This window comes from Onychomys torridus, chromosome 2 (assembly GCF_903995425.1).
Source record: "Onychomys torridus chromosome 2, mOncTor1.1, whole genome shotgun sequence".
In the NCBI taxonomy this organism is placed as follows: Eukaryota; Metazoa; Chordata; class Mammalia; order Rodentia; family Cricetidae; genus Onychomys; species Onychomys torridus.
In genome coordinates, this window is record NC_050444.1 from 135,350,526 (window position 1) to 135,411,473 (window position 60,948).

Below are 60,948 nucleotides of genomic sequence, written 5' to 3' on the forward strand. Positions count from 1 at the left end.
GACTCCCAGCTTTCAGAACATGGGGAGATAAAGGTCTGCTGCCAGAGCTGCCAGATCTGTGGTATCTGGTATGTAGACTAATGCACCCCGGTGTCAGCCTTCACAGTCCTGTTGCCCACAAGAGGTGGGCGGCAAGGCAAGGTGTGCTCTCCAGCTTCTCAGGGGAGACAAAGATGCTATTTTAACACAGGGCCTGTCAAAAGAGCATGACGTCATCTAAGAAGAAATATGCAGTATGGCTCTCATCGCTCTGCAAGAGCATGAAAATTGCAACATTCTCAGAGGGCCATCCACATGAGCTGAGCTCTAACACGTCGCAACCCCAGGCTGCTTGGTACAACTGGAGAGGTGTCTGCTTTTGCGCTCTGGCCAGGAAACAAAACAAAACCCCATTCTAGCTTACAAGAGGATGAGAAGCTATGTGGGGCCAGATTAAACAATCCAACCTGTGGACCAACGAGGATACATGAAACTTGGGACATGTAAACCATCTTAGGTCATCATCTTGGCCCATTCTGTTGCTATAACAAAATACTGGGTGCTAGGTACCATATAAAGGAAGGGGGGCTTATATAAAAGAAGGAGCTCAGGGTTTTCGATACTCAAGAGCACAGTGTTGGCATCTACGCTGGCAAGGGCCTCACTGGGAATGACATCATGGTAGTGGGAATGCACATGAGCATGTTAGCTGCTTATGTGGGAGAAGGATTCGGGGGAGATGGCAGGCTCCCAGCTAACTCTAATTAGATCTGGAAGGAACTAATCCAATCCCAGAAAACTCTTCACTAATCCCTTCTGAGGGTAGTTCCCTAGAACCTAGTTACTTTCCACAAAGGCCCCACTTGCTAAAATGCTCTATACCACTTCTACACAGCCATGGAGTTGGAGGGGCTTCCAGTGTATGAACTGCTGGGGGACGGATTCAAACCACAGCAAGCAACCAGCCTCGGGCTAGATGCCAGATGATTACAAGAACATTAGTGATCCCAGTTGAGGCCAGCAAGACTGCTCAGCTGATTCCAAGACGGAACTGCTGAACCATGAAATCAAGAATAAATAAAGCAAAGTCGTTTTTAAGTCATTAGGAGTCACGGTACGTTGTTACACAGCAATAGATAAATGACACCCAGCTAAAAACCGTATCTGCTCTCAAGGTGATGGTAGTTCAGGGACTCCCAGGGCCACCTGCAAACTCTCCTTGCTGAGCCAGACAAACCTAGAGGAGAAACAGCAAACAGCGACCTGTGCTTTGACTAATGGAGCATCTGTCTCCCCCAGGGGCTGGATGACCCCGGGGCTGGAACTCATCCCCTGCGCCCATTCATCCTGCATATTGTGCTGAGCCAGGGTCTGGCATATAGCAGGTGCCCAACAGACATTTACTCAATTAGTGAACCAACCGCCTTGGGACTTGTTCAGGCTTCTAACATCCCAGCTAGGATGCCTGTAGCAGTCTCCTAGCTGCCACCTCCCACACCCAGCCTTGTTGCCGAAAACCCACCTGCCATCCTAGAGAGAAAACCTTTTAAAGTACAAATCTACCTCAGTGTGGCTCCTAATCAAAAACCTTCCTTCCTGCTTCCTTGGGGTGATTTATGAACTGAAAATCTGTGAATGTGATTGTGTGCCTGTGCCCAAGGCCTTGCACTAAGCAATGCTCTATGACCAAGCTACATACAGTCCCAGCCCTAGGGTTCTTGAGACAGGGCCTTGCTATGTAGCACAGGCTAGCCTCTAACTCCCACCTGCCTTTGCCTCCCCAGTGCTTGGATCACAAGTGTGCAGCAGGGTCATGTCAAACTCTCACAAGTTCTCGACCCCCAATTCTAACGTCCCATCCTGACCTCCCTCCCTGAGCAGCCCCCTCCCCTACTATCTGAGCCTTAACACGGGGTTCTCTTTATGTTTCTTCCATTGCCACGTTTTCTAGTGTGTTTGGGTTTTCCACATGCTATACCACATGCTAGAACAGTCCCCAGCAACCACCAACCTCATTCCCATGCTTGGCTAGATCCCATTCACCCTTCAGGGTTCTTGTTTGTCTGGCAATATTTTTGTTTGTTTTATGTTTGGAAGGGTGTGTGTGAACCTTGACACAGGTGTGGACATTTGAGGACAACGTGAGTTAGTTCTTTCCCTCTAATATGTGGGTTCTAGGATTGAACTAAGGTCATTAGACTTGGTGGCAAGTGCCTTTATCTGGTGAGCATTTTCTTCCTTCCTCCCTTCCTCCCTTCCTCCCTTCCTTCCTTCCTTCCTTCCTCCCTCCCTTCCTTCTTTCCTTCCTCCCTCCCTTCCTTCCTTCCTTCCTTCCTCCCTTCCTTCCTTCCTTCCTTTCTTTCTTCCTTCCTTCCTTTTTCTTTCTTTCCTTCTTTCTTTCTTTTTCCAAGATGGGGGTTCTAACTATGTATCCCAGGGTGGCCCAGAACTCACTCTGTAGACCAGGCTGGCCTTAAATTCATAGAGATACACTGGCTCTGTCTCCTGAATAATTGATGCCACCACATCTGGCCCTACTGAACCATCTTGCTGGTCCTGTTTTGTTTGTTTGTTTTTTGTTTGTTTTTGTTGTTGTTTTTTCTTGTTTGTTTGAAATTGGACCTCTTGTAGCCAAGACTGGCCTTGAAGTTACTCCATAGCTAAGGATAACTTTGAACTTCTGATCCTCCTGCCTCCACATCCCAAGTGCTGGGATTATGGGTTTGCCTTCTTTCTGCTTGGTCATCCATTTTGTCTGGATTGAGAGATGACAAGAAGTATGGGTGAACACTGATTTGTGGACAGTAGATATCAGTTAGATTGAATGGTCCAGGATTGGGGAAGCACAGATCTGAAGGACTGTCCATAAGGAAGACGGCAAGAGGGATTCAGATTGGCTTTCAGCCGTGGCGCAAAATTCAAAGATAATTGTGTTTCAAAGAAAATCTTACTGAAAAGGACTCACACCAGACGGGACTCTCAGTAGCCAGACAAGATGGCACATTCCATGGCTAACAGCCCACCTTTCTCCAGACTCTTCCTGTGCTGTCTCAGTATACCCATGTACAATTCAGACACGGTGGCCAGAATGCCGGCTGTGGATCCAACACATGGACTTACCTCACCAAGACTGATGAGCAAGCGTCAACACATCTCATCGGTTACCAGCATACACAAACATGAAAGCCCTAATATGCCCCCCCAGTGGGTCCCCAACACCTGGTATCATGTGGGTCCCACTGGACACTTCTCATCACGGAGGGGCACGGCTTATCCTCACCAACAAGCACAGGATGTAAGCTTCCAGGAAGTCGAGGAGGTCATGAGAATGGTCCTCTCACCAGGCCACAGTATTGATTCCTGTGGTTACTTCAATGAGACACTTTACACTTGGTGGCTTGAACATATCACCACAAATTCTCCCACAGTTCTCGGGGGCAGAAGTCCAAGGCCAGTTTCACTGAGTCTAGACCAAAGTGTGGGTACTCCCTCTAGAGCACTGGGGGACAATCCATTCCTTGACTTCCAGCTGGAGGCTGCCAGCGTTCCTTTGCTATGGTGGAGGCGTCATTCTGCCTCTGTGTTTATCTTCAAGTCACCTGCTCTTCTGTGCGCACAGTCTCCTTCTACCTCTCTCTTAAAGAGACACTCATGGGACTGGAGGTCTGGCTTAGCGGTTGAGTGCTTGCCTGGCATGTGAGAGGCCCTGGATTTGGTCCTCATCAGCACCACTACCGCCACCACCACCCCCCACCACCCCCCACCCCCGCTTCTCTCTCTCTCTCTCACACACACACACACATTATTTAATTACATTCAAGGTCTGTCTTTAACAGAGGACAATTTCCTCCTGTCAGGCTCCTTAATTTCAGGCTGCAATCCCAGCACCAGGAAGGCTAAGGCAAGAAAATCAAGAGTTTGAGGCTTTAGGTCAGAGAGATAGCTCAGTGGGTAAAGGTGCTTGCCACCAAGCCTGATGATGAGAGTTCAATCCCCATGGTGGACGGAGAGAAGTGACCACAGTAATTTATCCTCTGACTGTCACATGCATGCTGTGGATGGGGTGTGTGCATTCCTGCACACACACACACACACACACACACACACACACACACACACACGTCAATAAATGTTTTATTTTCTAAAAGCCTTAAAGAGTTCTGAGACCACCCTGGGCTATATAGTGAGACTGATGGGGGTGGGTACTGAACACACAAAAAAACTTCATTTAGCATGAACTGGCTTTTTGGAGCCCATTCCCTGTGGTGGGATACCTTGCTCAGCCTTGATGCAATGGGGAGGGGCTAGGCTCTCCTTCAACTTGGTATGCCAGACTTTGTTGACTGCCATGGGAGGCCTTACCCACTCTGAGGAGTGGATGGGGGCAGAGTGGGAGGGAGAAAGGGAGGAAGGGGGAACTGGTGCTGTGGATATGGCTCTGTGTAAATAAAGTTCTGATTGGCCAGTGGCCAGGCAGGAAGTATAGGCGGGACAAGAGAGAAGAGAATTCTGGGAAGTAGAAGGCTGGAGAGACACCGCCAGCCGCCGCCATGAGAAGCAACATGTAAAGACACTGGTAAGCCACAAGCCATGTGGCAAAGTATAGATAAGCAGAAATGGGTTAATTTAAGATAGAAAAAGTAGATAACAAGAAGCCTGCCACAGCCATACAGTTTGTAAACAATATAAGTTTCTGTGTACTTTCTTGGTTGGGTCTGAGCGACTGTGGGACTGGCGGGTAAGAGAGATTTGTCCTGACTGTGGGACTGGCAGGAAAACTCTAACCACAAACTGGAGTTGGTATGTAAAATGGAAAATAAATAAATAAATATATTTTAAGAACTTTATTTAATACCCCCTCCCACCCTTTTCCTTATTCGGTGAAAGTCTACACAGATTAGAAGTTCTACTCTACCTATTTACCAAGCTTCTCCATTTGGCTCCTGTAACATTGGCCCCCGCTACACGGGAAGTTTTTATCTTCAAGGGAAAGGATGAGTTTTCATGTCATTTGACTTCCGCGTGCCACATAACCAGCAATCAAAGGAAGAGTTAATGTCCTGGCTGCATGGCCTGCTCCCCACAAGGGGAAGCTGAAGGGCTACACATCAGGGCAAGGCAGGCTACGTCTGGAATCCAGGGGGTGCACTAAGGCCCCTCTGACAGTCAGCACTCTGTCCTCTGCATCGGTAATTCCAACCAACTGTGGGGACAGATGACAAGTACATAGATAGGTGGGTGGATAGATGATAAACAGATGACTGATTGATAAACAGATGACTGATTGATAAACAGATGACTGATTGATAAACAGATGACTGATTGATAAACAGATGACTGATTGATAAACAGATGACTGATTGATAAACAGATGACTGATTGATAAACAGATGACTGATTGATAAACAGATGACTGATGATTGATAAGCAGATGACTGATTGATAAACAGATGACTGATTGATAAACAGATGACTGATTGATAAACAGATGACTGATTGATAAACAGATGACCGATTGATAAACAGATGACTGATTGATAAACAGATGACTGATTGATAAACAGATGACTGATTGATAAACAGATGACTGATTGATTGATAAACAGATGACTGATTGATAAACAGATGACTGATTGATAGCTTTTCTCTCATCCATGAACAACACAGTATAGCAACTATTTCATATAACATTTACACTGTATTTGGGGATTATAAGGTAGAGGTGATTTAAAGCATGCAGGAGGATGTGTGTAAGTCATACTATACTCTTTTATAATGAAAATTGAATTTCCACAGTTTTAGTCTCTAGAGTAGATCCTGCAGCCAACCCACCATGATTACTTTACTTCCATAGACAACAATAAAAATTAATGAAAATCTATGACACCCAAACCATGCAGGACCACTAAGGATTCAGACCCTTCAGAGATAATTTAGATCACTTTATCACATAGAGAACCCTAACCAGAGGCTAGAGATGATGGCTCAGTGGTTAAGAGCACTGACTACCCTTGCGGAGGACCTGGTTCCCAGCACCCACATGATGGTTCACAACCATTTGTAACTCCAGTTCCAGAGAATCCAGCACCCTCTTCTGGCCTCTGTGGGCTCCAGACATGTGTGTGGTACATAGGTGCACACAGAGGCAATACAGGAAATAAAAATAAAATAAAATAAAAAGCCATCAATCCCTAACCAATGGAGAGATTGGCAGAGAACAAAAAAAGGAGGGGGAGCAGGTAAATATTAATAAATTATACATCAGCTATGGCATAGTTTGCATAAAGAAGTATGTCTCTATGAAAGACCAGTTACCACCAAAAAAAGAAAAAAATCTATAATAGCTATTCATGTTTTCTTTTTTGCTTGGGATGCTGTGGCATTAATCTTTTTGTTTTATTTTTCAATAGCATTAATTTATTCCTGCCCCCTTTCCCTATTTCATGAACTGAAGTTCCCTTTAAAAGCCACATCTGTGTTGAAGACTCCACAGACTGACTGACTAGAACCCTGATTGTGGATTTGTAATGCTGCAGACCAAGAGCCACAATTATCTCGTCCTATCTTTAGTCCGCTTTTAATCTGATCGCCATTTATCACTGTTGCGCTTTGAATGTAAATGCCCTGCACAGGCTTGTATGTCTGAATACTTGGTCCAGAGGGTGGCGCTGTTTGGGGGTGGGGTTGTGGAACCTTTTGGACATGGAGCCTAGCTGCAGATGCACATGGCCACAGAACCAGGGCTTGAGAATTAGAAGCTATAAGTTATAAGAACTCAGCTTCCAGCCTGAGGTCTTTGGTTACTGCTCTGACAAGATATAAAAAACCACATGCTCCGGAAGCCATGAACTCAGCCAAGTCTTCCCCACCAAGACAGACTACACTGTGTGAAACCATAAGCCATTCTTCTTCTTCTTCTTCTTCTTCTTCTTCTTCTTCTTCTTCTTCTTCTTCTTCTTCTTCTTCTTCTTCTTCTTCTTCTTCTTCTCCTTCTCCTTCTCCTTCTCCTTCTCCTTCTCCTTCTCCTTCTCCTTCTCCTTCTCCTTCTCCTTCTCCTTCTCCTTCTTCTTCTTTTTTATATTTTTCTCCTCTATTAAGTTGTTCTGGCAGCTACATTTAAAAGGATGAGAAAAATTTTGGAAACTATCCTTTAAGTAGCTTCCACCAACTCAAAAGTTAAGAATGACATCATTTCAGATCTGACACCTCTGCAAAGATGTCCCCACTGCTTCGCTGTATCCGATCCACCTGCTGCCCCTAGCGACGGGTCTGGCAAACACATTGATTTACGACTGTCTTTTGGTCTATGACTATAAAAGTTCATGTAACCGCTTCCACAATAAAGATGTCACTCAGGGCAACCTGAATTTGTATCCCTGAACCATGGTCACTCATACTTGGCTCAGAATAAGTTCTTTTTCCCTTCGGAGCAAGAATGGACAGTCTTCTAAAAGATCATAGCGTGAGGTCTGTGTTTGGTGGCACTAGGGTTGCCACTGAATCAGAACAGCTAACACCATCCCAATAAGGTTGGTTAGCTAGTTCCCAGAGATGGGTGATTTTGTTAGACTGAGGTTTGGGGGCTGGAGAGATGGCTCAGTCATTAACAGTGTACACTGCTCTTCCAAAGAACCCAGGTTCGGCGCCAGCTCCAGGGGGATCTGGAGTTTCTACCCCCCAAGGGGCATTCACATGCACACAGCCACACAGAGACAGGCACATACACAGAGGTAAAAATAACAAATAAAATAAAACAAATAAATACAATGGTTTTTAAAAGGCTGTGGGACTTTGTGTCTTCTTTTGCAGGGAGAGAGTTAGGAGGGTCTTGTTTATGTGAAGCATAGTTTTGTCTTATTTGGTGGTAGACACTGTCATATGGCTGTCTGATATGTGTGAGTTGATATGTACCATTATTGACTGTTCAGGGGGGTCTGTGGTCATCATTACATTCCAAGAGCTTCTGTGACACTATGACTTTAAAAAAAGGAATAGCAGGGAAAGATCAGAAGGCAGATGTAGAGACTTTCCTTCCCACAAGGCTCTGTGGTCAACTTGCATGCCTGGTCAGGCCTCCCTGTATCCCTACCAGAACTTCCTTTACATATCTCCAAATTCCAAAACTTGTCCTCCTTCTGTGTGTGTGTGTGTGTGTGTGTGTGTCTGTCTGTCTGTCTGTCTGTCTGTCTGTCTGACTGTCTGTCTGTGTTAGTGCTAGGGACTGAACCAGGACTTAGAACATGTTAAACAAGCGCTCTACCATTGAGCCACATCCCCAGCACCAAGCTTGTGAGTTTCGATGGTCCCAATGGCTTCCTACATTTTTGTCATTCCAGGAAGGGTTGCTGTGTCCAACCAACAACTTTCTCTAGGTAACCCCGGATTTTCTGTTCTTTGCTCTGCCTGCAGCACAGCTCTCCATTGTAAATCCTCCTTGTGGAATAAGTACCATTCTGGGTCTGACGTGAATTTGGAAGAAACATTCCATCTCTCAGGTCACCTGGGTCACTCTGACAATTAGAAATTAGCTGGTATAGACTAGAGGAAGCCCTCTGGGTGGTAAATATCATTTGGCAAGATCCATAAATGTCAGGGTGGTGCTTCCCGGGTGGCTTAAGTTTATTGAGACCTTTGCTTATATGAAGAAGGGGAAGGACATGACTTTCCTACCACTGAGCCTTTTGGAGAATCATTATGAAATGTTGACAATAACTTGAAATGTTAACTGCTTATCATGCCCCTGCCCCAGGGGAATCCCATGGCTAAGGAGCCCTAGGTGTCCAGCCTAAACTCCCTAGAAGTTTTAGTGATGCTATAAGTGAAAGCTTCCAATGAATGGTTCCTCTCTCTTCCCAGAGCCAACAGGACAGAAGGCTCTGTGTGCTGGGAGTAGTGTCGCTGCATGTTCGAGGCCAGCCTGGGCTATGTACCCTGTCTGGATAAATATCTAAATACCCTGTCTGAAAAAAATGAAGGTCTGGGTGCACTGGCTGTGTCCTAATTCTAAATGGACAAACAGTCACATTCTTTTTTCTCATTACCAGTGCTTCTGTGTGTAAATGAACAAAATGAATTATGTAAATTACTGGAAGTCAAAGAGAAAAACCTACTACCTGCCATAAGGCTGAGATATGCTCAGAGACTCCGTCTCAAAAATAAACAAACAAATAACCCCCCCCACCCCAAACACAAACAAAAAGTCCCCTACCATTGTTTCTGGTTTCCTGACAAGACAAACCAACAGGAAAGTGGTATCCACTTCTCCCTGGTCCTCACAAGAGGTCCACCTGGCTGTGAGGCGGGTCGAGCAGAGGAATTAGCAAGTGTTCCAGCACCTAGATTTACCTGTCTGTGAAGTCAAATCTATTCCCCTGGACGCTTCAGTTATCCAGGATAATGTGTCTTTTCCTTTTCCTTGGGCCATATGGAGTTGAGCCTGTATGGTTTACAATAATTCCAAATCTCATTTCTACCACCAAATCAGGAGCCTCAGCCCTCCCTCAGCCCTCCAGCACAACCAGGACTAATCACTTCCTACTGAAAACTTTAATGAAACCAATAAGTTAATAAGTTAACAAAGTGAGGTACTTGCACATCTGAGAACTGGGTTGGTGGGGAACCTCGATCGTGGAAGGAGGGAGGGCTTCTTCCCATGTCTCCTTTGGTCACAGGGCAATCTTATTCTCCAGCCCCTCTCGGTGGTGGCTGTCTCTGAGGTGGTGGAGTGGTTCTCTGGGGACAGTGCAATGCAAGTGGGACGAGCCAGGATGGACTCCATCCAGGGCATGATGGTACATGCAGATGGTAGGGCAGAGACTGGGCTGAGTAAGATTCAACCCAAGCCCTGGCACTGGTACATGCAGGTCCCAGTATGAGATGCAGACAGTTGGGCCTCAGCTCCTTGTTCCCAAGCACCCCCCAGAGTGTCATCATTGGTCCACCATCCCTAACTCCCTTGCCACCTGCACGGGCTTTGCAGAAGAGGAACAAAGGGTGGGGATCCAAAGCTGGTGCTGAGGCCTGCCGTGTTTGGGCGTTTGTGCCAATGTGCAGCGCTGCCATTTGGAGTGAGACCGTGGAGCAGAGGCCAGTGCAGGTGAGAGCCAGTTGTACTTGGTATAGCACTGGATAGTGTGTTCTCTCTGGGACTAGGAAGAGGGCGTGCCTGGGTTCTCTCCAGTGGTGTGCAAAATCTGGAGGCCTCGACCTGGGTTATGCTGTGGGGACACCAACGCAGTCCTCAGGGCAGCCAAAGGACTCCTGTCAGGGAGCAAGTAAAACTCTGAGGCTGGGCCTGGGGAGACCTATGGATGCTCCCTTTCCTGCCCGGGAGACCAGTTGGCTTTGTGCTCACGCCTCCAGCCTCCAAGTGTATGTGGTCGTGTGCGTCACTGTGTGAGCCGTTCTGATGGAGAAATAAAAGGGTTATGCTTGTGTTCCTGGTGGTGGGCCACTGTCTGGTAGGTCTGGGGAAAATACAGGAATTTGTGCTGTCAAAATTGTCTGGAGGACCAGCAGGACATCCAGCAGCAAGAGGGAGCCCCCGGATGACACCTGCAATGGAGCAGAAAGGCCCAGACACTGTCCTTGGGAGAGGACAGGGAAGTTTAGGCCCCATGCTGGGTGGGGGTGGATGATAAGCCAAAGAATGGAGGCTGGGTATGGCCAAGCAGCCTGAGACCAGATACTGCTGGGGCCCAACTCCCAGTGGGGGAGAGGCAGAGGAACCCCATGGGGGTCCCCAGAGTTGCATATTTAACATAGTTTGCATATATGGTGCCCATCTACCTTATGGCAGAGTCCTGTGCTTTGTGGGCACCTGTGGGGGCACCTTGGGCCCATCCCCGAGTGGGGCAGGGCTTGGCAGGAGGGCTTCCCTGCTCTGCCTGGAAGGGCGGGCCTGGAGACCTCACCTTGCATAGCTAGAAGCTGGTTCAGGGACCAGGGCCCCAGCGCCCTGCTCCCATTCCCGGGACAGAGCCCCTGCCAAGCGGGTCATATTGAACCTTAATGGAGCTGGCAGGGTCCTGGAGTGTCCGGAGGCCTCCGGTCAGCCACTGCTGCGGCCCACCACGTGGCCTGGCATTTCATGCTCCTGGGGCGCTGGTACCTGGCATCGGGTATCTCGCCCACCCAGACAGCTCAATACTGTGTGTGGCCTCTCTCCCTGCCAGGGAGCGAGTTCAAGTAAGAGAGGTGAGGCCTCGGGGTGAGTCCGAGGGGCAGACCGAAGGCTGCCCAGCCCCTGAGAAGCCCTTCAGTCCATGTTGGTGCTGACTGAGCGAGAGATGCTGAGGGTCTGTGCCGAGACGGAGATGTCCTCGTGGTCTACGGGGCTGTGGTAGTCCGAGGTGATGTCGGGGTCAAAGAGCGGCACTTGCACGGTACCCAGGCTGGCTGAGGTGCCAGAGCGGAGGCAGCGCGAGTAGAAGCCCAGCAGCAGATCCAGCTTGTGCTCGATGGACTGCACCTGGGAGGAGGGGAGGGGCGAGGCTGGAGGCGGTGTTGGACCCGAGGGCGGAGCGCCGCTGGGGAAGGGATGGGCCCGGACGGGGCGGGGCCGGAGCTCGGGGGCGGAGCGTATAGAGGAGGCGGGGCTTGGAAACGGTTAGGACACCAGGTAGGAGGCGTGGTTAGGACCGCCTACGCCTTGGGTACTCCAGGAATGGGGGTGAGTGGGCTTTCTAGGAGCCCGGCTTGTTTGTGGGATGGAGCTTGGCGGAGCAGAACTCAGTATGTGGGCCCTGCTAGGGTCCCCAGGGGCCGAGGCTCGGCACAGCACTGCAGCGGTGCTGTACAGCTATTTCAGCCATCGGGTGGAAGTCCTTCCTACACTCACCTGCTTTTCCACCTTGACTACGCGCCCCATCATGCTGATTTCATCCACTGCCTCCGTGTCCGAAGGCCCCTTATCGCCCTTCTCCCTAGTCTTGCGGTCCCCAGGCCCTCGACCCACAATTTGGTCCACCCTGTGGGGGGAAAAATTATCCAAGAGACTGAGTCACACTGTTTCTCCCTTCCAGGAGAACCCTTGGTTGACAGCTGACAGGGAAGACAGACTGAAGTTCCGGTGGGAAGAGGCCACTTCCCTGCCCAAGGGAGGCTGAGCCTGGGAGACACCAGTCCCTGCTTTGAGAATTCTCCAAATAACAAGCGGAGCCTCCGAGGTGAGAAATGACAGGCTGGGAAAGGGAATGTTGGAAGGTGGACAAGGCTGGAGCGGATCCCATCCTCTTCCACGCTTGCTAGTTCACAGCAAAGTCCTTGCAAATGTTAACTTGACCCTCTGCCCGCAGCTCTGCTTCCTTTCCCTCTGAAGCTAGTCAGACTTCCCCTCCCCCAAGTGAACTCCATGTTGCTAAATCCAGTGACCAACTCAGTCCTTACTTACTTGACCCAACAGCAGCAGAGGTCACATCTGATCACTCCTTCTTCCCACAACCCTTTATTTGTTCTCTTTTTCCCCCTTTTAGACAGGGTCTCTTATAACCCAGGCTGGCTTTGACCTCTCTAAATAGCCAAGGCTGGACTCCTGATCCTCCTGCCTCTAGCACCCCTCCCCCCTCCAATGCTGTGGCTGTTGTTGAGACTGGGACCCCCTATGTTGCCCTGGCTGACCTAGAACTCTCTATGTAGACCAGGCGGGCCTCAAACGTACAGAGATCCACCTGCTTCTGCCTCCTGAGTGCTGGGATGAAAGATAGGCACCACCATGCCCCACCTCAAATGTTATTTTTTGAGTTAATGAATGATCATACGGTGAGAAAGTAGGGCACAATAAGAAAAGAAAGCTTTAGGCCATTTGGGACTTGATATAAAAGTTCTTCCTTGATCCTGGACCTAAGGGACATGCAGGATTCTAGAGGCAAGATTTGAAAGGTAACTTGCTTCACATTGATACTTGGGAGATGGGAAGTCAGTGGTCACTGTGGGTCAGTTACTTCCAGACCTGGGGACAGGCCTCCTAAGGAAGCTGTCAAGGTATGAGTACGGACTGGACTCATCCTGAGAACCACTCATCCGGAGAACCACAACTGAGGTTGGTTTGGTTTTCAGCTTCCAAGCAGCCTGGAAACTGCAAGCCAGGGATCTTTTGGTTTGAATTTGATTTCTGATTTCTTTGTTCTTCTAAAGCAACATCTCATAGCCCAGGCTAGCCTAGAACTCATGGTCTTCCCGCCTTTGTCTCCCCAGTGCTGAGATTACAGATATAGGACAGTAAACCTCCTCGAGGACCTTGCCCATCTGGGAAGCACCCTTAGAGAGCACAGATGGCTCACCTGGGCTGGGACCCTTAACTCCCTCCCACTTCCTTCTCAAAGCCTGCATACCCACCGAGCTTGCAGGCTCTTGATCCGCCCCAGCATGTCCAGATGCCCTGCGGAGTATTGCTCGATAACATCCTTCACATCATATGGCCGCAGTGTCTCCTTGAATTTCCTTTTGGCTACCAGGAACTTCAGAATCCTGTTAGAGGAGGGGGATCTGGCAGTTGCTCTTGTTCCAGTAGGGTACTCTTTTCCAATCCCTTCTCTGCCCCTTTGTCCAGATCTTGGACCACTCCAAACAACCTCTGCTGGGTCCCCAGCCTCCTTACCTAACCACCAGGCTCCCCTTTGCCCTGCACACCCACAGGCTGGCTTGGTGTTTTCTCATATGCCTGCCTCTACAGCCTCGTTAACAGAGGAGGCAGGGAATGGACCCGTTGTCTCTCAGCTCAGTGGGACTTGTAGCTTCTAGAACACCAACTGCTGCTGTTGGCTTAGGAAAGAAACGTTGCATTCACTCTACACATACTTGGCAATTGTGTGCAGGGTTTTGGACACCCAAAGAGAGTTAGATCCAATCCCTGGCTATAGAGAGCCCAGGTCTAGGGTGGGAGGCTGGGAGGGTGCAGGTGGTTGGGGGAGACGAGAGCCAGGTTCAAAGAATAGGAAGGGAGAGCTGGGAGCCGCGAGAAGGGAAGGGGCCTCAGCAGGCAGAGCCTTGGGCAATGTTTTCCAGCCAGGGGCAAGAAAGCCGCTCCTGCTCTGAAGAAAGAAGCTTCCCAGAAACTGGCAGGGGAGCCTGGCACAGGACTAGCTGTGAGGAAGGGGGGGTGGGGGCTGGGTGGAGAAGGTCCTGGGCTGGGGAGGAGTCATCAGTCTGCCTCAACATGCTGGCTCTGCCAACTTCTGGAGAGAATGTGTCTGGGTGCTCCACAGTCTAGGCACAAAGACCAGTTCTCAGGATGGTCCTGAGCTGGGAGGAGACAGATTTGAGAAACCCAGAGGTCGGACAAGAGACTTCTGAGTCCAAGTTGAAGTTGACTCCTATGGCTGGAGACAGGGTAGGCAGTGGTATCATCAACTGCCTGACTCGGGGAAGTGGGGAGAGGAGCAGTGGGGGGGCATTCTGGGTGTGTGTGTGTGGTGGGGGAGTGCCAAGGAGAGCTAGCCTGGCCTTCACAGCTCAGATACTGTGTCCAAGATGGTGGTCACAGAAAGGGAGAAACAGGATGTATGGAAAGAGGTGAGGAAAGGGCTGGCTGATCTGAAAAGGAAAAAAGAAGAGGCTGTGGGTAGGCAGGTGCATAAGCCAGGGAACAGAGTCAAGGGAGCTGAGCTCCAGTGGCCTCCAGAGCCCAGCTGCAGGCTAGGAATGGAGACCTAGCCAGGACTCCTCGCCAGAAAGCTGAGGCCAGATCCACACTGGGCAATGGCTATGGGGCACAGGAGACCAGTCCCTAATGAATTATCACAGCAGCCAATATATCATGGCTTTCAAACTGTTTAACCAATACCTACATAAAGAACACATCTTACCCTGCAAACTAGTACACATACACACAGAGATTGAAATACAAATCCCATAAGCATTATTACCCTGAGTATGAGACATTCAGTCTCCTATTTTTTTCTTTTTATTTGATTTTTGAAGCAAGAGATCCTGCAGTCCAGGATAGCCTCAAACTGCCAATGTAGCCAAGGATGACCGTGAATTCCCAAGCTGCCTCCTTCTACCTCCCAAGTGTTAGGAACACAGAACTGAGCCACGATGCCCAGCTTCTGTTTCTTTCTTTCTTTCTTCCCTTCTTTCTTTCTTTCTTTCTTTCTTTCTTTCTTTCTTTCTTTCTTTCTTTCTTTTAATGCTGCCATGACACACTGACAGGTTCACTGAGTTCTCGACCTGTGGTATGAAGAGTACTGCTCTTGAGGATGTCTTAGGAGAAACAGAGAGGCCAAGACACCCAGGGAGAGTTTGTGAAATAGAGACAAAAGGAGCTTGGGAAGAAAAACACGTGTAAAGTAGGTAGAGCCTGTCAGGGGTCTCTGTCACCGCTCTGGTGACAGAGTGAGAAAGAGGCAGCCGCACGGTTGAGAGGGAGAACCGGGAAAGAGAAGCAGAGGGGCTGAGCTGGGATGACGGGAGGGCATGGTGTGTAAGGACAGAGACTCTGATGGGCAGCTGTGCCACTGGCCACCAGAGCCAGGCCCTCTGGACACGTTGTGTGTTGTGTAGGAGCAAACGGTGCTGGAAGCCATATGCTCCCTGCCCACACCTCCTGCACTCCAGGCAGGTAGCAGCTGGCACCCCGGGAGCTGTGCCAGGCCTGGCCATGAGTACAGGCCCAGATGGGGAGCAGTGACGGGTAGCAGGTGGGAGAGCTGCTCACCTTAGGCTTCAGCCTCACCTGACAGAACGGATGACCGTCTTCACAGCAGGCATGACGTCATCCACCGTGAGCTCACACTGGTAGCTCTTCTCCTCAGCTACTTCCTCCGAGGGGCCCTCTGGAATGACAGGAATGGTCCATGAGGGCCAAGGGGTAGTAGAAGAAAGCGCTCCTAGTCCCCATTTCCATTAACAGTGCTAATAAGAGAAGAAAGATGTAAAAGGGGGTCCAGAGGCTGGAGAGATGGCTCAGAGGTTAAGAGCACCAACTGCTCTTGCAGAGGTTCTGAGTTCAATTCCCAGCACCCACATGGTGGCTCACAACCATCTGTAATGAGGTCTGGCACCCTCTTCTGTGTAAATAATAAATAAATCTTGAAAAAAAGAAAAAGAAAAAAAGGGGGGGGGGGTCCAGAACCTTCCCAAGGCTCAAGGCAGAACAGGTTCCTGCCTTCCTGGCTGTTGCTTCTCATTGTGCTAGCTCACTGTGTTACATGCCCTTTTGCCTCTTCCAGGGCTGGGCAGGGCAGACATCTGCCTTGTAACAGGAAGCTGCTTTCGAGGACATATGGTCTAACCTGGGACAAAGGTGATGCACACAGCCTTGAGGACATGCTATGTGTTACTCCTTGCAGGGCCGTAAGCCCCAAGGAAAAGGCATTTATTCGATACTCTTTATAGAGTCTTGGATGGTCTTCTTTTCCAGTTGGGAATGAGGGGGGTTGGGAGGGTAGGAACTCCAGCTAGTGCCCCTGCCAATATCTGCTACAAGGAAGGCCCTTAAAGCAAGGATAGGAAAACAGCCTCTCAGAGGCTAGTTCCCTGTACTTCAGGAGGGTGTACTTTCCTCACCAGACAGGAGGAAGGTGACCCTATGTGTGGGCTTCCATGGGTCAGGGCCTCCCAAAGAACCACTGGTTTGTGGTGTTAAGTAACTTTCCAGGAAAAGGCTGAGTCCTCAGTCCTCAGCATCTTGGCACAACACAGGCAGAGGATTTGAGCTAATCTCTCCTTCCAAGAACAACAGGAGCATCCTGTCCTCATCCCCCATAGCTTCCTGTCCTCATCCTCATAGCATCCTGTGCTCATCCTTCATAGCTTCCCGTGCTCATCCTCCATAGCTTCCTGTCCTCATCCTCCATAGCTTCCTGTCCTCATCCTCATAGCATCCTGTGCTCATCCTCCATAGCTTCCTGTGCTCATCCTCCATAGCTTCCTGTCCTCATCCCCCATAGCTTCCTGTCCTCATCCCCCATAGCTTCCTGTCCTCATCCCCCATAGCTTCCTGTCCTCATCCCCCATAGCTTCCTGTCCTCATCCTCCACTTCCTGTCCTCATCCCCCATAGCTTCCTGTCCTCATCTGCCATTAGATCTGTTTACCCTTTCTTTCTGTACCAAGAGCCTACAGGATATTCAGCAGGGGCAAGGAGTCTGTCAGGAGACCCCATATATCCTTGCCATTTTCCAGAAGAGGACACTGAGACATAGAACAGAGCAGCCTCTTGCCTAAGTCCCAGTGAAAGCTAGAACCCAAAGGGACCATCTTCCTCTAACAGTGGAGAAATGGCCCCTGACAGATCCCTAGCCACAGCGGCATCAGGTCAGTCTGGTGCAGGTGACAGCAGACGGCACTTGGGCCAGCCTTGCTTCAGGATAAGAGCTCCCCCACTCATATGCTGAGAGTCTCAGTTTCCATGTCTACAGAGTGGAGGCAAAACGGAGTAGCTAAGAGAAGCAATGGAGACTGTCCAGTGGGCAGCTGCACTCAGGGTTATGACTCCTTCCAAAGTGCCTCGAGAGCTGGCTGCTGCTGGGCACTTACTATGAATTCCACTCTCCTGTTCGACTTCCAAGGATCACCTCACTTACTCCTCAGAATCTTTCTCTGAAATAGATACTGCTATTGCCTCCATTTTACAGACGGGGAAAGTGGGACCCAGAGTGATGTGGTCACTTATTTAAAACAAGTGACGGAGGGCCAGTGAGATGGCTCAGTGGGTAAGAGTGATTGGCATGCAGGCTGATGACCAAGTTGGATCCTGAGGACCCATGTAGGAGGGAGCCAACTCCCACAAGTTGGCCCCTGACTTCCACTCACACAGACATGGACACATACACACCATAAATAAGTAAAATACAATTTAATTTTTTAAAAAGTGACAGAGCCAGTATTCAATTCTTGGAAGCCTGGTTCCAATCCTGTGCTCTGCCAAAAGCCCCTCTAGATTCTCATTTGATTATCCTACAGTCTGGAGACTGGGTATAGTGAAGAAGTTCTGATGCCCATTTTCTAGAGCGGATGACCTGAGCCAGTCTCCCCCGCCCGGGCCACCTCCAGCAGATGCACTTGACCTCTGGGGCTTACCCTCAGCAGAGCTCCGGGGCTTGAGTCTTAGAGAGGCCCGGAAGCGGGTGCGGTCATTGAAGCTCCAGCTCTTCTGCACCTTGCTGGGGCTGGATGCCTCACCCACCTGCTCGCTGCTTGGCGAGGTGGGTATTGGCGGGGGTGCCAGGTGCTGTTTGGAGGGACCAGTCCGCTTCTGGGAGCTGCTCATTCGGATACGGTCTTTGATGCCCATCCGGCTGCTGGCAGGGCAGGGCGGGCCAGGGAAAGGGTCAAGTTAGCTGGTGCTGAAGCAGGTCAGCAGGCAGGTGGGGACCAAGCTGACCTAGCTGATCTAGGGGTTAGCTATCGGGTCTGGATTTCCCACCAGTTATTTCCTCGGGGGTGCTGAGGGGGGCCCTGATGCCTACAGGAAGCTAGGTAGGTCAATGGGGACACATCCCTTCCCCAGCCCCAGACAGACAAGGGTCACACAGGAGACAGAGTGAAAAGCAGTGAGAGAAACCGGAAGGAAGTGAGACAGGACAGAGGATCCTGGACCAGCCCAGGTAGGCGGGGGGAGAGTGGAGGCAGCAAACCCTGTGGGCACAGACACACTGTAGGAGGAGCTCACTGGTCAGGCACACAGAGCAAGGCTCCGAGCCTCACTGTACCCAGGGCTTGGCTTTGTGGAAGCGAAAGTGTGTGTACACGTGTACCCAGGTACAAAGCCACACTTGTGTATATACAGGGTATATACATGTGTCCATTTACACTTCCTCCTCCCCACTGCTGGAGCCATCTTATCCCACACTGGTCAGGTCACGGCTTCAGGACCTGGAGCAACTGCATAAATAGGATGCTGCAAACTTAGGTCTCTATCCCAGATTTCCATGTGTTGTTAGCTGGGGGGCTGTGTGATATGATGGCCTGCTGAGGGTCTGAATGTCCAGGACACACCAGGTGCTGGTCCCCTCAGTGAGGATTGTGTGTGGTAACCTGTTCTCCTGACATCCTACCCACATGGTCTTTGAGCACCTGGAAGGCTCATCTTTCTGCCTACTCACCTATGTGCTTGTAAACACACATGTGTGCAAGAAAGCTTGCTCTCACCTCTTCCGGCACCGTGCTCCCCAAACCTTGGAGGACAAACAGAAGGAGGCCTCCATTTCCCTCAGACAGGCCCCAGTTAACCAATACCTGGTAGAGCAACTCTGTGTCCAAGAGGTTCAAGAACCATGCTATGCTGTTGGTAAGACCTCAGCAAGCATCCTTCACCCCACACCCTGCAGCATTTCCCCTGTTGGCGAACCCCGGCTGACAGCTTCAGAGTTTCCCACACCAAGTGTCTAGAGCCATAGTACAGGAAAACACCAGCCAGGTTCAGACAAGGCTTGAGAAGAGGCAGAGGTGAAAGGGGGTCCTAGCCCCTGCCTGAGGGCTTTCAGATCAAGGGCTGAGCAAATAACAGAATCTGGTTTCCCTATTAGGTGGGAGGCAGGGTCCCCATGCCTAGGGCATGGAGAAGAGAGCAGAGTCAGCATGGTGAGGTGGGGGAGTGGGCCAAGCCAGGGCCACCTTGGGAAAAATGGCCCAGATGTGGGGCCAACCTGAGGGGTGGGTCCCTGCCTAGGGGTAGAGGTTATAGGTCACAAGTTGAGAGCTTGGGGGGCTATTAGAAGCAATCCATCATGTTCTTTGAAATCCTGGGATCTCTTTGACACACTCCAAAGATTCCAAGAGAAGTTTGAGTCTGGCTTTCCCAAACTTGCCTCTGCAGCCCCATTCCTGTGGGCTCTCCTCATGCTGGCAAGCACCCACACCCACCCAGGCCATGCAGGACCACCCTGTCCTCTGCTCCTCCAATGTCAAGAGACAGGAGACTGGAGGTCCTTGTGCTTTGGTCTAAGGAAGGACTGGAACTCCAGATTGCTTCTTGACGTTCTGGGGAAGCATGGCCTCCATTACTGAAGTGTACACCAAGGCTATGCTTGCATCTGGCAGAGCCCTCAGAAGGAAGGAGACTAAGGCTTGCACTAAGGCTTACAAAGTCCCTTTCTGGCTCTAATTCCCTGGTGGTGGAGGGAGCTTCTGGCCTGATTTAGGGATTCTGTAACTTTCCAGCCAGTCAAAGGTCTTGGCTCTTCTTGAATGCAAGAAGACACTGTTTTCCCCTGGAGCAGCCCTGGATTCCAATTCCTTGGGCAGGGACCAGAAAAAGGCTCACGTCAGCCTCTCTGGAGCCTGAAAGCTCAAAGAAAATGGAAAGAAACCTGGCACACGGTAGGCACCAAACAGCTCGTTTCTTCCTAGGCCCCTAGGAGCACACAGGGTCCATCTGCAGGCTTTGGTGCCTTTAGGACTCTAAGCCTCCCCTGGTAGGGTCCCTAAATTTACCATCCCTAGTTTATAGATGCAGAAAGAAAGAAACGGTTCACCTAAAATAAGAACAAGATCAAGATCCGTTTTCTCTGTCTTTAGAGACTGCCTTTTCCCAGGACAAGGGTTTAGTGTGGGAACTATGGCAATGGTTCTCATCTGGGGGCGATCTTGCCCACCAGGAAGGCACCTGACAATGGATGAACTGTAGGTTATCACTCTGTAAAGGTGCTCTCCTGGTACCTTCTGGGTGAAAGCCAGAAATTCTGTCCATCATCCCAAGATGCATGCTGTAAGCCACAGCAAAAGAATCATTGGATTCAAAATGTCAACAGTGTTGAGATAGAGAAAAGGGCTGTTGGTGCCTTGACAGATGGGGAGTGGCTGCATTAGTGCATGGGGGTGGAAAGATGTGGGGGAAGGGGAAGAAGGGGGGTAAAACCTTCATTGGCTGCTCTCCAAGTGCCCTGAAAACCCAGCCATAGGGAGCTCTGCCCACCATAGCCCAGGCTGAGAAAGGCAGACACCCAACCCTGTGCTGCTCCATACAGCCCCTCTTCAAGGACTGTGGGGAAACAGCCTTACCACTGGCCTCTCTACCTTTGGTCCTTCTTGACCTCCAACCTATTCTGGGCAGGTCTAACCCAGCCTCCTCAGTGCCACCTTCGGGGAACCCCTATTTCCTATAGACATGTTCTCAAGCTTTTGATTTTTCTTTTTTCAAGATTGGGAATAGAACTCGAGAGGTCTGTCATAAAGCTACATCCTTCTCGGCTTCCAAACTACTTTTCAAAAGTATGGTATTTATTTATTTATTTATTTATTTATTTATTTATTTATTTATCTATCTATCTATCTATTTACTTGCTTGCTTATTTATTTATTTATTTATTTATTTATTTATTTATTTATTTATAAGATATTTATTTAGGATCTCATGTAGTCCAGTCTGGCCTGAAACTTGATATACAGACAAGGATAACCTTGAACTTCTGATCCTCCTGCCTCTAAATCCCATGTGCTCTGACAGTAGGCATGCACATCCAGTTTATGCAGCACTAAGAAGCAAACTCATGCATGCTAGGCAAGCACTCTACCAACTGAGCCACACCCCAAAGGCCTTCTTAACTGACAAACACACTAAATTGAATGAGGCCAACTTACACTCACAGAAGCCAGTCAGTTCTAGCAGAAGCAAACCCCATTAGCACCTATATTTTACATGGAAGGAAACTGAGGCCTAGAAAGCTAGGTGGTGTGCGCAAGGACACATAGCTAGCAAATTGGAGCTAGATGGTGGCCTGAAAGGACAATTCTAAGAATGGCTGCCCTGGCCCTATCTCCAACCACAAGGCTCCCCAAACCTAGGCCACCCAAATGCCAACAGAATGAGGCTCATACTGGTTGTTGGGGTCTTCCTGATCCCATCCTGTCCCAGCGTGGCTCCAGGGGCCACTCTCAGATCAGGCCATACTGGGCTGCATGCTCATCTCCCTCAGCTGCGCCTTCTCTTTCACCTCCGAGCTCGAACTGTGCAGCTCCCTGGCCAGAGTACCCTCCCCATACAGCCACCTCTTCCAGGACTGCTTCTGGGCTAAATGTCTGACCTCAGCTCCACAGCCCCTCTGCTTCCCTCTTGTGTTGTGCTCAATGCACTGAACCACAATCACTCTTGGCAACTCTCCTCGGACCATGTTTTATTCATCACCGTTCCCCAGTGCACAGAGCAGGGCCTGGCATGGGGCAGGTACCACAAATGTAGTTGTGAGGCAGCTGAAAGAGCCAGGGCTCTGAAATTGGTGATGCAGGTGCTGGGCACAGCCCCTTCAGGTACCTGTGGGCTTCCCAGGTGGGTGGTGGAGAGGCAGGGAACCCATCCCAAGGTTGGCACAGGTCAGAGTGGGAAGGACCCTCAGAGAGCCTCTAGTTCAACCTGTCCATCCCACAGAAAGGAAACAGGTCTGAAGAAGAGAAGTAATTTAGCCAAGAAAACAGAGGTCAGCAGCATAGCCAACATATCCTCAAGCTCCTGAGAGTGTCCCTTCTGACACTGGGCACATGCCCTAAACCTGGCAGAGGCAACCTCAGGAAGGCAAGGGAGCTTAGGGCCCCAAGACAGCTTGCAGGCGGCAGGCACATGCACCTTGTCCTTGGCCCATCCTGTCCCCCTCTCCAGCCCCTAAAGTGGGGGGAGCATGGAGGAAAGGGGACAGGAGGAGCAGATGAGGGGGTACCTCGGTCTCCAGCTGGCGTGGATCCGAAAGAAACTCCGCTTATTACTAAACATCTGGCTGGAAAGTTGAGAACAAGACACGAACAGAGGTTAGTGACAAAGAGACATGTGGTTAGAGCATGGAGTGCTGCCAGGATGGGCTGGTCTCCTGTGGCTGGAGGGAGAGGAGGATCCCACTCAAGCCACCCTCCAGTCCCAACCCCAGGATGCCGAGGTGCTCAGGCTCTGCATACGATCCCTTGGGTGTATGTCAAGCCTGCAGAACTCAGGGCCCCTTCTCCAGTGACTGAGTCTGTGGGATGGAGAAGTCCTGTCCTTCGCATGTTGAACACATGTTCCATGGGATGTGGTCCCGCTCCTTGGGCCCCACTTCCAGAAAACATGCTCAGTGTGGGCTATCCCCAAGCTCCATGTGTCCACACCAGGGTGGGGATGGGTGGGAGGTAGCAGAGTACACATGCGAGATATACATATGTATGTACACACGTGTGTTTGGGGATATCCTAGCAGGAGTTACACCCCATTTCCTAGGGTCAAGATAGCCAAGATAAAGGACATGGTCACTTGAGCCTGGTGACAGATCCAAAAGCTACAGCTCAATGCCCCACCCCAGGTTCCTGAGTCCTTCCGCCATCAGACACACGGACACAGACACTCCAGAGCAGACAGACACAGTGTTAATAATGCCAGACTTTCAGCGTTTGTCTGTTTCCAGGCCTCTGAGAACTCAGGGACACAGAATCACTGAGGGGCACAGGGCCCAAGCTCTCATCCATCCCTAGTGTCTTCTGATTCAGGTGAAGGAAGACAAGAATGAGCTGGAAGCTCAGAGCACATATTTGGCCCTGCCCAGGATTGCCAGAATGCCAAACATTGTGAGTTTCTGGCTATAAGTTGTGGTTTGGCGGACACGGTACCTGTAGGCAGTGATGGAGAACCGAAGTCAGGTTATACCAGGGCTTCTCTTAGAGGGAGCTCCCCGTCTAGCTTGCCCAATCATTCCTCTCCCTGAAGTTCCAGTAAGAGCCCTCACTGAGAGCAACTATCCCCATCAATCCATTCTCCAAGCCCCTTCAGCCCCCAAACAGAGAACCCAGAGCCCCAGAGCAGCCTGCATAACCATATGCAGGTTGGACACAACCCTGACCACTGACCAGCATCAGTGTTTTGCCAAGAGCAGAGTTACTTGACTTTCTCCAGGCACACAGCCGAGGTGAGCGTCTCTGAGTGTAGAGGGACTTGCTTCTTTTCCTGGCTGCTAATGTTGAACCTGGGCTTAAAGATACCCCAGATTCAAGGAACAGGTGTCCACCTGGCTAGTTCAAGGATGATGTGTGGGATGAGGCAGAGGACAAAAGATGGGCAAGGATGGAGAGAGCATGAGGGGACTACACTGACCCTTGACCTCAAAGCTAAACCCTCACAGAGGCAACTGCTTTTTCCTAAGACGTGAGGAGGGGCTTCCATTATCCTAACGTGCTGGGATTCATTCCTCCAGTTAGGAACATGTAGAGGAAGTGAGCGTTGTTCTGTCTTGATTCTTCTTTCATCAGGCCAAAGCTCCAGGTCAAGTTGGAGAGAGGATTGGGGACAGCAAAGAGTATCTCAGTACAGAAGGAGAGAGCCCCAGGGTCACCTCCCCACCCCAGCAAAGCTGCAGAGAAGAGCTGCAGAGATGAGCGTGTTAGACACTGGTGAAGTTTAGGCAGGTCCTGTAGTCGTCTTAGCCACAGAGCTCTCTTCCAGCAGGCATCTGCTTCCCGCAAACAGCAGCATGCCGGGGGAAGGGTCCCTGCCCTCACACCCCACAACAGAAAAGCACCCTCGATTACCTGAGCCGTAAGCACCTGGGGCCAGCGGCCTCCTCCTCTCTCCAGCTTCCCGGGAGGGATGGGGGTGCAGGGATGGAAGGGTGGGGGGACGTGGAAACAGAGAAAGAAAGAGGACAATGGTCTGAACGGTGGAGATGACAGGAGAGAATGGTGTGGACAGCTCCCCCTCTCAGACCCTGGGAGACCCAGAGAACAGAAAGGTAGGTCCAGTGTGGCCTCTCTAGAGAGGACTCTCAGTCTGTACCTGTCTGGTCATCTGACGACAACTACCAGGCCTCACAACCATGTCAGAGATTTCCCCCAGACAGGTCCATACACCCGTGTGGTGGCTGCAGGAGGTCTGAGAGAGGGTGAGACAGGAAATGGAAAAGGAAGAGGAGAAGCAAGAGGAGGTGGTGGCCTCCGGGGGCCCCTACCTTTCCCCAGGGCAGAAGGAGGCACTGCCCGGCCGGTGGCAGGTGGCAACGGGCGGGTAGCGAGAGGGCGCTCCATCAGGTACTGGCGCCCGCCTCACCTCCAGGGGCCGTAGGCCCCCATTGCGGGCCCGTTGTACGTGCTCAAACAAGAGGGCCAGCTCTCTGCAGGAGAGGGCGCCATCAGCTACAGGCAGGGCTTTCGGGACACCACCCACCTCCCAGTGGGCCCAGAGCTACTGAGCTCAGATCCTGCCAAGTCCTGAGCCACCCTCTCAGGGCACTCACAAATAAGCCCAGGTCAGAATAGGCAGGGTGGAGAGGCTAGCTTTCTCCCCCTTTGCAGGAGTTTCTGGGAAATCGGAAGGACTCTAGGTATGGTTACTCAGGTTGGGCACAACTCCAAAGCACCCACACTAAGAGGGAGCTCAAATCTAGCTGACTCAGCTCCTCTTCGCGGAGCTGTGCCTACCAAGCGGCCATGAGCAGCTCGGAAATCCTCAGTCTCCCAGCCTGACTTGGATTTTAGGAAGAGACTGGAGCTGAAGACAGATTTAATATGACCAGTCCTGCTTCCCTGCGCTGTGGTGCTCCTTCAACCAGAGTTCCTGGAAATGGGATTGAGTCGGCTATCTACTAACTCTCCGGGTCATTTCCTATTGCCATAATCAGGAAGGAAGGTAGCCACCCCTCACCCCTCACCCGCCTTTCCAACGGAGCCCAAATCTCCAGACCAGGCTCTGTTCCTCTTACCAGGAAACCCAGGCTACCCCACCCAGAGTTCCCCTCTTAAACAGCAATTTCTAAGCATCCAGTCCCTGTACCCTCTCTTGCTTGGCCTTGATCTCTTCGAACATCCCCCTCCTCCCCAAAGGGGCTGCTTCAAATCCAGTCTCCAGCTCCGCCTCTGAGGTAGGAGCTAGCCTCCGCCAGGTGTGGAGATGGGGAGAGGGAAGAGTGATGTGGGGAGCCCTCTTTGCAGCCTCTACCTCCTGCTCCTCCCCTGGGAAGCCTGTGGGGCGGGGAGGGAGCAAAAGGGGGCCGGCCAGGTGCGGGCGCGGAAAAGTGGGATCGCGCAACAGCTGCTGGAGGAAAGCTAATGAGGCAGACGATGGAGCGAAGCGCTGAGCACAGCAGCCCGGACTAGCACGCACTCCATGCCATCCTGCCCGTGGGACTGAGCCAACCAAGCCGGCTCTGCAGTCTTCACTCCTGCCCCAGGGCCTGGCTGGGCACCTGGCTCCATGCACCTTGATGATGCTATTAATAACCTCCGGCACAGAGCCGCCCCCATTCAGCCTGAGCCCAGCCTGGGCCAGCAGAACAGATTCACTGCTGGCCTCAGAGGTTACTGCCCAGAACAGTAACGGGGGCCACACAGTCACACATAGGGGCTCTGGGGCAGGCACACGTTTCTGCCATAGCACCCTCTCTAACCAGCGATACTGTTGGTACAAGGCTAATGCGCCTCCACTCAGGACTGAGGGGAGATGAGCTGGCTGTCGCTTCCCCAGGTGGCATCACCTATTGGTGAATCTGGCAGCACTCCATGTGTGGGGCTCAGCTTCAGGGGCAAAGTTGCACCAATACCCTGAGCCCAGTGGGCACAGAAGAATTGGGGAGAGGACTAACCAGACTCCAAATTCTGCAGGACCTGAAGCGCCAGCCCCAAATGCTCTGTTGGGAGCAATCTCCTTCCTTAACCCTGAGGGCATCTTCTCAAGGGGAATCAGTGCCAGTCCCTGCCCGCTCCCACTCCAGCAGCACCTACCTGAAAGACGGGAGAATACTGTCATAGTAGTACCAGGTGGCTGTCAAGTAGGCCCGGCTTGTGTCGGTGGAGTATAGGCGCCATGCAGCCTGGAGGCGTGGGGAGAATGGGGTGCCATAGAAGTCATCAGCCACCCACCACCCCTCTGCCCCTGAGCGAACCCAGTCCCAGGCCAGCTGAGATTGATGTCAGGACCAGAGGCCAAGTCTAATTCCATAGCCACTAGCAGGGCCAGCCAAGAGACCAAGACCTACAAGTGACTTCCTCAAGGTGACCCAGTAAATTGGTACCAGAGCCAGGGACTTACAAGCCCTGGGTCAGAGCTGGGGTCTGTGATCAGGCAGGCATGGGTTTCTGACCCATTTTTCCATTCAGGATAGACTGACCGTTGTTGACCTAACAAACTGTTAGGAGGATGAAATGGGCAGAGGCCTACCCAACGCCAAACTCAGTGCCTGGCACACTTATGGCCAGGGTCCTTTAAGCCGTCCCGTTAGCTCCCTTAGCTAAGTATACATTCACAGTGTCTGGTTAGTGTCTTTCTTCATAAGCTGCATCTTGGGCACCACTGCATCCCCAGTGCCAAGTACAGTATCTGGCACACGCAGGTGGTTCTGCAAATGTTTGGGGGAGGAAATGTTGACTAAGTGAATGGCTTTACAAACAGCGACTCCGCTGTATTTTCATCAGCTGCCTACTGCTACCATGGGACTACTAAGGCCTGAGGGAGAGCAGGGACGATTACTGACCACAAATTCTTCAACAGTCACGGATTCTACAGGAGGAACTACAGTTAGATGAGAGAGAAAAACTGCCTCTCTATCCAGGTAAAGAGTCTGGGAAGGACTGTGAAGGGACTGGGGCACCAGTGCAGGGAGATATGGAGACTGTTAGGACAGAGCAGAATTGGGGCAGCCCCAGACATCTCCCCTCCTTTGGGTGCCTCTTGTCCTTAAGGGGTTGCCACGAGTGACCTCACCAGCCTGGCGCCTTCCTAAGACAGAAATATTTTTACTTCCTGCTTGCCTGGGTCCCTGGCATGGCCTAGGGAGCAGCTGCCAGAGCGCTCATTAATTATGGGTACCACAATACCAGCTGTCTCTCAGCAGGGACAGTGCCAGCTGCTTGCCCCTACAATGCTGCTAGGGAGGCCAGCCCCCAGAGGACAGTGGCCATTGTGCCCCAAGGGATGCTAAGAAGAAAAGGCTGGGCTGGTAGTCGGAGATAGCAGGGAGAGAGAAGGGGCTGTACCCTGGAAAGGAGAGATAAGGAGGGGCCAAGTCAGGCTTGGGTTTGGGGGTCAGAGGTTTCTGGGGATCAGGCAAAAGTGTGCTGTGTCAGGATTCCTCAGCTATTTCCTACAGGGAGTTCTGCACATCCCTATGCTGGAGAGAAGCCAAGGCAACGACAGGCTCACAGATCAGAGCCCACTCAGACCGCGTCCATCACACTGAGGGAAGTTGAAGTCACATGCTCCTGGCTTCCTACACCTGTTCCCATCTCTGGCCACTCCCCCTCTATTTCCTTGGCTGGCTCCCTTCTCACCTGCCCATTAAATGCTGGCAATACTAAAAGTCCAACTTTGGACCATCTTCTTATTGTACGACTTCCTGAGGACACAGTGAGGGTATCAAGGCAGCAGGAGTGGAGCAGGCTGACAACTACCCACTTTCAAGATGGCAGAGTTAGGTCTCCATTAGGAGATGGGGGACTCTTGTACAGGCTCTCCCCGTCCCAGGCCATGGCCACAGGTGGCAACCAGGTGGCTCTAGGGAGTTTGAAACCAGTTATTTGCTGCAGGGGAACATTACTGATAACTCAGCCAGCATCCCAGCTCTGTAACGTGCTATATGACCCTCCCATGGAGGTTTGAATGTAATTGGCCCCTATAATCTCATAGGGAGTGGCACTATTAGGAGGTGTGGTCTTGTTGGAGTGGGCATGGCCTTGTTGGAGGAAGTGTGTCACTGTGGGGCTGGTTTTGAGGTTTCCTATGCTCAGGATCCCGCCTAGTGAGTGAGTCAACTTCCTGTTGCCTGTAAGATGTAGGATTCTCAGCTACTGCCTGCCTTCACAATGCCATGCTCCCGTCATGATGATAATGGACTGAACCTCTGAAACTGTGAGTGAGCCACACTAATTAAATGTTTTTCCTTTATAGGAGTTGCAGTGGTCATGTGTCTCGTCACAGCAATAAAAACCCTTACTAAGACACCGCCTCCCCCAAAGTCCCAGCCCTCTCTGAGCTTTGAAGTAGACTTGTAGTTTTTAAGTTGGGATACATGGGTCAGCACACAGGGCTGAGAAGCACAGGGCCTCCTAAGCACCGTGTACCTGGATGAGGTTGGCTGCTGGCATCCTCCGCTTCTCAAAGTGCTTCTGCCTGTGCTGCTCCTGGACCTTCAGGGCAAAGCCAGAGCCCAGGATACCCTATGGGGATAGGGCATGGCTGCAGGTAATGTAGAAAGGAAGACAAGAGGCTCCTAAAATGTCCCCACACCTGCCCATCTGAGGTATCCCAGGTTGCCTAAGGCAAGTTTAGGATAGGCTGGTTAGGTCTCGGCCCCAGCCTCCCTCTCCAACCAGCAGAGAACTCACGGCAGGCAGGGCAAAGAAGGAGATGCCCAGTAAGGCGAAGCCGGCAGCCAGAACCCTGCCCAGCCATGTGTGTGGTGTCTTGTCACCATAGCCAATGGTCGTCAGTGTAATCTGGAGATACAAACAGGTTACCCATAGGACTAGGCATAGTGGCCAGCCACAAGGACATGAAGGTACAGCAAGTACAAATAGAAAGCCGAGGACCAGAAAAGGTCTTCCCGACAAACTCCTAAAGCGGCCATAGCGACTGATCTCAAGGACTTCTCAGAGAGACTGGAGGGGTACAGATGGGTTCTCACACTAGTTAAGGGAAAGCAGTACAGGTCACAAGGGCTGAGTGAAGGGCTGGATGTGGGGCACAAACAGGTCCAACCGAGTAGCTAGGGGCTAGCATAGGGACTAGTCCCAGAATTGCCAACCTAAGCCTGAGTCGGGGCGCGCGGTAAGGGAACAGAACCTGGGAAGTGTCCAGGGAAGTTCTTAGGGGGAAGGGCGGACCTGCACAGACCCTCACGCACCGTCCCCCACCAGAGCGAGTCAGCATAGGAGGAGAAGTCAGAGTTGGCATCCTTCTCAGCCAGGTAGACGAGAAAAGAAGCAAAGATGAGCACCAGGAACCCGATGTACCAGGCGGTGATCAGCTCCTGAGGGAAAAAGGAGGGGTGCCTGTCAGGGGATAAAGCTGCACACACTTCTCTAGTCTCCCCCTTCTTCAAGGAAGGAGCCCCTGCCCAGCCTTCTCAGAACCCCCCAGAACCAGACTCCAGGCCTGTCCTTAATCTTTTCGGGCTTCAACCCGTCTGATCCCTTCCCAGACTCACCCTTAGGGCCTACTCAGTTCCCCAACTCCATTGGGAGCAGTCTTGTCCAAACCAAGGTGCTTGAAGATGTGATCCTTAAACTCTACCTCTCAGGCCCTGCCTAAGCCCCGCCCCTGCTGGCTCCAGCCTCCTTGACACACACACCCCCAGCGCAGGCCCCGCCCCCTCCTCAGGTCTCTCACTATTAGGCCCCACCCCTGCTCAGCTCCAGCCCCTTTCCTCGGATAGGCCACGCCCCTGCCAAGCCCCGATTGTTCTTGGCTCATCAAAGTAGGCCTTGACTAGGTCGCCTCCGCCTGCCTCCCGTCCCAGCTGGCCCCAGCGTTGGCCCCGCCCCAGCTCCGCCTCTTGCTTGCACCTCGGGTAGTTTCCAGGAGTTTCGTTCCCTCGCCCCTTTCCCCAGCCTCACCTTACTGTGCGCATAGACCACCGAGCCCAGCAGCTTCCAGGTGCCACCACGGCGGTCCATACGCACCATGCGCAGGATCTGCAGGAAGCGCATACTGCGCAACGCGGACGTGGCAAAGATGTTGCCCTGTGTGCCCGCGGCGATCACCGCCACCGAGGCCACGAACACGATGAAGTCTGCAGGGCAGAGGTGTCGAAGTCACCAGCCCACCTATTGTCAAGACCTGGGGTCTGGGACTCCTGGGACCGTAATGGGGGGGAGGGAGGGGTGCAGATTGGGAGGGTCCACTAAAGAAGCCAGGATCGGGGTCAAGGTTGAGATTAAAATGCCTCCCTGAGGCTTGGGGTGGGCAGGGTAGGGAAGGTTTATACCGATGACACAGAAAGGTTTCCTGGCGAAGCGGAAGCGACCCTGCCATCCTCTGTAGCGGCAACAGCAGCCAGCCGACCAGACGCGGATTATATACTCCAAGCCAAAGACCACAATCATGACGAATTCCTGTGGGGGACCAGGACCCAGATCAGAGCCCAACCCTATGTTAGGAACACCGGCACCTGGTTAGGTCCCTCTTATACCTGGAAAGATTTGAGAAGATTCCAGAAGGGAGGTGACCTCCTCTTTGTCCTCCAGGGAGAAGAGAAGCCCAAGTCTGCCCCCATACACAAATGTCTAGCTCCATAAGATGCCTGGATTTCTTCTTCTCCCTGCCCTCAGCCTTCCAACCATTCTAGACTCTTAGCCCTGGTTGAGTGACATCAAGACAGAAGGCCTTCTATTGATGTTTTTGTTTAACAGGGTGAGGTTTGTTTCTGTTGTGGTACAGAATGGAGCCGGCTCACCTAGTCTATCCTGGGCCCATCCTCAGGCCTCACTTAGAACAGGAGATCCCCCTGCACCAGCTACAAAGCCAGGAATGATGGCCAGAGAGGAGCAGCAGTCTGCTCTCTGACCGCATTCTAGGAAGCCTCTCTCCTCAGGTGGGAGGTGCTATTTCATATGCTGCTCAGCCTTGGAGGAGACTTTAAGGGGGCTCCCAGCACTCACCAAGATGAGGAGACACTCATTGGCAAGTTCCTGGTGCTCCTGGATAGTGGACAGCACGGACAGCACCAAGCAGCTGAAGACTAGCAAAAATCTGCAATTAGAGCATGATGGGGAAGGTTAGATGGTTGGGGGTACAGAATAACAGAGGGTCCCCTGGCAGGGGTTGCAGAGTTAGGAGACTCACTATTTGGGTGGAATTCTTTGGAAAACAGAACCCAAGCAGAGTTCTGTAGAGTCATGGATAGGCAAGCTGCAGGCTGCTGAGCACAGACACCTCCCAAGCCCTCTCTGGACAACACTAATGTGACTGAGACTTAGGGAGGAAGCCTCCCAGTTTTGTCTGGGCTCGAAAGAAAACATAGAGGCTGTGTTTCCCTGGGCTTACCCACCCACTAGCCTTGGCTCTGGGTTTCATTTTATGGCCCAAGAAAAGTGTTCCAAAGGTCAATAGTGCTCAGAAGCTGTAGCCTCAACTGAAGAATAGGAACAGCTGCTCTGCCTCTGTGTTTTTATGGAATTCATAATGAGTCAGCTAGAGAAGAGAGGGCCTGGGGAGGTAGCTCAGCAGAGACAGCCTTACTGTGCGGCCTTAAGGCCCCCTGTTTGAATCCCGAATTCACATGTAAAAAGGCTGGGCGTGACCACGTGTGTCCACAACCCTAGTGTTGGGATCAGAGACAGGCAGATCACAACAGCTCATGGGCCAGTCAGTTCAGTTAAAGCAGTGAGCTTCCGGATCACTGAAGGACTCCTTCTCAAGTGAATAAGGCAGAGAATGATATCATGGGGCACACAATGTCCTCCTTTGGTCTCGACAAGTAGACACTCACACCCATGACCACACACACGCACACACACCACAAATACAAAGCAAGGGGACAGAGTAGGCATGAAAGCAGCAACACATGGATGAAGGAGAGGAAAGGGGGGTCAGGTAGTGAGGGGCTGGGGACGAAGGTCTGGAACGACGACCCTGCAGGCAGCAGGAAGCTACCATGTAGCCCTCTTACACTCTAAAATGTAACTCATCAAGTTTCCCTTGTTGTCAGCTGCACATGAAGAAACAACAGTCTACAGCAGGAAAGGGGTTCACCCGAGGTTGCTGAGTATTTCCAGGGATGACCTGAGATTGGAGCCGGGAGTCCCCAGCTGCGGGGAAGTGGGGAGAGTCCACAGGCAGGCATGTATACCCACGGGAGGGCTGCAGGTATAGGGAGGAAGTGTGGGCTCTTTGGAGCAAGGTGTGTTAAGCATGCACTTGCCCCCAGAGAACACCAGAAGGAATGAGCTTGTTCCCTGGAAAGGCATCGCAATGCGCTGACCCGCCCGCCTTCCCACATGTCCAGAGCACTGTTGCTGCCTCCCGTCAGAGCCTCTGCACACCTTCAGCCCTCACACACTCTACCTGTCCCCAGAACCTCTGACTCCTACTCACGGCTTCCTCTTCAGACTCCCCTTCCAGAGCCTTCCTGTATGTGCCCCAGAGGTTGCTCTTTCTTGTGTTAATTTTTGAGACAGGGTCTTGCTATGTAGCCCAGGCTAGCCTCGAACTCTTATCTTCCTCTCCTGTCTCTGCCTTCCTAGCACTAGGCTTACAAGCGTGCAAAACCATGTCCGGCCCAAATCTCTTTCCACTTGTTTTTATTTCTGTTCAAGCATGCATGCATACTTTGTGTGTGTGTGTGTGTGAGAGAGAGAGAGGGGGGGGGGGGAGAGAATGAATTGTGTGTAACCTAGGAAAATCACCGACCTCTTCTAGTCAGCCTCCTTCCCTGTTATATGGGCTGAGGGGCAATTGAGAGTAGGGTCTGGCTGGGCCCTGGCCCACTTACAACTCCTTGAAGGGCAGGATCTGGTGCTGTATCACAGGAAGTGCCCCTGGATCAAGGAGGCAAGAAGCAGCTGTCGGTAGGACTTGAGATGAATGAGTGAGATGGAGGCCTCTGCCGTCAGTCCCAGCCCAGAGCTGAGTCAGCAAAGACATAAGGCCAGTGGGGAGGGAAGCACCCCCACCCCCACCCCTCAGCTCCAGTACCAACCACAGGACCAGCAGCAGCCAGGCTCCCTGGAATGGGAGCTGCAGCTGACACAGAGTAGGGATGGGCAGGGCTGCGGTGGGAACATCATGGGCCTTTGCTCTAGCCCGGTTCTTCCATTGCCTTTCTCAGCTGTCCGTAAGCCCTCGGGGCTGCCGTGGGCACCCACAGTTCTCTGTGGAGCACTTTCAGAATTCCTTTCCTCCATTTCTCTCTTGCTATCCCAGTAGTTACATGGGCATCAAGTATCCACAATAGACTAAGCCAAAAAAGCAGACCCTGAAGGGTCATGTGATCATGGTGATTAAAAAGATACCTTTCACATATGCACCAATAGTGGCAGGCTCATCTCTGGTCAAGCAAAAATGAAGTGATTGGGTTTTTGCTTTTGTTGCCTATCTGTGCTTCCTAAGATTGTTTTTTAGAATGAATATGGACTGCTTAGATAATAACAAACTAATGTACCTCCATTTATTTGTACCCTCTGTTAAGGGCTCAGTTGTCCAGCTCCATTCTCAGATCCTGTGGTCCCGTGGCTGTCTGAATGAGACTGGGCCCCATAGGCTCATAGATTTGAGTTCTTAGTTCTCAATTGGGAAGGACTAGGAAGTGTCGCTTGGAAAGGGAAGGTCAAACTCTTCAGCATTGCCAGCTGAAGGCCTCAGAGGCCTACCCCCACCCCAACCCTGCCTACCCACCTCTGCACCTAAACCTTTCTGCTTTCTTACTCACTCACTGCAACACCTCAGCTCCCTTGAACCAGCTGGGAGAGGCAGTGTACACCTTTAATCCCAGCACTCTGTTTTTGTTTTGTTTTGTTTTTTGTTTTTTGTTTTTCGAGACAGGGTTTCTCTATATAGCTTTGTGCCTTTCCTGGATCTCACTCTGTAGACCAGGCTGGCCTCGAACTCACAGAGATCCACCTGCCTCTGCCTCCTGAGTATTGGGATTAAAGGTGTGCGCCACCACTGCCCGGCATAATCCCAGCACTCTTAAAGGCAGGAAGATCGGCACAATGTAGGGGCCAGCCTGATCTATATAGTAAGTCCCATACCTGCTTGGGACAGAGCAAGACTGTCTACAGCAACAACAAAATCCTGAATTTCATCTTCCCTTCCCTTTATCACTGGCAGGGACAGGAACTTTTTACCCTAGGCCCTCAATTCATTTGAAAGGATGTGTTCAAGCTGATGGCGAACAACACCCTGTCCTGTTACCTGAATAATTATTCCTGTCTTCAAGATGAAGACATGAGAACCAAGGCTGACAGACTTGTTTAAGATCCCACAGTGACTCAGTGGCAGGGCTGAGGCTAGACCCTCTTCAGCTCTGGCCTCAATGCTGCCTTGGCCTTAGCCATCACATAGAGATGCCAGATGCTCTTGGAGAAACACAAGCTCAATGTTTAGAGCTTAGCAGATGGAGGAAGTCTGGCCACGCTGGTGTATGACTTCATCATATGACAAATAGGATTACCTGAGGATTGTTTTTGGCCCCTCTGGGGCTCAGTGTCTCCAGCTACAAGAGTAGAGATGGTACACAGGTGCTGGCTGGCCAGGGCCTTTGCTATCTCCCTAGCAGAGCGCCAGACTGGAGGCTCCTTTCTACTATATCTCTATGTATCTCATCTGTGGGCAAGTGGGCCCGTGTATCCTCTTAGCCAACCTGGAGTTAGAGTTGTAGCGATGGGGGCCGCCTGTAGGCTTGTCAGGAGGCCTATCACGGTCTTTCCTGTTCCCTATGCCCCATTCTGCAAGTATTCCTCCTACTCATTCAGGATTAGGGACAGAAAGGTAGATATTTGCTTAGATCCATGGTTCTCAAACTACAGAAGACACCAGAACTCCCTGAAGGCTTGTTAGTAGTGGCACCTGCCTGTAATCCCAGCACTCACAAGGTGTAAGCAAGAGATTCAGAAACTCAAGGTCATCCTTGACTACACTGAGACCTTGTCTTGAAAAGAAAAATGCTGATTTCTGGGCACTTCCTTGACAATGTCTGATTCAGAAAGTTCAAGGTGGAAATGGGGCTCAATTACTAACCAACTCAGCGTTTTGTTTTTCTTTTCACAGGGTCTCACTATGTATCCAGGCTAACCTAGAACTCAAGATTCCCCCTCCCTCAACCTCCTAAATGCTGGGATTACAGGCATGAGCCTCCACATTTGGCACCAAGTCAGCACCTTTAAAACAATGACAGTTCTTACTGTCTCCCCTTCCACACCTCCTCAAATCACCACCAGAAGTGGCCAGGACTGGGGCCGTCAGGGAGGCAGGTGTCATGCCAACCTCAGCATCACCACTGTTCTGATGTGCAATCCCAAATTATATCCACTGGCCCAGCACAATATCAACCCCTCCACACACATGTTCTCCATCAAATCCTCCCCAGTCCCTACCGTGATTCCTCAGGCACGTGAGGTAACCACATATAAGTATCCAGGGATGATTATGCCAGTCTGTGAGTGCACACAGAGTCCTGAAATATGCACTTTAATGGGAGTTACGCTATATAATAGGACTTGCTTCTCAACAAAGCTGTTATTTAGACACACACACACACACACACACACACACACACACACATATATATATATATATATATGTATATATATATATACAGAGAGAGAGAGAGAGAGAGAGAGGTGTTAACTTTCCCCACACCATAACGCAAGACCTGAGCCCAAGGCCACCTGGACCACAAGGTCAAACTATTTCTCTAAGCTTCAAGTTCCCAGCCTGCCACACAAAGGTGGAGGACATTGAATGATAAGAAGGTTCTCATCACCCTGGTGACTCTTCAGTAGTGGGGTGGGGAGGGAGAACATAGCCATCAACTCAGTTCCAGATTCTTCAGAGACATCCCTGGAAGGACAGGTGTTCAGAGACTAGAGAGATGAACGTAGGACAGATGGGAAGGAGGATGACAGGGGATCTCACAGGAGGAAGGAAAGAGGTTGCCCCCTGAGTTATCTGAACCACACTCACTTCAGAAACACTAATCTCATCTACACTCAGTTGGGTTTATGGTAAAGCCAGGAATAAATAATCCAGATCCCAAGACTCTGGCAAGTGTAACAGTGGGGACACACTGGGAGAGCTGGTGACTGTCCTAAAGAGATTGAGACTGCTCCAAGAAGACGTCAGTTCAGCTGAAGTGGAGATGTAACCAGACAGGGACTGGGGTGACCCAGACAGAGGAAGCATGCTATGCCAGCAGTAAAGATGTGGGTGTCTGTGGAAGCCAGCCTAGAAGGCTAGCCATTCTTGACCCCGTAAGGAACAGAGGTGAGATCCATGACAGCATCCTCTGGTACTGGAATGAGATCCTAAAGGCAACAGGGAGCCATTGGGGAGTTTAGGGAAAGGAAATGACAATGTCCCTCTCGTGTTTTAGGGCCACCATCTGGGTAGTGTAGACCATGGAGCAGGATGGAGATGCAGATGAGAAACACTCACTAGAAGGCTCCAGGGTAACTCATCTGGGAAACGACAGAGGTTTGGACCGGCAAAGCAGCAACGGAGAATACAGGGAACTTTATGGACTGGCGGCACCGTAGGAAAGGGGACTCAGGGACAATGAGGAAGAAGGACCCCTCTGTTTGGGGCAAGGGCATTGGGCTGGTGAAAGTGCTGAGTAGTAACACATGGGAAATGGGAGACGCCAGAGGAGATGCAGGTACTGGGGACAAGGCATGCTGGGTAAGAAGACAGAGCCGGGTAGAAGAACAGTTGTGGAGATATTGAGGTAGACATGGGGACAGCTGTGACAATGCAATGAGCGTGTGAATTCAGAGGAGAACCCAGTGACACCCTAGCAGTGGGAAGGGAGGAGCCCTCTGTCCAGACCAAAAGAGTAGACCCAGGGAAGGAAGCGGGGAGAGAGGCCCAGAAGTCAAGAGGAGCAAGTGTAGACGACAGCAAAAAGGAAGGGGGGCAGCAGTGTGCACCCTGAAAAATGTCTACTGGACTTGGTGACATGTTGGTCCCTGGGTCCCTGGGTCTGGGCAGCCTCACAGGCAGAGAAGGACCTTCCTTCACAGGAAGAGCACATAAGTTGGGGTGAGCCAGGACTGCAAAGGAGGAAGGCCAAGGAGCTGGAGAAAGATGGACACAGGAATCTCTCAGAAGAGAGGAGTGAGAGGAGCCAGGAGAACAGGAAGCTGAAGACCTGGAGAGAGTCGGGTAAGCCCAACATGGATCCCCAGGTTGGCATGGTGAGGGGAAGGGACGCAGGGGACAGTTCAGTGGGAGACCAGGCTGGGTCAGAGGAGGGAACTGAGCGTGGGTACCCAGGAACTAAGAAAGGAGCTGCAGGGGTGGAGCCTGAGAGGGCTGATGGGTATCAAAACCTGCACCATCCAGGTCTGGTTTTTCTGTTTCTTCACATTTGATCACCCAGTGAGGGTTTGATCATCCAGTGAGGAAGCAGCCTATGTGGATGGAATTAGGGGATGTTTCCCTCACCAAACCAGACGCAGGCCCTCTGCCTTCTTTCCTCCAGAACCTCCTTCCTTCTTTCCCTCCCTCCGTGGTCCCACCCCCAGCCTGAGCCTTGCCAGTCAGTGCCCGAGACCTGCCTAGCAACCAGATCCCAGATATTCGCCACTGACCTGGGAAGTATGTGACTCCTTTGCTCTCCAGACTAGGGCCCCCTGAGCATGGCTGCTCTGCTCCCCTCAGTGGGGGGAGGGGGGAGACCTGGTGCCAGTGTGTCACCACTCAGCCAAGATTCCTGGAGGGCAGAGGCCATGACCCCCATTCCACCTGCCTACAGAAAGGTATTTCTTGAGCCCCAAACCAGAACTGATGCTGAGAAGGGACTTCAATAGACTTGATACCCACATCCTGACAAGGGGGTGCAGAAAAGCCCACAGGGTCCCACAGTCCTCTAAGAAGGGTGAACACTTGCTTTATCTTGTGGGCTGGGGTACTTGATGGGAGGGGCGTTAAGCAGGCCTCAGAGCAATTCTTTCCAAGAATCCTCAAGGGCTGGGAGGAGAGTTTCCCCTGATCCAGCGATTCTAAATACGGCTGAGGGAGTAAGAACACGTGACCCAGGGCCCCACACAAGGCCGCTGCTGGCAGGGCTGCATCTCTGGGCCAGAGGTCCATAATGGGGCTCAGGGATGGGATGAGGTCTTAAAGGAGCCTTAGTTCCCCTGCCTCTAACACGAAAGGGAGAGACAGTCCAATAGTGGCTAAGGGTCCTTCCCCTTAATGACTGTTTAGCAGGGCAGTTGGGGGGAGGGAGAAAGGCAGCCCTCAGCTCAGTTCACTTTCTCCAAGGATGTCCCTAGAGGGACAGCAGCTGCCAGCACACAGTGCAAACTATGAAAAAAAAAATGCCTCCTCTTGGAGGACCAATTAGAAGATGCATTCCCTTTAGCTGGACAAGTTGCAAAAACTTGACCCCTTGAGCTGGCTCCATTAGAAACTGGGATTGCTTGCTGTGGGCTGACCCACCCCTGAGCTACCGGAGTCCTCTCAGCCCAGCTGGGCACCTCATGGAAAGCCCAGGGGTGACTCCACAGCCCCTCCTGGCTGGAATATGAACCAAGAAGAGTCCACCAGCTGGGCATGGTGGCACATGCTTGTAATTCCAACACTTACGAGGTTGAGAAGGAGCATCGGGAGCTGAAGGCCATGTCAGCTACATAACTGGTTCAAAGCCAGTTTGAAGCACATCAGACCTTGTCTCCAAAAAATAAAACTAGGGTGGGGTGTGTGTGTGTGTGTGTGTGTGTGTGTGTGTGTGTGTGTGTGTACTTACAACAGAGGTTGGGCTGAGCCAACAGGATTTTTTTTTTTTTTTTTTTTAGTGTGCTTGTGTGGGAGGGTATGTGCATGTTACATGTGCCCACACAGGTCCACATGTGCATAAATCAAAGGATGATTCAAATGTCCTACTCTGTCCCTCTCCACCTTAATCCCTTGAAACGGGGCTCTCACCCTGAACCTAGAGCTCACCATTTTTCAGCTAGGCTGGCTGCCAGCAGGCCCCTAGAGACCCTCCTGCCTCTGCCACCTTGCCCAGCATTTGGGTCACTGGCATATGTGGCCTTGCCCAGTGTTTTTCATGGGTACTGGAGATCCAAACTCAGGTCGTTTGTCTATGCAGCAAGCACTCCTACTCACTGAACCATTTTATCAGCCCTTCCATCAGCTTCTCTCTCCAGAGGGAGCCATGAGCCATGGAGGGAAGGAGCTCAGAGGCAGAGAGCAGCGGTGATGGCATCTCCCATGCTCTAGTCCACCACGAATCCCAGATGTACTTCTGACTACAAGGACTCTGTAACACCCTCTTTTCTTTTTTCTGAGACAGGGTTTCTCTGTAGCTTTGGTGCCTTTCTTGGATCTCACTCTGTAGACCAGGCTGGCCTCGAACTCACAGAGATCTACCTGCCTCTGCCTCCCGAGTGCTGGGATTACAGGCGTGTGCCACCACCACCTGGTAACATTCTCTTTTCTTACTGCCCTCCAGCTCCTAGGCCAGTCTTTCTTGAGCTAGCTCCTCTGGAGCACAGGGCATGGGAAATGGTGGTTTCTGGACAAGGCGTTTGAGTGCCCTGCTCGGAATATGGTTCTTTCCTAGGGATTTGCCGGTCTTGAGCTCGGTCCCAGTGTGGCAATAGTGATAAGGGACCCTGATGGGAGGTTGTGAGACCCTTGAGAGTGTAACCTCAGAGGCATTAGCATAGTTCTCCAGGCTTCCTGTCCTACCATGTGACCACCAAATCTCACATTCACTCCCAAGACTGTGACATTATCATCCATGAGGCCTTCACTAGACCTGAGCCAATGCTGTTGGCACTCCCTTGAACTTCCGGCATTAGGAGCTAAAAGCAGCTCTTTCCTATATGAAGCACCTAGCTTTGAGTATTTTGTTATAGTAACACAAAATGGGCTAATAATTTAATGAATTGCCTCCTCTTTTCTCAGCTGGACCAGCCACCAAACCTCCGCTCGTTCTCTCTGCTTCCATCTGCTGTACCAGCCAGACTACCTTCTGCAGCAGGTGAAGGAGCTGCACAATGTGTCAACAAGCCAATAACAGAACAAGGAGGAATCGGGGGGGGGGGGGGGGGGGGGTAAATCTGAGTAGCAAGGCAGCCCCGGCTTCTCTAACAGCTAGCTGCTACGGCCTTTTAGGTGAAGAGGAACTAAGGGCTGGAATACAAGCTGCCCAAATCTGAGGAAGGTATGCAAGGTGGCCAGTAGAAACTCCCATTGGCACCATCAAAGAGTTCCATGTGTATTCCATGGCCTAGTTTGCTTTGACACAAGCTGTGTTTGACACAAGGTTTCACTTGCACAAAGATCTCTGCTGTTTTGTTTTTGTTTTTTTAAGGTGAATCCATTGACTTGTGACTCAGGCTCAAGTGCCGTAGCAAGGCAGGTCCCGTCCACCAAGCAGCCTGACTCAAGCCTTTCCATTAGCATGCTCTGCTCCCCCACCATAGCACACGGGGCTTTGCTTGTGCTCCTCACCATCTTCACATGTGTGTGCCTCTAACCTCGTTCATTAGATGGACGACACCTCATACTCCTTGATTCCCCCACTCCCATCTCTTTGTGGCCTTCCTTGGTGGAGTGAAAACCTCTGTTGAAATAGCCACAGCCCCAGAGGTCCATCCTTTTTATCATGCACATACCGTGTCTGACTCAAATAGATGCTGTGTGAGTTCCCTGAGAAAAGAAAGGCGAACCCCTCCTCTCCAGCACACTGGCCCTTCCTGAATCCGCACCTCAACACCCCCTGAAGCTGGAAGAATTGTGGGGAAATGACACCTCCCAGAACCACAAAGTACTTATTCATTCATTCACTCTCATTCATTCATTCATTCATTCATTCATTCATTCATTCATTCAGTAACCATTTACTATTCAGTCAGTGACCATTTACTAAAGACTCTTCATGAGCCAAACACAGTCACACAAGCCCTGCCTTTAGCAAGCTTATGTTCGTGGTAGGAGATAATAAACATGTAAAGTCATCAGATAATGATGGAGAAAAATTAAGGGACAAAAAAGGACACAGAGCCCCAGTGTGGGAATGAGGAAGCTATTGTACAGAGAGTGGGCCAGGAAAGCAGCCTTGGGAAGGTGCTGTTTGAGCACAGTGGAGGAAGTAGTGAGCCATGCCGGCATCTGAGCAGAGGATAAAGCCAATGCAAAGGGCCTGAGCCTGCAGGCGTGTTCCAGGCCATCAGGGAAGGAGAGGGAGAAGCAAGGGAGGGCGGGAGGTGGAAGCAGATGTCAGTCTCTGGGAAGCTGAAGATAGACACAGGAGTGTGAGCAGGAGCAGCATGGACCACGGAAGTGAGGACACTGAGAGACCTGGGCTGGGAGACTAATGGTACAATCCCAGCAGGAGCCTCCTGTGACTTGCTCAAGAAGTTGAGATGGCAAGATGCAATTAGATCTGGGCTAAATTTTGGCACTGAAGATCTCTTAGGAAGCTACTAATCCTCTCATTTCTAGATGGGGAAACTGAGTCCCAGAGGGATGTCTGCCTACCTGTGCTCCTACAGTAGCAGATCAGACCCAGTACCGGGCCTGGCCCTGAATTTCCCAGCCCTGAGGGTAAGGTTCTATTGTGTGTCAGCAGAGGTAAGACTCAGCACTTGCCCCCCCCCCACCCACCCTTCCAAAAACCAAGGGGCCAGGATAGAACCTGTCCAGGCCCTTCCTGCAGCACGTGACCCAGGTGGCACTTTGAGGATTTCCCAGTTCCCTAGCTACTTGAGTCTAACAGGGGTCAGGGTCACCTCTAAGGAGGCTTCTATTCTCCCAGTCAGCAGGTTTGTGCTGACGGGGAGGGGGGATTTTTGGCCCAGCCACTTAGTCCTCAGTACTCCCAAAGCAGAGAGTGCACTGGTAAGAGCTGACAGGATGGAACAGGAGCTTGGGGGGGGGGGGCAGGGCCCCCTGGGGAGCTCAGGTGCCAAGACAGCCCAGCCTGGTAGTTCTGCAGACTCAGCCATTGAGGACCCCACCCAGACCCAAGTTTGTGGGTATGAATAAGCAAAGCAGCATGCAAACTCACAGGCCACACCCGGGGCAGCTGAGTGCCCCCCTAGGAGCCCCAAGGCCAGAAGCAGCCTGATGGGAAGCTAATGAGCCCTGTGAGCTCAGGCTGAGAGCAGGGTGTAGGGGGTGTGGGGTGGGGGTGGGAGGCTGTTCCATAGCTGAGGTTGGGAGAGTCTTAAGGTGGAGACTAGGAGGGTATCTGCAGACACTGTCTCGGTTTCCTCAGCTTCTTGGTAATGGAGGGCTACCCAGCCTACTATTCCAGGAGACCAGAGTCTGCTAAAAGGCAAGACCCTGCTTGGTGGGCTCTGAGAAGTGTCAGGATTGAGGGCACCAGAGGGCATAAGTAGCGCCATAGCGCCGGGAACCTAGGTAACTCAGCTAACCCATCAGCCAAGGGTCAGCCAAGTACTCCTCTGCAGGAGGGAAGTATCAAGGGCCTTATTTGTGGCTGGTCCAGCTGGCTACTCTGGCTTCCGGGACAGGAAGTGAGGCTCTGTCAGCTTCTGAAGCTGTCTGTTTCTTGTTCTCCAGGAAGTCAGTGAATGCTCCTGGGTCACCCAGAAGAGGGTCTTTTACATTTTATTTGCTTGCAGAAGCTAGATGGGAACTTCAAAACTCTCCCATTACTGAATAATGCCATCAAGAAGGAGTAGGGTAGATCAAAACTGAACTTCATTAGCCACAAGGCTGTGCAAATTAAGGAGGAAGGGGACAACTGTTGGTCTCTGGTGCCGATGCCCCGTCCTCTGCTGATAGACCCTGCTAGTATCACCAGAACAAGCTTGTATTCAGCTCTGCATTGGCTGCTGGGCCTAAAGCACGTGATCTGTCCCTCTCTAGGACTCAGTTTCTCTCTGTGTCCAATGGGATCAATGATCCCAGATGCTGTAGCCTGGAGGTAGGGGTCTCCTGGGATGAAGCCTGAGCAAGGCTCAGGTTCATCTGGGGACACAGGAGGCTGACACTAGGCGGGGCTCCTCGGAAAAGGAAGATGTGCTCGGGGGAGGCTCCTGGGGATCCCTCCTCGGCTCAGCCTTTGGCCCAGGAGGGCTTTCTGCCACAGGGAACTCCACTTGCTCCACCGGACCCCAGATCTTGGCCTGGGCGAGATGTCATATAAGGGGCGGGGTCCTTGGTGGGCGGGGCTTGTGGGGGCGGGGCTTTACCACTGCAAGCTCCAGGCGCGCTGGGGCTCCGGTTACCTCCCCGCGGCCTCCCCGCCGGGCCGGCTTATTTTCCGTTTCCAAATTAACAATTGAAAACGCGGCGGCCTGAAAGGCGAGCAGCGGGCCAAGCGGAAAGTGTGAAGGTGCTGCCGCGTCACCGCGGCCGGGGGCGGTGAGAGAGCATTCGACACCCCGACCGCCACCAATGGCCCACCTACGAAGGCCAGAGGGCGGCGACCCAGCGGAGTCTTGGTTTGATGCAGTCCTCCCGGTGCGGCTCTGGCCAGGGTCGCAGCACCCAGTGCTCAGGCTCGGGACAATGCCAGCCCCTGCGAGGACGAAGCGGGGAAAGGGGAGAGCGCGCTAGGGCTAGGTTTCCACTCACAGGCTGAGTGCCCAGCCCGGGCAGCAGGTGCCAGGCAGCACCTCATAGCACCGTCCTTAAAGGCTCCTAGTGTCAGGGAGTTTCACGTGTGACCTCAAACAAGTCATTTCACCTTGCCAAGACTCGATTTCCTCATCTGGAAAATGGAGAGAAAAGAAGCAGCGTGTGCGGAACAGATAAAGGAGGCTGGCTCACAGAGAAACCTCTAGGTAGCAACTATTATCTGTGTTGACAATGATGTGGTAGTACTAAGTCCTAGGTACCCCTCTTCTTCTCACCGTAACTGAGGGTGCTGACCAAGGTCTCAGGGCCTCCTTGGAGAGCACAAAACCATGAAGGTACTGGTAAGGGGCTCAAAGACTGGATGAATGAGAAGGGGCCTGGGCTCCTCCTAAGAGAGTTGTGCTGGGCCTGCATCATGGGCATCTCCTTGATGCGCACTGTATGAGCGGTAATAGAGACTTCCTGTTCCCTTGCGCCTGGGCACAGGCAATGAACACTCTAGAGGGTGTTTGGTCCTCTTTCCATGCAGTACAAGCTCTGAATGCAGAAACTTCATCTTGCTCACTGTCTCCCTCCAACACCTAGAACAAGCTGGGTGGGGTGGAGGTTCCCGGTGAATAATTATTGAGTGAGTGAACGAATCAATGAATGAATGAGCAGGCCCAGTGAGCCTGGGAAAGCTTCTTGTACAACTGCAGCCCCTGTGTCAAGGGAGCAGGGAGTGAGGGTGAGTTCCCTCCCACCCAGAAACCCAGGACAAGTGGCATGACAGGAGGAGAGACAGATAGGGAGACAGAGAAGAGAGATGGTATTCTCGGAAGGCAGAACTAAGATTGTCTATCTCCTGGCCCCCAACTACCCACTAGGACTCAGTCTGGTCCCTCCAGCTGGTTCTTCACAACCTTGTAGGAGTCAGACCTGGCCCCACATCCAATCTGTTTGGAACCCAGTGTTCCTGTCCCATGTCAGTCCCTCAGCCCCGATCTGCTCCCCACAACCTTGGTGACTTCTGTGCTCTCTGCCATCCTTGGAACCCCTCTCCACTTCCAAGCATCCCTGTTCAACTTTGGGAAGAAGTGCCCCTCGAGAGAGACCCTTAGGATTTCAAGCCTGCCTTGGCTGGGCACCCTCAGGACCCTCCGTCACCCTCTGTCTTCTCTGGTCTGCACTGTGTCAGCCGCTCCTCTGTCCCACCCCACTAACACTGATTTCCTAAAGCAGCCCAGTTCTGTTCGTTCATGTCCACCAGGCTGGTACAAGGGGATGCCAAGGGCTTCGACCTTGGTGACTTAGGACTTTGCCAGCCTTGTGGAGCCTGAGGGTTCTGAGGAAAGCTGTCTTGGAGTAGTTGCAGAGAAGGTCTGGGTAGAAGAAGAGCCGATGAGATGCGAGCATACCTCTGACGCTGGCAGGGCGGAGAGAGAGTTCAAATGGAGAGAGACCCACATATGGCAAGTCTAAATATTTGAAAGTTTAAATCAAGTTAACAAGCTGTTAAATAAAATGCGTTCTGTTCTTCCTGGCATGTCTGCCTTCATAATGATCTGGACGACTAAGTTTGAATTTCAATTCCGGGATTCTTTTGAGTCTCATGCTGGAATACAGCAGAGTCGGGCAGCCCATGGTATAGCCCCATTCTCTTCCCCCACTGAGCCTATCTATCTCATCAGGCTCTGCCTGTACTCACTAGGAATCAGCAGACCCTCGTCTCCCCGACCACCACCACACACACACCCCTGGATTATCTGGGAGAGAAGCACATGCAGGTTACAAGTCCCCATGCAGGGCTCTGTAGGCAGAATGGACAGGATGCTAGGCCTTTACCCTGGAGTTCATCCAAAGCAGCCCCACTCTGATCTGATGTGTGTGTGTGTGTGTGTGTGTGTGTGTGTGTGTGTGTGTGTGCGCGCAGAACCTATTAGAGAACCGGGTCTATGGCTTCAAACAGGCTGAAAAGCGCTACTCTAGCCCCTCACCTGTTGAAGGCAGGAGGAAGTAAGGGCTGGGCGACCATAGCAAGGCAACAAGAGGCAAGCACAAACTCACCGCACAAATCCCAGCACTACTGCCTCCCAGCCAGACTTCTCTGATTGAGAAGACCTGAGACCCTCCCAAATGCCAAGCTGCCATCAGCAGTGTCTGTGAGGCATGAGGGAGCTTGCACCTGGGACCTTGACTCGGGGCTTCAACTCTGGTTGCCCAGCTCAGAGATAGATTGAAGAGCCAGGACCAGGCTCCAGAGAAGGAAGGGAGCCCTGGTATAAATAACAGTGGGGGGCCGGGATGTTTGGGCCCATCTCCCAGGCGACGGCTGTGTTTACTGCCCAGCGAGGGGGGGGGGGCAACCCACACATTTGCCTCCCTGACTTGTAGCCAAATTTCTCCAGGAAGGGGTGGCCCAGGATTAGCCCCAAACACTCCAACTTTACACCCCAACTGATGGATCATCTGCCTGACATAGGCCCTAAATCTCTCTGCCATTTCTGGCCTCCTCTACCCCCAAGTGTTGCAGACTGTATCTCTGTCCACCCCAAGTACTCCAGCCTTCCCTCACCAAGACCTACTCTGCTCAAAGACTGGAAGGGTGGGGAGCATGAGAAGGGCAGGGAGGGCCTTGAGCAGAAACCTGGGTGTGTGCCAGCATCTAGCTGGGGCCACTGGGTATAGAGCAGAGACAAACCTCTCCCACGGCCCTGGCCAAGACACAGGGAGGGCTGCAGCCCCCAGATTAGGAGAGTACAAATCCCTTTCCCCAGCCCACAGTTCATCCCATGCCTGTCATGTGAGAGCATTAGATGGCCAAACCCGTCATGGGGAGGGCTGGCAGGTGCCCTCTTGATCATGCCCTGGCAGCCACATAGACCAAGGCAAAGACCATTGATTGCAGCAGGCAAGTGGGAAGGTCCTTCCCCACGGGCAGCAGCTGCACCAGGCCTGGGCTGGGATTGATGAGTGAGTTCCAGCCAGCAGGTCAGCCTAGTCTAACACACACACACACACACACACACACACACACACACACACACACACACATTCTCACAGAGCTCTGCTCAGCTGCCTGGTGGGTCTTGCTTGGGACAACAGCTAACTCGGGCAGTGTGTCCATCTTAGCATACTTAGACACCTGGGCTAAGTCTTAGCTGAACCACTTTGTGTAAGTCACTCTATTTAAAAAAATTGTGTGTGTGTGTGTGTGTGTGTGTGTGTGTGTGCACATGCAGATGCACTCACACATATATGTACTTATGTGTGGAGGTCAGCCTCAGAGTCACACCCAGTTCTCTGCTCAGGGGACCCTCCCTGCCCTTCTCATGCTCCCCACCCCACCCTTGCAGTCTGTTAGCAGAAGTAGGTCTTGGGAAGGGAAATGTTGGAGTACTTGGGATGGTCAGAGGTGCAGTCTGCAGCATTTGGGGTGAGGGTAAGGGCAGGTCTAAAGGGGCTGGAGCTTAAGGAGCCATCCACCTAATTTTTTTAGACAAGATCTCTCTCACTGGGGTCTACGGCCTGCTGACTGGACAAAGCCTATGGACCAGCCTCAGGGTTCTGCTCTCCAATGCTGGGGTTACAAACTGTACCATTATATACATGTTCTGAGGATCAAACTTGAATCTTCATGCTTGGGTGGTACTCACTTTACTAACCAGTCTATCATCTGAGACAGAGAGACAGGCACACACACACTCATTTTTGAAGTCTTAAAACAAACACGGGACCCTGTGCATGCTAGGCAAATGTTCTACCGTTGAGTTACATTCCTAGACTCCTTTCCCAGACTTAGGATGATATGGTGTAGGAACATTCCTTCCCGAAGATACCACCATGAGAACTTCTGTCATAGGGATTCAGGGAGAGCCCACAATAGGCTAGGTGTTAACCACAAAGCTCTGTGGGTCCACGTGGGAGAAGGGACCTCCTTTCCAGCACAGTGGGAAGCTCAGAGGGTGGGGAGGCTTTGGAGGAAGGCTGTCGTCCTGGCTCACCACTGCCAGGGATAACTGAAATTCACGTTGAGCCTCAGTTCTGGTCTGAGCCCAATGGCTGATTTCAGTTTAGTCTTTGTCCAGTTTGGAGTCCTGGCTTCTTTAGTAGTAGAATGGCAGAGTGAGATACTGTAGGTGGGTAGACACTGCCCTATTAAGTTATATGGCAGGAGGAGGAAGAGGAGCTAGGCCCTGACTCTTCCTCCAGACTATGCCACACTTGTCTTAGTCAATCTTTGCATGTGCTCACGGGACTGTTGTAGACCACTCCTCTGGGGATACCCACAGACTCAATCCCAAACCCTCTGGCCCTTTCCAACCAGTCTTTGGACCTGCCCTCACTCTTCCTGCTTCAAGCACACCCCCAGCTCTGCGGCCTCTCTCAGGGCAGGGTTTGCATACATGCCTGGAGCTTTCCCTACAGGCAAAATTCCCAGGACTGCAGGCCAGCCTGGGACAGCCAGGCCCAAGACAGAGTTATTGGCAGCTGTGGAAGGATGCTCTGGGATATGGGTCTTGGGCCGAGCAGAGGAAGAACGGGCCAATTGGGATGGCATCCTGGGGTCCCTTTCGGAGTCTTTCCTCCACCGGAGTCCTGGTCAGTCCCAGAAAGGCATTTCTAGCAGAATTCTGCCTGTCACACCCACACCCAGCCTCTTCCCTCCTCTTCTCCAGGAAGCTGCTGCCCAGCCAGGACTGTCCCCACCAAACCAGGCACAGTTTAAGTCCCAGCCTCTTCTCTGGACACCATGCTAAGTTCCCTGTGTTGTGATGTTTTGCTCTCTGAGGCGAAAGCCACACTGGTCTCACCGCTGGACCCTGGCCTGTAGCAGACCCTCTGCCTGGCTCCTGTCCTCATCGGTCTTTTCTGTTGCAGTGTGCTACCTCCTCCAGGAGGGCTTCCCTGCCAAGGCTTGGTTTGGGGCTCCACTGGACCATTCTATGCTGGGATCCCACAGGATCTGCAGCACCTAGGAACACTTATCACCCAGTGCAGAGGCCCATCCACGTCCCTCAGGAAATAGGGTGTGGGTTCCAATTCACTGCTCCATCCTCAGCTTACAGTTTAGGGACCATCTCCCCAAAACTGCCAATGGAGCTTCCTCAATGAAAGCGGGGGAACAAAGAGGAAGGAATGAGTCCCCTGCAGAGATGGATGGGAGCAGGATCTTGAATTTGATGGCTGAAGTGCTATTTAGGACAGTCTCCTAGAGAAACAGGTACTGTGAGGATGACGAAGGTTCACGAGGCCACAGCCTCCAAAGCTGGACCTCAGCCCTCATCTGGAAAATGGGCTCGCTGGCAGGGGGAATCACAGGACTGTTGAGAGGCAAGTTCTCAGAGCAACAAATGTCTGGCCTTCGGTAAGCACTCAATAAACACTCGCTATTCTTATCTTTACTGTTACTGAGAGCTGGGGCGGGGGAGGAGGCTCAGGAAGGGTGGTGTTGCTGGGTACCACCCAGCAGGCCCGGGTCTCTGGCCTTCCCACTGCAGACCTGAGCTGCAGCAGCCATGTCCAAGGCTCCTACCCAGACCCAGCACAGGATTCCTGCAAACTTAGACTCTGGACACTCTGTCTGGCATGAACCTAGGACATTCTCATCCTCCAGACACTCACCCCTTCCTGCCACTTCCTCTTGTCGTGGCAAGGGCTGGTCCTTAACTCAGACTACAGCAGTCTTTGAAATGGGCTGCATTTAGCTTAATGAAAAAAAAAAAATCACCACGCTGTCCTTATCGTGCTCAGTTTTTCCCTTGGCCACTGAAAACCACTCTGGGGTCTGCCTATACATCTGAGAGCTGCTTGGTGCTTGAGGGTCACGCAGATGGGTTCGAATTCTGGCTCTGCCCACAGACAAGCTGCATGACTTGGTGTGCCTCCACGTCCTGTCAGCAGAATGGGGATAACAGCCCTGCTGGCCACAGGGACTGGAAGCCTTGTGTCTGCAGAGCAGTGGCTCAGGTAGCATCGTGGGGCCCTTCCCCCATCTGCCCTGCCTACAGCTCCCACAGACCAAAGGACGGGGACCCCTTCATAGCTCAGTGACCAAGGGCCCTGTAGAACCTGTGGCAAAGGGACCCAGAAAGCCTGCCTCAAAACCTTCATCCTGTCTGTCGGAGCCCTGTGCTCAGGATAATGGCAGGAGCGAGCTTCTAACACTTGGAGGGCCAAAGGGTCCGTTCTCCACTTCTCTCTAGTGGGCAAAACCCCTCTCCTCTTTAAAACCTGGCCGCCATCATTCTCTCATGCGTGGGCAGTAACTCATTCCCAAATGTGAGCCATATACTGTGCTCACACCTCCCTCCCCAGGTCTGACAGCCCATCAAGGAAGAACCAAGCAAGAATGCCTGCGGCCGGAAGTTAAACTCTGGGGACACGGTAGGCTCTCCAGGTAGAGCTGAACTAGAGTGAGCAGAGAGTGTTTCCAAGAAGAGATGATGTTCAAACTGGGCTTTGAAGGATCCATAGGAGTTAGCAACACAGCAGTGGATGTGAGAGAGGAGTAAGTGGCCAGCCTAAGGAAAAGTACAAGGAGCACTTAACAGTGCATTGTGGGTCATTTCCAAGAGAGGGCACAAAGGGTGTCTCTGGGGAGAACTTCCTGGGGTTTGGAGGTGTGAAAGCCACTGGATCCAGGAAGGAAGACCGTTTTTGAGGTGTACACTGTCTGGGTACTATCTGGGAGTTAAGGGATAAAACCCTGAAGGCGAAACTGTCCTCAAAGGTAACATGTCGCAGGATTCTGAACCCACCATGAAACTGGGAGGAAAGGACCCAAGATAAAAATCCAGAATTCAAGGACAGGAAGAGGGGGCAGAGGGAAGAGGCACAGGCATGAGCCACCCCTGCCCCTCCCCACCTCAAGGAGTCGGGGTGGGGGGCGGACGGGATACCAGTGGCAGAGTGCTTGCCTAGCAGCACAAGGTCCTGAGTTCAACCTCCTGCATCCTGGGTGGACAGGAAGTAGATAATGGGGCCCCTAAACTCAGACCCTTGCTAAGGTAGAGAACAGCAGACAGCTAAGCACATGGTTCCAGAAGTCTTGTTCTGGGTTCAAATGTGACTACCACTTGTTAGCCATCCTAGCCCCACTACAAAAAACAGTGGCAGATGTGGTGATCCCAGCACTTGAGATGAGGATGGAGGAGGAGCTGGAGTGTGGGGTCAGCCTAGGCCAGTTACAAAGACCTTGTATGCACTTGCACATGCACGCGTGCAGACACACACACACACACACACACACACACACACACACACCAAAAATAAAAAAAGAGCCTGAAGGAGCTGCTCCTATGTTCACTCAGCCTCCTTCCATTCCAAGGCTTTGCACCCTCCCTCTTCCTTCTGCTGGACCAAGGGTCCCCCTTCCCTCCCCATCCCACCTCTCCTGCTAAGTGGCCTTCAAACAGGCTGGCAGAAGAGATGAGTGAATGTATTCAGGGGCTGCTCCATTCCCTGGGGATATGGCACACATGCCGACAATATCTGTTGAGCTGTGTCCTGGGCCATCAGGTCCTGTCTCCTGACTCTGTTTCTCATTTGTGAAATGAAGTTATCTATGTATCTGCCCAAAGTTCAGGGCCTCTGGAGCTCGGAGGTCTCTACTCTGATGCTCTGTAGCAGGGAGAGACTATACAGAGAAGCTCTGCATGCCCTGCCCGCCCCGCCAAAGGAGGTTGCTCCCTGGGGCTCCAGACTGCACCTGGGTGGGGGCTGTCCCTCCTGCAGAGGGTGGCAGTTGGGCCCAGATGGGCCAGAGTAGAAGCACCTGGATTATGCTGACAATGCCATTCTTTCTTGCCCTTCTTCTCTCCCTATCCCTCCTCCCAACTCCCAGAGACAGCCAAGCCCAGCAAAAAATAAACCCAAAGGCGGAGACCTGGACACTCCAGGAAGGCGCTGAAAGGAAGGAAGGGTGAGGGAACAGTAGAGACCCCCCTCCCTTACTCCAGAGCCTTCAGGTCCTGATCTTATTTCCTTTCCAATATTGGGCTCACAGGAAGCAGGTATCTACCCTCTGTCCTCCATGCTGTGGAGGGGTGCTGATCCTTTGCCTGATGAGGATGATTAGAATAAATCATTTTCGGCACTGCTAGACAGGGTTTCTCACATTTTGGAAAGTGTATCCCACAGAATCTCATCTGGCAGTCCTTCTTGTTATCTGACTTCTCTCCCTTTGGTTTCGGTGAGAACCAAGTTCTATCATCTCCAGCAAGCTTGCTCCTGGACCACAAGACTAGACCAGAGGTCTGAGGAGTCAGATGATTTCCCTCCAGCTCTCAGGCCAGAGACCCCAGACCACTATCCATTCCCAATTCTCCACGGGAAGGAAGAGAGAAGAATAACTGCGCTCTCTGCTCTCTTGCCTGCCTCCCTCAGGCACAGCCCACGGGTTCTTAGCCCAAGGAGTCTGCTGCCTGGGGCTGGCCCCCTGCTCTTCACCCCCAGGTGCCAAGCTCCAGGGCACACAGATCCTGCCTTGGGGACAGAGTTGCCCAGTCTGCCTGGAGTCTTGGGGGGATTCCATAGGTCCGTCTACACCTTCTCCTCATGCCCACAGAGCCTCTAGGGGATTGGCAACCTCCTGGGTACCCCTCTAAATGCCCCCTGTCTTCTGAGGGGCCCCAGCAGAAGACATTATGAGATGCCCCTCTCCCATCCCAACTCTTGAGTAAGCAGCACTTCTCCATGGGCATAGGTCTGTGTCTGCAATCCTGACTAAGGGTCCTCCTTCCTGCCAGGTCCATCTGGCAGAAGAGGACATGAGGCCGAGGATTGGACGGGGATGGGCACCCCATGATGGGTCCCTGGTTTTGTTCCAGAGACCACTGCTACTGGGTACCTCTCTGTGTCAGCTAGCTGGGGGTGGGGTAGGAGAGATATGAACCATGACGCCCAAACCTTGACTGCACAATGGCACTCTAGGGCAGAGACAACACACACACACACACACACACACACACACACACACACACACACACACTCAGAACCCCGGGCCCCAGGAGGCTTAGAGACCAGTATTCTTAAAGACAAGCAGCTTCTCCATAGCCCACCCCACCCCCTATCTGCTCCCTGCAGGCAAGGCTCTGGTTCCCCAAGCCTGGCAAAGCACTGTGCTGGCTGATGTCATTCGTGACACAAAGGAAGAAACAAATCCATAAGCACTCCAGAGACTCAGGCTAGTGACTCCAGTCACTAGCTGGATGACATCCCCTACTCAGTGTGACGTGAGGATGACTGTCCCCTGACACAGTGGCTGAGAGGCCTGAATGATGCAAAGAAGAAGCTTGGAGGGAGAGGCAGGAGAACATGAGCCTGGGATTTTCAGGCTAGCCTGGGCTACATAAGGCGATTCGTCCTAGGGGGGAAAAATCAAATGGGCCTGGAGGGTATTCCACAGAAAGCTACAAAGACATAGTCTCAGGCTCCCAGCAGACTTACCACTGACATAGGCAATACCGCCCACACTACCTCCTCAGTACACACACTCCTGCTGACCCCAGGACCTCGGTCAGGCCTCCCATCAGAGGCACAGTATGGTGACAGTAACAACATCACACACTCAGGACGACGGAGAACTCAGGCCTAGTTCGGCACTGGCTGCTCTCCCTCTGCAGCTCTGGCCACCCAGGAGGCAGCTGTGATTCCCACTGTTCAGACTGGAGAGCCGGAGGAAGCTCAGAGACAAGCAACTTTCAGAACAGCTAAGGGCAGCAGAAACAAACCCCATCTGCCAGACTGAGCCCACACTCTCATGTCCATTTCCCTCCAACCCTCAATCTCCACAGCAGGACTGTCCAGGTCTAGCAGTGCGGAGAACTGGAATGGGAAAGTTTCCCGCAGGGCTCCTTTGGGGCAGGCCCCAGAGCCTTCTCCTCCTGCTCCGGGACCACTTCAGTAACTCTGATAGCTCAGAGAACTTTAAATTAATCACCCACTCCAAGTGCTTCCATCAGCCAAAGAACGATCATCTCTGCAAGCACGCCTGGCTCCAACCTTGTGTGGCCATGGGCTTCTTGAGCAGCGGGGCTTGCAATCACATCCTGCAGGGCCTTGTCAATGGGAAGAAATGTGCTAGGAACTGGAGTGAGACAGACGGACAGTGACCTAACCCAGAGGAAGAACCCCAGAAGGTGTGGGGAGCAGCAGGTGCCAGGGGAAGCGAAAGGGAGAAGCCATTCAAGATGGTCACTCTCCCACTCCTCACAAAGGAAAACCAGAAGCACTAGAGTGCCGCAGATCACACACTCCAAGTCAGTCCCAGTCACAGCGTGAAGGTGTTGGAGCATCAGGTTTCTGCAGTGCTGTCTGGGAGGCTAAGTGTGACCTTGGATGGGAGTGTGTCCCGTTCTATGCCTGGGTATACACAGCCACACACTGCAGGGTTGGGCAAAGGGGGCCCTATGGGAGGAGCCCAGGCCAGCCCCCACTGAATCCCATAGTTCCTGGGCTGACCATGGGGTAATCTGAAGCCTTAGGATGAAGGGAGCCACCCCTGGTCTGTCCCAGTCCGGATGTCTGTCTCTGAAGCCAGTGTGAAGATGGGGCATTAGTTCCTTCTGGATGAGGCTGCATGTGCATCTGTGCCATCTGTGGGCTGTGGTGAGCTTGACTGCCCTGGGAGCAGCTGAGACCTTTCCACTTGAGTCTATAAAATCTTATCACTGCCCCCTGGCTGCAGGTGTACTGGGTGCTAGGGACACAAAGCACTGCTCTGGAAGGGTCTGGGGCCTGATCCAGCTGAGGCCCAGGGATAACAGCTCTGGGTTGAGGCTGTTCCTTGTGAACGATATGGCCTTTCCTGGGTTTCACGTTCCTTGTCTGTCAACTGGGGAGGATAACAGGGCCCACCTCACCAGGCTGGGAAGGGTACGCATCTACACAAAGTCAGAAATCTCAGTTCTAACTCTAAAGGCCCCATCAGGTGGTCTCAGAGAGCAGAGGGAATGGCTCTGGACAGGGAGTGTGGACTTAAAAGTCTGGCCCTCTGCATCTGCTACCGATTCGCCACGTGATTTTGGTCTCCAGCGCTGCGGTTTTCTCAGAGGCAGAACGGGGCAGTCCGAATGTGAGAACCGAGCTGGCCTGGGTGTCCTGTGTGGGGATGACATCCTGCCCAGGCCATGTTGAGTCTCACAGGCTTGGGGTAGGAGGTTGGGGTGGGGGACTCCAGGGTTAGGAGTGAACAAGCCCCAGAAGCTGTGGCCACCTCCTCCCCTCCCCATTCCCACAGTTTCTGACCCCAGGGACAAGGCTGAGGGAGGATGTTTACAGAGTCTTAAACCTTCACTTAGAGAAGTTTGCTGGGGGCTGGGAGCAAGGGTTGTTGAGCAGTGAGAATGTCCCAGTGGCTGGGAAGCACAGTGCGGTTTGGGGGAGGGGCACCCGCCAGGTCTGGGACTCTGAAGGTGCTAGTGTGATCTGAGAGGGTGCCACCAGGAGTGAGTCTGCTCCTAGGGACTCAGTAATGAGGACTTCATGAAGTGCGGAGAACAGGGCCTGGGGAGGGTGGGGATACACAGCAGTAGCCAGGGCACGGGGCGAAAGGGCAAAGTGGCAGATCCAAAGAAGGGCCTCAAGACAGAAAGAACTGAGAAGGGTCCAGCAACCCTCCATTCTGGTCTTTACAAGGAGAAAACAGGACAGGCGATGTTCATTTCCTGGGGGCACAGTTGAGAACAAGACAAGCTGACTTCACTCCTAGATGCCAGGGAAGGTGCTGATCCTGGTGGGCTAGCTGGCTGGTGTGAGGGAGGCGTCTTAGCCCCCTCCTCCCCAAGTCCTCTCTCCTAGGATCTTCTGTGGGAACCCCACCCACGCTGGCCCAGGTCTCTGACAACAGGCCCTAACTGACCTATGCGTGGAAACACCCCCCACTACCACCAACAACTTGGAGAGTGTGGGAGTTCAGCTAGAAGTGCAAGGACAAACAATTCTTGACAAGAACATGCAAGACCCTACGGTAAGAGGTGAGAAACTCCATGTCTGGAACCCACAGAGACAGGAGATACTTCGGTGTAGGCTCCTTCCCCGGCCCCCACCACTGACACCCGTTCCTCCCGCTCAGACAGTCCCTAGCAGTTTGCCGGGCTCTTTCCCACCCATTAGCCCACCCATGAAGACAGCCCAAACTGGAGGGTCTCTCTCTACTCACTCTGATGACCTACATATCTAAAGCTCAGAGAAACTCTAAAGCTAACACAATGTCACACAGCACTCAACAGGCTCCTGGCATCTTAGTCTCCCTGACCTCCAAGGTCCATGGTCAGTTCCTTGAGATCCCTAAACATCCAAACACTGTCACACCATGTTTCTTCCCTAGAGCTCCAGGGAATGCCTTCACACTGAGCTCCTAGAGCCAAGTGCTCAGGACACAGGTGCCTCTAGCCAGGGCATTCCTGGCATCCGGAAAGGGCCGGATGTGGGGCAAAGGTGTCGTCAGATTTAGCTCCTGGGAGGAAGGGGAGGCCCCTCCAAAGGAGCCATGGTAATGGCTGGTCTGGTTTAGGTTGCCCTCATCTCCAATGACTGTCCTGGAGACTAAGAGGCTAGGCATGCAGGCTGAGGAACTCAGCTTGGAGCCAACTGACGTCTCCAAGCCCAGATCTGCCTTGGAAAAGTCACCTCCAGGAAGGAAACTTTGGAAGGCACAGCTGTGTCCTGTGTCTTAGCCTCCACGGTCACATGAGAGGACCACCATGCAACTCCTTTACACACACACACACACACACACAGAGAGAGAGAGAGAGAGAGAGAGAGAGAGAGAGAGAGAGAGAGAGAGAGAGACAGTGCTTCTTTTCTTCTTCTTCTTCTTTTGATGGTGGTGCCCAGGGCCCTATCAGGAAGCTCTTCTTTGGGTCTGGTGCATTCACTTTCAATGGGCACTGGAACCCTTAGCCCACCAGCACTGACCTGTACCACTCCACTGGTCCTCTACATCCGACAGATGTTCATTCAATCTTATTGGGACGCACTGAGATGTGGGCTGCTCCTGATCACTGACCTGGACCCAAAGCCTGACCTTACATCCTGCAGAATCTTAATCTGAGGGGTCTCTGCACAGAGTCATGGTTAAAATCGATAGAAAGTTCCCTTTCTCTGTTCTTCTTTGTGCCACCTTCCCTGTCCCCTGAGGTTCTCTGGCCCCTATTCCCATGGGGCAGAGGCAGGTGAGCATACACCAGCGGAGCAAGCAGAAAGACAGGCTAAACACAGGTGAGAAAAGCCAGGTAGAAGGGTGGACAGGCAGGTGGACAGGTAGATGGAGAGATGACAGACACACAGGTATCACAATAAATAACTAGCTAGGCCCACATAGCACGGAAACAGACCAACAGAAAGGCTATGGGACAGACAGGTGGAGAGATGAACAGACAGGCTAACACACACACACACACACACACACACACACACACACACACACACACGGGAATTCAAGTCTAGCAGAGGGACAGACAGACAGACTGTAAGTGACCATCAGGTGGACAAAGTGGGCTTCCCAGGAGACCCTAAGACTGGCAGTATGCTTAAGGGCAGCACACTGTCTGTCCCTCCCAGGCACTCCTAAGCATCCCAGCACCAGGCCCAGCCCATTAACCGATATGGCCTGGGCCTCTCATGTTCCTGGCTGGGCCAGGCCTTCCCCCAAGACCGCCTTCTGAGCTGCCAAAATTCACTCTTTACATCCAAGAGGGGTCAGTGTTTTGAAAGTTGTAGGAGCCTGCTGAGGGGAGGAGGGGCCCCACAGCGTCATTGTTTCCAAACATACCCCTCTCTTCTTTCTTTTTCCCCATGCCCAGAGCCAGGCCCTAGTACACCGGCCAGCAAGGCAGGAGAGCTGGGCCCAGCCTGCAGGGCAAGGCAGGACAAGACGGGGCAGAGCAGCCAGGGCAGCCGGGGCAGCCGGGGCAGCCTGCTGCCTCCGCTACTTTGAAGTTGAGGGTGCAGGGCAAGGCTAATGAAGACACAGATAAAGTTGGAAACAGCACACAGGCCTGTCAGGGCCATAGGGACCCTAGACACCTACAATCAGAGGCCAGTCCTGAGCTGGGGACAGCCTGTTTCTGAAGAGGGAAATCTCCAAGGGGACCAGGTGGGAGCACAACATAGCTACTGAATCTGAGAGGAGATGGCAGGAAAATGTGGGGGCCAGGGTCTTCTGTGTCTGGGACACAGTGCGGGAGAGGTGAAGAAAAGGAGAGCCCCACTTTAGTGGCTTCGGACTTGGTAGAGCAGAGAAGGATAAGAAGCTGAATTCCGAGAGTAGCTGGGACAGAGCGGCGGGGGCTCTGCGATCAGGATGGAAGTAAGGAGAAGAAGCAGAAGAGGTCAGACGCGAGGGCAGCAGGAGTCAACGCTGGGAGATCAGGGGTTAGGGTCAAGCTGGGGGACGGAAAAGAGGGCTCAGGTCCTAGAGGGAGGGCTGAGGGACAGCCGCGGGGCAGGGGGCAGGAGGTGGAGCCAGCGCGGGGCGGCGGTCCCCAAGGAGCCCTGCTCACGCGGGGTCAGCGCCGGGGCACGCGAAGGGGCGCGGGGTCCCCAACTTACATGAAGACGTGGTAGACGAAGGCCCAGCCGCGGGGCCGCTCGAGCACGTTGTAGACCCAGTTCTGCAGGCGGCGGTAGCGCTTGTGCGCGGCGGAGGAGCGCTGGCCACAGGCGGAGCCCGAGCCCGAGCCCGGCCCAGGGAGGGGCGCGCCCGGCGGCAGGGGGCTGCCCAGAAGGCCAAGACGACGCGGAGAGCCGCCCCCGCCCGCCTCGCCCTGTTCGCTCTGCACGGCCGTGAGCGCCACCAGCTCGGCGCGGGGGGCGTCCCCGGGCGGGGGGGGCCCAGGCCGAGGCGGCGCGGGGGGGCCTCGGCCATGGGCGGCGCCGGGCGGGGGGCCGGGGCGTTGCGGGGCGGGGGCGCACCCGGGCCGCTCAGAGGCGCATGGCTCGAACCCCGGGCCGGCGAGGCGACCCTGGGCGCGCACGCGGACGGCGGGGGCTAGGGGCCGGGCCGGGGCCGTGCGGGGGCCGGGGGCGGTCGCTCGGAGCCTCGGGGCCGCGGGAGCCCGTACTGACCGCCCGCTTCCCCGGCGACTGGGGCGGCTCTTTCCGACTCCAACTCTCTTATTACGCGCTCCATGCCGCTCGCCTTTCCACCTGCCGCCGGCGCGCCGCTCACATGTCACCCTCCCCCGCCCCTCCCCCGCCCCGCCCCTCCCCCGCCCGCCCCGCGGCCGCCTTCCCAAATCGGGAGGGAGCGAGAGAGGCGAGCTCAGGGAGGGGACCCGCGCCCCGACGCGGCGGGGCAGGGCGCGCGGTCCGGCCAGTCGGTGTGTGCTGGCCCCGAGCGCGTGGCGCGGGCAGCGAGAGGGCCCTCGAGGCCGGGCGTGTACTAGTGGTGTCCGTGGTAGCCGGTGCTCGGGAGGGAGATTGGGACGCCTCGTGTGTGGTTGTGGAAAGTGGGGCGTGGAGTGTGGAGTTGTGGCCGCCGTTGCGCGAGGGACACTACTCATACTGTACAGTGAAGGTGTGTGTATCTAGCGAAGTGCCTACTTGTGCACGCTGGCAGGCTACCCGTGGTTCTGTGTGGGTTCACTGTGGGTGGATGGATGGATGGATGGATGGATGGATGGATGGATGGATGGGAAAATGGCTATGCAGAGCTGGGCAGTGCCGCACGACGGGGGTGTAAGCGAGAGGTGTACCCATCGGGTTGTGCCCTTGGTTTCTTGTGCAGGGTGTTTAAAGTTCGCTGAGTGAGGTTGGGACAGCAGCTGATGCTCCTCCCGCCGCTACCTGAAGGGTCTGAAGGTGCTCTACAGTTACTGAGAGGTGTGGAGCAGTGTAGCTCATAGCTGGGCCCAGATGAGTCTCTCCTGGAAGCTTCCCTTCTTGGTGATGAAGGAGAAGACCCCAGCTGACCACCCTGAGCAGAGGGGGCGCTCCCCTGATCACAGACCTGTCCTCATCTTCCTATCTCGTCCCCGCCTCCGTGGGAATTTCCCCCCCCACCCCACCCCACCCCTCTCTCCAATTTATCCAGGGAACCTTGTTTAGGGCAGATAGGAAGTACAGAAGTAAGCACAGAGCAAATGTTAGGAGGACTGGACAGAGCCCTCCCCAAAGCCCATAGTATCCTATTCGTACTTTTTCTAGGAGCAAGCCTCTCCGGCAGAAAGTTCTCAGTGCCTGACCTCCATCTCCAGGTGTGGGCTAGCCGGCCCCTTCCCTTCGCCCTGTGCTAGGTGGTGATTCGGGTTTGCTGGCCCTCTTCCCTCTTCCCCAGCCTAAAGCAGTGGCCAAACCAGCCGCTCTCTCCGCAGGCCCTGCCCCAGGGTGAAACGCTTCCGCAGCACACTCTTCCCCCCTCGGGGAGGATCTCGGGGGACACAGCTAGCCGGAGGGGCGGGGGAGGGGGCGGGCTGCAAGCTCGATTCTCAACTGTCAGCAAAGGCAGCATTGATCTGCTGAGCGTCAGTAGGAGAGGGCGGGAGGGAGGGCTGTGGGCCGGGAGGGTGTGCAGGATCTGAGATCCCCAAGCTAGGCTTGGCAGCCAGCCGTACCCCCAACCCTAGTGACCCTTTCCCCTCCTGCCCAGCTGGGGTGCATTCTGAGGTCTGACCTGGATCTCTCCCACTGCTGCTGGTGCTGCGAGTGCATGGGGCCTGGCGCTCCTGCGTAGGTCATGGTCTGACCTACTGACGACTGGAGGTTTCTAGATCTCAGGGCCCCACTATGGATGCAGTGCCAGAGCTAGACGGAGCCATCCTCTCCCTATAAGCTGAAGCCAGTATATGCCCCTTCCCATATATGGTATTGCCTCTCCTGACTGTAACTGGCAGTACTCCATCAGGGGCCCAGGGGTGGGACTCAAGTCTGGGATTCAAACTG

At 52.8% G+C, this 60,948-nt stretch overlaps 1 protein-coding gene across 1 annotated transcript; it reads right to left on the reverse strand.

Annotated features, from left to right (window-relative positions):
• Positions 1–9,525: 9,525 nt before the first annotated feature.
• On the reverse strand, positions 9,526–58,933 carry Kcnq4 (potassium voltage-gated channel subfamily Q member 4). Its single transcript, XM_036179633.1, is given in 15 exon segments — positions 9,526–11,449; positions 11,819–11,948; positions 13,315–13,446; positions 15,653–15,752; positions 18,000–18,220; positions 24,818–24,979; positions 26,586–26,674; positions 28,920–29,015; positions 29,184–29,294; positions 29,702–29,827; positions 30,414–30,589; positions 30,785–30,911; positions 31,458–31,548; positions 58,618–58,895; positions 58,898–58,933. Coding segments are annotated over 15 exon segments (2,088 nt in total). The 3' UTR covers positions 9,526–11,236.
• Positions 58,934–60,948: the final 2,015 nt, after the last annotated feature.